We start from the raw sequence: 72,089 nt of genomic DNA on the forward strand, positions 1-72,089 counted from the left end.
TCAACATGGATAGCTCCGTAAAACTAATCTCTTGGAATGTAAAAGGTCTGCGGTCCCCTAACAAACGTAAAATGGTTCTAAGACACTTAAAAAGGTTGAGGGCGGATATAGCTCTTTTGCAAGAGACTCATCTGCAACAAGCAGATTTCTTTAGGATGAAAGGGGACTGGGTGGGGGACCTGTACGGTTCAGAGGCCATTGGCAAGAAAGCGGGGGTATTAACACTGATTAAGCGGGGACTCCCTTATGAAGTAATTGAACACGTTCATGACAACCAGGGTAGAATGTCGCACATGCGTCTTTCTTCAGCAGGAGGGGAAGTAAGTGTTTATAACATCTATGGCCAAGCAAACGGGGAGTTTTTTCAGAAGTTAAATGGAAACATCTCTAGTGACAATGCTGGGATTAAAGTCATTGCAGGGGACATGAATGCAGTAATCAGCCAGGAGGAAGATAGGAGCAGGGGAGGCATAAAACAAGTTAAGATAATCCCACAAGACGCTCGTTTCAAGCAATTTGTAAGCGACTCTGACCTCATAGACACTTGGAGAGCCTTTAACCCGGAAGGTAGGGACTTCACTTTTTTTTCTCACTTCCATCAATCCTGGTCCTGTATAGATTATTTTTTCACCAACAAGGAAGGATGGGGACGACTTTCTGATCCTAGGATCGAAGATATGATCATCTCAGATCATTCACCGATTTCAATACACCTTAAAAACCATATTCCAAGAGGAGTAGACTTTATATGGAGATTCCCTTCCACACTCATTAATGATGAAGGGTTTAGGGATTTGCTACGAGGGTGGTGGTTAGAATACAAGCAGGACAACGAAGGGATTGGTGACCCACAAATTCTTTGGGATGCGGGTAAGACAGTACTACGAGGGAGAATAATGGCGTACATGTTTAGTAAAAAGAAATCCATTAAGCAGAAAATTGCGACCCTAAGCAAAGACTTGAGGACAGCCTACACGGCGTTTAAAAACAGTCCCGGTAGCTCAACACGTAGTTGTTGGCTACAGGCCAAACACGGGTGCAAAAATGGGAAAGCCTGGCCCAATCAAAATGGGAATCTCATTAATTTATATAAACATGGCAATAAAGCAGGGAAATTACTAGCCAGACTGGCCAAAGGCCGTAGACCACTGACTAATATTCTGGCCCTAAAAAATGAACAGGGGGGAATGAAAACTCACCCAGGAGAAATAAATGACATTTTAGGGAGCTATTATAGTGACCTATATCATTCTAGTCTCTTGCCTAGTACAGAAAAGTTGGAATGGTTAAAGTCAGTCCCTTTACCATCTTTAACAGAGGAGGAGAGAACTATATTAAACGCCCCCATTACAGTAGGGGAAGTCACAACTATCATCAAAGCTTTGACACTTGATAAGGCCCCAGGTCCTGATGGGTTTAGTGGAGAATTTTTATCGCATCTTAGTGACCGAAGTAGCACCCTTATTATCTCAATTATATTCAGGATACCTGCAGGGATCTCAAATACCTTCCCTTACAAACACAGCATATATCAAAGTCCTGTCTAAGCCTCGTAGAGACCCGACTAATGCAGCTTCCTACCGACCAATTTCACTGATTAATTTAGATCTTAAAATAGTGTCTAAAATACTTGCAGACAGATTGGCGCGCATATTGCCGCAGTTAATTACACCCAATCAAGTGGGATTTGTACAGGGGAAGGCGGCGGTCACGAATATACGTAAAGTTCTAATGATACTTGACGAGGTGAAGATGAGACCTACTGCACATCCATCCTCAGCCATCATTACAATTGATGCTGAAAAGGAGTTTGATAACATTGACTGGGGATGGATGGGCACGGTATTGGATACTATGGGTTTCACTGGCCCTTTTCGACAATACATTACCACTCTGTATTCAAACCCCCTAGCGAGGATCCACACTCCGGGTTTCCTCTCCGGACATATAAACTTAGAGAAAGGAACAAGGCAGGGATGTCCACTTTCTCCGCTTTTATTTAACCTTGCAATAGAACCACTTTCTCGGAGGATAGAACGTGATAGTAATTTAGAGGGTATCAAAGTAGGCAACTTACGAGTTAAACATGCTCTCTTTGCCGATGACTTGTTGGTGTTCCTTGAAAATCCTTCCAGAGATGTGCCACGATTGTTCCAGTTACTGAACGATTTTGGCAAGGTATCAGGGTTTAAGGTGAACGCAAGCAAGTCTGAAATATTATTTTTAGGAAATAGATCCCAGAGATCTTCTGATCAGGCTCTTGATTATCCCATCCAGATTGCAGCAAAGTCTATAAAATATTTGGGGATACATATTGGGAAAAAATCCAGAATCCCTATATTTACTTAATTACCCTCCTCTGATAATGAAGATTCTATCCAATATCGAGAGGTGGAAGGAACTTCCCCTTTCATTAGGAGGCAGAAGCCAACTACTGAAGATGATAAATATATATCTAAACTTCTGTACCCTATGCAGACTATACCTCTCCTCATCAAACATTCCGACATAAAATTGCTAGAGACAGCCTTTAGGTATTTCCTATGGAAAGGCAGGAGACCTAGAATTTCGATGGCCAAGTTGCAGATTCCTAAGCATTTGGGAGGCTTAAATTTTCCGGATATTCGCAGCTACAATTTAGCCAGTATCATGAGGCATTGTACTGATTGGATATTTGGAACGGCTTTCTATTCTAACTATGCCTTGGAAACTCAACTTATACACCCATGGAGTCTATCTTCGTTACTGCATTCTAAACTTAGTGCAATACCTCCTCCTGCTAAACATAGTCTGATGATTAGAGATACAATCGCCTCTTGGAAGGCAACTCGTAGATTGTTTGCATTACCCTTCTTACTCTCCAAATACATGACCATATGGGGACATCCGGAGTTTCCATCAGGTTTAAAGGCAAAGCACTTTGGGGCTTGGAAACGTTCAAACATACTTAAGGTGAGGGATATATGGAACACCAGGGAGGGAAAATATTACTCCTTCACAGAACTTGCAGGAATATACCATCTAGATAGCTCGAAACAATCGTTAGCTTATCTGCAGGTTCAAGGATTCCTTAAAGATAGGGTGCTGGATCTTTCTAAAAAAATGTCTGGCAATGATTTTGATTCCCTCTTAGGTACGGGAAATGGGAAAAAGTCGCTGTCAGAATTTTATCAGGGAATTAGAGACGAGAAACTATCATCCACAGCAGAACGGATGTTCTCCCACTGGAAAAAGGAGTTCCCTTTAATGGACCACAGGGATATTATTATAAAAGGCTAGAATACAGTCAGAAATATAACCCCTAATGAGATTTGGAGAGAAACTCATTTCCGAATGATCCATAAGGCCATATATGGATTCCATTATACCTCACGTAACACTACACAAGATAGGTTAGATAGTTGCCCTAAATGCCTGCTGAAAAACTCTGATTTATTTCATGCCATGTGGTCTTGTCCAGAGACTGAGAAATAGTGGAGGATGGTCAGACACCAGATCAGGCAACACCTTAAAGTACAAATCCCATTGGCACCCGAACTAATCTTATTTCATGCGCCTGGTATAAGGCTGGCGATAACCCCGCTAATCCACACCCTGATTTTGGCAGCAAAAAGGTGTCTTCTCAGAGAATGGCTAAAACCGAGAGTGCCCTCTGCTGTCGAAATCTTTAACCACACGAAAACATGTTTTGAGATGGAGAAAATACAGGCGGAGCAACTCAAAGGAAAACAAGTGGATTCATTTTTCCATAAATGGGAAACTTTTATTAGTACGGCTTTCACAAAGGAGGAAATGAAAGATGTAATGACTCCCTTTATACATTCGGAGTGGTAGCTTAAGGAAAAACTCGCCAAGAGACTAGGAAGACTTCAGATAGACTAAAGAAGTGATGTGGGGAGGGCATACAGGAAGTGCACCTGAGGGGGGGGTAAAGGGTTGTTATGGGGTCATGGGATGTTATTAATTGGGATGGGTTATGACATGTATATGATTATAACTTGGAATTGTATACTTTGATTATTCAAAGAAGAGAAATCCGGCTCACTTCAGGTGAAGTCCCTTTTTTACAAAAGGGACTTTCGTTCTCACCTACATACCACTTTAACCTTTACCGCACGATTCTGGATGGCAACCGATTTGGACCTTTGGGTGATGCACCAGATGTCGCTGTTTCTTCTCTGCTGCAAGCTCCACAGGACTCTGTTATTAACCAGGGACTTAACAGCACGGCTCCTTTGACTACATCTACTTGCGGTCAGAGTAGTAAGTCTTTCACTGTTAATGCTATGTCCACACTATATAGTAACACCATGAGTTTTGATGATCTAGTTCAGGGGTCTCCAAACTTTTCAACAGGAGGGCCACATTGAAGATTTTACAAGTATTCGGGGGCCAGAAAAAAAAATCAGTTATGTATTAAATTAAATGTATATATTTTACATGGATCGTTTTTGTAATCAGCATGATATGACTGAGAACAAAAGAGAAAAAACTTTAGCAAAACAACGCAAAGACACCCGTGTCCCTATCAGCGGTGTCCCCATCAGCACAAAAATGTCCCCATCAGCACAGCAATGTCCCCATCAGCACAGCAATGTCCCCATCAGCACAGCAATGTCCCCATCAGCACAGCAATGTCCCCATCAGCACAGCAATGTCAGCATCAGCACAGCAATGTCAGCATCAGCACAGCAATGTCAGCATCAGCACAACAATGTCCCCATCAGCACAGCAATGTCCCCATCAGCACAGCAATGTCAGCATCAGCACAGCAATATCAGCATCAGCACAGCAATGTCAGCATCAGCACAGCAATGTCCCCATCAGCCGTGTCACCCTTAAGCACAGCAATGTCCCCATCAACGATGTCCCCATCAGAACAGCAATGTCCCCATCAGCGGAGTCCCCATTAGCAGCTGATAGGGGCCACCACTGATGGGGACACTGCTGTTGGGGACGCGGCTGATGGGGACACCATTGATGGGGACACCCGTGTCCCTATCAGCGGTGTCCCCATCAGAACAGCAATGGCCAAATCAGAACAGCAATGTCCCCATCAGAAAAGCAATATATTACCATAAAAAAAAAAATATTCCCATCAAAAAAACAATATTCCCATCAGAAAAACAATATTCCCATCATGGGGACACCCACTGATGGGGACGCTGCTGTTGGGGACATTGCTGTGCTGATGGGGACACCACTGATGGGGACGCTGCTGTTGGGGACATTGCTGTGCTGATGGGGACACCACTGATGGGGACACCATTGATGGGGACACCCGTGTCCCTATCAGCGTTGTCCCCATCAGCACAGCAATGTCCCCATCAGCGGTGTCCCCATCAGCACAGCAATGTCCCCATCAGCGGTGTCCCCATCAGCACAGCAATGTCCCCATCAGAACAGCAATGTCAGCAAACTCAGAATACATTTTATTTTGCCCCCTCTCACTCAGAATACATTTTATTTTGCCCCCTCTCACTCAGAATACATTTTATTTTGCCCCCTCTCACTCACAATACATTTTATTTTGCCCCCTCTCACTCACAATACATTTTATTTTGCCCCCTCTCACTCAGAATATATTTTTATTTTGCCCCCTCTCACTCAGAATATATACAATGTGAGAGGGGGCAAAATAAGATATATACAATTTTGCTCCACAGGTGGGGAAAGTGGAATATCGATAAAGAGGGGAAAATGGAATATATACAGAGGGGGCAAAATGGATATAAATAGAGGGGCCCTGTATATATCCATTTTGCCCCCTCTGTATATATTCCATAATCATTTATCCCCTGTGTGTATATATTGCATTTTTGCCCCCTCTGTTATCTGTTTAATTTTTTTTCCATTTTTTTTGCCTTTTTTTCTTATTGAAATATATTTTTGTTCCCCATTGGTCCCCTGTGGAGGATTTCTTGCCTGACATTTAGTTCCATGCCAGGTGCCCCCCTGTGAGTTATAGCCAGGCAGTGGTGGTGTGCACATTTAAAAAAAAAATACTTACCTCGTCAGACTGCTCCGCTCCCGCCTTCTTGCTCTTGCTTGCAGCCCACAATCCTGTCTTCCAGCGTGCGTTGTGTGATCCCGCGAGACCTGGCTGGCGCGATATCACAGCGCCACCAGGCCTGAATGGGTGGAGGCGGAGCCCGAATGGATGGAGGCAGGGCTGGGGTTGGTGGGGCGGCGCAACTACTCACAGAGGCCGGGGGCCCAAGCGACCAGCCATTTACATAAAAATGTTAAAATTACTTGCGATGGGGCGACGGAGCTGCGGGCCCCCCCCACCGCCGGGCCCGGTCGCGGTCGCATCCTCTGCGACCGCGATCGTTACGCCCCTGGGCGGTTGTGCGGATTTGGTTCCTGCAACCTGCCAGCTGCGGGCGGGCCGGATCGAACGCACAATCGGGCCGGATGTGGCCCGCGGGCCGGGGTTTGGAGACCCCTGATTAGTTCAATGTAACTCCCTTCAAACTGCTATTTGTGATGAGGGGGGCTACATTAATACTTCCCCATATTTTAAAACACATAACAGGGATTTTTACCCTATCCAATCCCGATCAATTGCTCTTGATAAATACCAGAAAATTGGTAGAGAGAGAATTATGTCTGTTATATGATACCTCCAGAGCACAGGGACATTCTAATATGACCGCAGCAGAAAAAATTGCCCTTCGTGATCTAGGGGAAAGGGAGGACATTATCATCAGAGAGGCAGACAAGGGGGGGGTCTGTGGTTGTACTGGACAAAGGCTTATATGGATCCCTTGTAACCACTATGTTAGATGATATTGGGGTTTATGTTCGCTTGTCCAGTGACCCATTAAGGGCTTTTCAATCAGAAATGAAGAATCTCCTGGAGTCGGGGCTGTCGTGTGGTTGTCTTAGTATCAGAGAGAGGGAATACATTTTTGTGGAACATCCTATAGCTCCTATTTTCCATGCATTACCTAAAGTCCACAAAAATGTATTCCCTCCACCCCTCAGACCCATTGTGGCTGGTATAGGCTCTTATTCAGAGAGCTTTTCTGAGTGGGTGGACTCCCTGTTACAACCGCTGATGCCACTCATTCCGAGCCTTTTGAAGGATACGAGGGCAGTATTACAAGCCTTCGCTGACTTTGAGTGGAGGGAGGGCTATTCGTGGATAACAGCGGACATTACGTCCTTTGTACACTAATATTCCCCACAATCTAGCTGTTATCTCACTGAAGTGGTTTTTTGAACACTATAGTGATTACACACAGGTACTCAGGGAGTATGTTGTTCAGGTGGTGGACTTCCTCCTCAGGCACAATTATTTTTTGTTTGGTGAGAATTTTTATCTCCAGGTGTCGGGGGTGTCGATGGGGGCCAAGTTCTCTCGCTCCATTGCAAATATATTTATGGCATGGTGGGAGGGACACTTTCTCCTCATCGACACCTCTCCACTCCTGGACCGCTTGCTCTGGTATGGACGTTACATCGACGACCTGCTGATGGTATGGTCTGGCGATGTGGCGTCCATACCGGAGCTTATGGAATATTTCAATTCCAAGGTGGACTGCATACAATTTGTTTTCCACACTCATCAAACTGAGATCCAGTTTTTGGATCTGTGCCTGAGGGGGGAGGTCTCCGCCCACAAAGTTAACACGTTTACCCACCGGAAACAACTTGCTGGGAATACTATATTACTGGCCCAGTCATGCCATCCCTCCCACACCATCCACAGTATCAAGGGTGAATTGATACGTGCCCGTCGGAATTGTTCCGACCAGAAGGCTTTTGAAAGGGAAGCTTCTAATATAACTGAAAGTTTGCTACGCAGGGACTATTTACACATGAATATACAACATGCTACCAAAATGGTTTTAAAAATGAACAGACAGTCCCTCATTTTTCCCAAACAGTCCACGGCATCTAGACAACCAGCGGATACTGACCACAGCAAACAAGCAACTTATTTCGTTACACAATACAGCCAAGAATTTTCTGCCATATGTAAAATTATGAAAAAATATTTTCACGTACTTAATTTTGATGGCGACTGGTCTGATATTGTGTCTAACGAAATTAAGTGTGTGGCCAAGAGAGCACCCACCCTAGGCAACATTATCAGCCCTAGCTTTTTCTCAGAAGGAAAAAAAATCACAAGCCACTTGGTTACAACACAAAGGTAACTTTAAATGTGGACACAAAAAATGTATTTGTTGTAACCACATGACCACTGAGAAAACGTTTAAATCTATGACTAATGGAAAAGTATATAACATCCAGTCTTATATTAATTGCAACACCAAACATGTGGTTTATCTTATCACATGTACAATGTGCTCTTTGCTATATGTGGGCTGCACCACTAATCCGTTAAAAAATCGGATCCGCAGACACATATCCGATGTGCCACATTATAAAGACCGGAATGTTTCTGCAGTCAGCCTGCATTTTGCAATTGCACATGCAGGAGACGTGTCCCATTTACAAGTCAAAGGTATAGAAAGGGTCTATTTGCCGCCTAGGGGGGGAGATCATAGAAGGAAACTCCTTAACAGGGAGGCCTTCTGGATCTTCCAGCTAGGATCTCGCCAGCCCTATGGGCTCAATAAACGCCATGATCTCATCTTACAATATTGACATGAGATCATGGCGTTTTCTTTTCTTTTCTTTTGTGTATATGCATTGACCCTATGACTATTGCTCTCTTTGAATTTTGATTTTTACCCATTGCTATGATTATTGTCATAATGGCAGCATTTATACCTCAGTCTTTTTCTCACATTTGCTTTGATTTTGGTCTAAAAGTTTTTTTTAGCTTTGTCAATTTGCATGGGAACACCCCCTTGTGTCTCCTCCTCCCAGGTGATACTCATTAACCTGGGGTTAGTTTGGGATACATAAGGAGGTGCTCCCATTTCATACAAATGCTTGTCATGAGGAAAGACCCACATACCTAAGAGGTACCTAAGAGGTCTGAAACGCGTAGATTGATTTATGTACACTTGTTTATGGATTTTACTTTGCTGGAATAAAAAGCTATTATACTTCACCTGAAGTGAGCCGGATTTCTCTTCTTTGTTCTTTGGATTTTCACCGCATCCAGGTGCGGCATCCGTGCACCACAGGTGATTCAACCACTGCAGGTGAGAGCTGCCTTACAATTTTCTATACTTTGATTATTACCACATTATATACAATTGATCATTTGATGATTACCAATTATCTTATGTTTGTAATTGCTTGCATAAAAAGTATATATAAAAAATAAAAAAACACCCATTTTTTGCAATACCCTACATGTGGGGGCTTTGCTGCATTTGTCACAGTGAAATACAAGCTTGAAATACTGCAATTATATTCTGGGTTTAAAAAAAAAAACCTATTTTTTGCAATAGCCTATATCTGGGGCCTTTGCTGCATTTGTCACAGTGAAATACAAGCTTGAAATAATGCAATTATATTCTGGGTTTAAAAAAACACCCATTTTTTGCAATACCCTACATGTGGGGCCTTTGCTGCATTTGTCACAGTGAAATACAAGCTTGAAATACTGTAATTATATTCTGGTGTTAAAAAGAACACCCCTTTTTTGCAATACCCTACATCTGGTGCCTTTGCTGCATTTGTCACAGTGAAATACAAGCGTTAGATAGTGGTGTTATATTCTGGTATTAAAAAAACACCCATTTTGAACAAGATAATTTGCGGCCTTTGCTCCATTTCTGACCGTCCAATACAAGCATGATATGCCGCTGTTATATTCTGGTATTCTTAAAACACCCCCTTTTGGGAAAGATAATACATTTGTGGCCTTTGTGTCAGTGAAATACAAGCTTATATTCTACAATTATATTCTGGGTTTAAAAAAAACACCCATTTTTTGCAATACCCCACATGTGGGGCCTTTGCTGCATTTGTCACAGTGAAATACAAGCTTGAAATAATGCAATTATATTCTGGTTTTTAAAAAAACACCCATTTTTTTGCAATAGCCTACATCTGGGGCCTTTGCTGCATTTGTCACAGTGAAATACAAGCTTGAATTACTGCAATTATATTCTGGGTTTAAAAAAACAGCAATTTTTTGCAATACCCTACATGTGGTGCCTTTGCTGCATTTGTCACAGTGAAATACAAGCGTTACATAGTGCTGTTTTATTCTGCTATTAAAAAAAACATCCATTTTGGGCAAGATAATAAATTTGCGGCCTTTGCTGCATTTCTAACAGTCCAATACAAGCGTGATATACCGCTGTTATATTTTTGTATACTTAAAACACCCATTTTGGGCAAGATGAAAAATTTGTGGCTTTTGTTGGGGCCTTTGCTGCATTTGTCACAGTGAAATACAAGCTTGAAATACTGCAATTATAGTCTGGGTTTAAAAAAACACCAATTTTTTGCAATACCCTACATGTGGGGCCTTTGCTGCATTTGTCACAGTGAAATACAAGTTTGAAATACTGCAATTATATTCTGGGTTTAAAAAAACACAATTTTTTTTGCAATACCCTACATGTGGGGCCTTTGCTGCATTTGTCACAGTGAAACACAAGCTTGAAATACTGCAATTATATTCTGGTTTTAAAAAAACACCTATTTTTTGCAATAGCCTACATCTGGGGCCTTTACTGCATTTGTTACAGTGAAATACAAGCTTGAGATACTGCAATTATATTCAGTTTTTTTTTAAAACACCCATTTCGGGCAAGATAATACATTTGCGGCCTTTGCTGCATTTGTCACATTCCAATACAAGTGTTAGATACTGCTGTTATATTCTTGTTTTAATAAAACACCCATTTCAGGCAAGATAATAAATTTGCGGCCTTTGATGCATTTCTGACACACTATTATGTGACTTATTATCCTATTCATATATTTTAGTACTTTTATTTCATATGCCTATAGCTACCACCTAATCTGCTATATTTTAAACTATAATACCGGGCATTGTCAATTATATTGAAAAGCCGCACCAAAACCGCAATGTGTTATGTCCAAACCGCACACATTCTTGATATAGCCACGATATCTGCAGTGGAAGAGTGAGTCCACAACAGGTTTTCCAGCTGACCTGAGATACTGATCCAATAAGACTATAAAAGGTTTACTAGATCAGGGGGTATCCTAACCACTGAGGAAGGAGACTGAGATCTCTGAAACGCGTCTGGTGTAAAGAGGACCCCCAGCTAAACGTTATTCATCGGCATTGGACCCCCATGTCCTTAAGAGCGCTCTAACCATTTTTCTGATGCAGCACCTGATGACACTCACAGCTGTGTGAAGCGAATCGGCACTTTGGGCCCTGCAGTCACTCCACATTGCACAGATACTCCGAAAGGTACGAGCACTGCTGCCTCTGTAGGCACGTGGGACGCCGCGGCCACAGATACAAACTACACCAGTGTGCTATTACAAATAGTGTGATACTATCAAGTCACCTATACCAGGACCTACAATCGGAGACGACTAACTGTGAGTAGCAGATATAACAATCAACCTTTCTAAGTGAATTAAGAAGCCGGTCTATAAACTGAAAGTATAGGACTGCATAACAGAACCTATACTCAGGGGATATTTCAGCTAGGAAGTCCCGACACATCGATATACTGTATGGCACTTTATCCGGAAGTGACTTTCTTGGGAGCGATTAACCTCAATAGAAATTGAGATTTTATCAAAGTTGAGCAGACCTGCTGAATGAATTAATCTCTGCATATCACAGTGCGGTTTTCATTTTTACTGTCTTATTGGAGGAATCATAACTTTTGCACTATTACTGTTGGATAAGATATAACTCATACCATTACAATATAGTTGATCACTGCTGACCCACTGCAGTAAATATAACGCATCGCGGTTGGTCTCACTTATTACTGCGGTTCCTAATTTTTATATATCTATTCCACTACTGCGCTTTCTTGGTGTTTTTATTGCTGGATCAAATGCAATTGTCTGGTATGGTGTAGTGTGTCCAACTGCCGACTCGCCGGATACAGTTCACCATAGCAGTCATAATCCCATTGCGGTTATTTTTTATTGTTTTTTTACATTGTTATTTTGCCACATAGCTGCATTTATCTTGTCATTAATTAAAGACACATATTTGAATGTTTTTTCCACCCTGTACACTAAATCCAGGGGATCATACTGCCTAATCCTTTTTTGCAGGTTCTCATTTTAATATTTGTAAACACAGACCAATATGGTATTAGTGTGAACTATACTCATTCACTTGTATATCTATTCATGTATTTATTTATACAATTATTTATATAATGAATTAATGCAGAAAATCACCCTAGGGATTGAACCACTATAAGGTTATATCACACCACTGTCACTAAATATAAAGACGTCCTTTGGCAATTATTTCAGTCATCAGTGTTTTTACACAATATTTCTACACAATCATTATAACTTTTCCTAAACTATTTTGTATGTACAATAAATATTTAATACCATATTCAAGGAAGTCTCTATACAAATCTTTATACTCCATATGAGGTGTGCACAACCAATCTACACTGCTCAAAAAAATAAAGGGAACACAAAAATAACACATCCTAGATCTGAATTAATTAAATATTCTTCTGAAATACTTTGTTCTTTACATAGTTGAATGTGCTGACAACAAAATCACACAAAAATAAAAAAAATGGAAATCAAATTTTTCAACCCATGGAGGTCTGGATTTGGAGTCACACTCAAAATTAAAGTGGAAAAACACACTACAGGCTGATCCAACTTTGATGTAATGTCCTTAAAACAAGTCAAAATGAGGTTCAGTAGTGTGTGTGGCCTCCACGTGCCTGTATGACCTCCCTACAACGCCTGTGCATGCTCCTGATGAGGTGGCGGACGGTCTCCTGAGGGATCTCCTCCCAGACCTGGACTAAAGCATCTGCCAACTCCTGGACAGTCTGTGGTGCAACGTGACATTGGTGGATAGAGCGAGACATGATGTCCCAGATGTGCTCAATTGGATTCAGGTCTGGGGAACGAGCGGGCCAGTCCATAGCATCAATGCCTTCGTCTTGCAGGAACTGCTGACACACTCCAGCCACATGAGGTCTAGCATTGTCTTGCATTAGGAGGAACCCAGGGCCAACCGCACCAGCATATAGTCTCCTAAGGGGTCTGAGGATCTCATCTCGGTACCTAATGGCAGTCAGGCTACCTATGGCGAGCACATGGAGGGCTGTGCGGCCCTCCAAAGAAATGCCACCCCACACCATTACTGACCCAATGCCAAAACGGTCATGCTAGAGGATGTTGCAGGCAGCAGAACGTTCTCCACGGCGTCTCCAGACTCTGTCATGTCTGTCACGTGCTCAGTGTGAATCTGCTTTCATCTGTGAAGAGCACAGGGCGCCAGTGGCGAATTTGCCAAACTTGGTGTTCTCTGGCAAATGCCAAACGTCCTGCACGGTGTTGGGCTGTAAGCACAACCCCCACCTGTGGACGTCGGGCCCTCATATCACCCTCATGGAGTCTGTTTCTGACTGTTTGAGCAGACACATGCACATTTGTGGCCTGCTGGAGGTCATTTTGCAGGGCTCTGGCAGTGCTTCTCCTGTTCCTCCTTGCACAAAGGCAGAGGTAGCGGTCCTGCTGCTGGGTTGTTGCCCTCCTACGGCCTCCTCCACGTCTCCTGATGTACTGGCCTGTCTCCTGGTAGCGCCTCCATGCTCTGGACACTACGCTGACAGACACAGCAAACCTTCTTGCCACAGCTCGCATTGATGTGCCATCCTGGATAAGCTGCACTACCTGAGCCACTTGTGTGGGTTGTAGACTCCGTCTCATGCTACCACTAGAGTGAAAGCACCGCCAGCATTTAAAAGTGACCAAAACATCAGCCAGGAAGCATAGGAACTGAGAAGTGGTCTGTAATCACCACCTGCAGAACCACTCCTTTATTGGGGGTGTCTTGCTAATTGCCTATAATTTCCACCTGTTGTCTATCCCATTTGCACAACAGCATGTGAAATTGATTGTCACTCAATGTTGCTTCCTGGACAGTTTGATTTCACAGAAGTGTGATTGACTTGGAGTTACATTGTGTTGTTTAAGGGTTCCCTTTATTTTTTTGAGCAGTGTATATTTCATCAGTGTGGCGAAACCAACCTTGCCACTGGGTTTTGGAGAGGCCTGTTTATCAGCCTCTTGCCTCAGGATTATGGCCCATACTAACTTTAAAGGAGCAGACAGACCGGCCGCACAGCTTAAATCTGTCTTTGCAATTGTATTTTGTTATGTGAGGGTACCCAGATAGCTAATTGTATTGTATTTGTGTATTCTGAGTGCCATTCACCTAATGATATGCACTCAGACTTGAGCTATCTGGGGATATGTTAAATGTCTGTGTTTGCTGTGGGGGTATGACATTGTGTGTTTGGGAGAAGCCCCTGGATGAGTGGGTGACAGAACTGGAGAGCCTGGTATGGAAGGAGCGTTGGCTAGACAACGCCTACCAGGCACTCTGGTGGGAGGTGATTCGGCACTCCCCCTGGATGGCTGAGCACGACAGACCCGAGGGTGGGGATTATGATGGCCCTGGCCTGTTGTTTGAGGCCTTTGCAGAACCAGAGTTTGGAGATGCTGGAGAGTCCCGGTTCTGGGATATCTTTGACCACAGGGAGGCTATGCATGATTGGGCTACAGCGAGAGAGGTGAGAAAAGACCTGGCATCTCTAGTGTCAAAGGAGTGGGAGCTGGAGCAGGATTACCAATACCTCTTCAGCTCAATTCGGCCCCAATATACACTGCCAGAGAGCTGGGTGGCAGTCCCAGACCTACAACCCTACAGCTGGGAAGACCCGACTGAAGTATCCCCTGCTTCAATACCAGCTACAGAGGTAGGGGACCTCATAGACTGGTCCTGGGGGGAATCCCATATGGCAGGTGGAGATGGGACCGAGATCTCTCCACCGGCTCTACAGGGATGCGGGGCAGTCGGCCCAGATCCCCAACGGCAGTTTCAGGGAGTAGGGACAGTTGGTCCTGCTCCCCAGTGGCAGTATGTTTGGCAGGGAGAGGAGAGCATCGTCTCCATTCCCCAGCGGCAGTGTACCTTGCAGGGAGAGGAGACAACCGGTCTCTCTCCCCAACCACAGGGGGACAGCACCCCTAACTCCAATGGTGCAGATGGGACCGCAGTCTCTGCACCAGACCTACCGGGATGCTGGCCGGCCGGTACAGAGTCCCCACCAACCCCGCAGGAATGCCAGGAGGAGGAGGTAAGCAATCCCTCCTCTCCACAGCTGATCCGCGACAAGGTCCTGGGGGTAGGATTCCTTGACCCCATCCCAGCGGAAGAGCTGGCATCTGAGCAGAACACAGTTGGCCTCGGCCCTCCCCTATCCTCTTCTCCAGAGCCGGACTTCCCACTGGCTACCCCAGCGGAAGAGCTGGCATCTGGGCAGAGCGCAGTCGGCCTCTGCCCACCAAGTACCTACAGCTCCAAGCTAGAGAACCACAAGGAAGCAAGGAGTCGCAGATGCCCACTCAACAGCTGGGGACATACAAAACAGAGCCAGGCCCCAAAATTCAACAGGTCCAGTATTGGGTTGTGGGTGGACTGCCAGACTAACTCAGGTACTGACCGTGAGGTCAGGTATCTGGTTAGTCTTCCCTGGGAGGGGGAGATGTGTGGCAAAACCAACCTCGCCACTGGGTTTTGGAGAGGCCTGTTTATCAGCCTCTTGCCTCAGAATTATGGCCCATACTAACTTTAAAGGAGCAGACAGACCGGCCGCACAGCTTTAATCTGTCTTTGCAATTGTATTTTGTTATGTGAGGGTACCCAGATAGCTAATTGTATTGTATTTGTGTATTCTGAGTGCCATTCACCTAATGATATGCACTCAGACTTGAGCTATCTGGGGATATGTTAAATGTCTGTGTTTGCTGTGGGGGTGTGACATTGTGTGTTTGGGTGGTGATTTCTGTCCGGTTGTCCCCACATGTGTATTGGTCGATTTCCCTTTGTCTTGAGAGATAATTGGATTACTCCTCGGGTGTCTCCAGGGCAGAGAGGAGGAAACCATGATGCATTGTGGGAATGTGTTGTGTCTGTGTATCCTGAGTTGCTGCATATCTGTCCTGTGTCGCAGTCTTCCTTCTGGTCCACTAGGGGCGTGTCCACCAGATGGGGACCTGCATAAATACGGGCGGGTAGCCCTCAATAAATGTGTTCCTGTTTTATACCTTCATGAAGTCTTGGCTCATGTTTGGGGGATGGAATAACTACACTCTTGGGGATTGCTATATTACAATACTCCCCTGAGTATAAGCTCTTGTAAGAGCTTGCTCCTGGTTCCTGTCTCTGGATTTAGGAGAGGTTCACCCACTGGAGCCTGGAGCCTTGTTGTAGGTCCAGGGTGGGTAGGAGACGGCGAGACCTCCACCAAGATTTGGCGGTTTGTGGGGTCTGCAGTGCTGACGGTGTCAAGTGGAGTGCTTGGAGTCCTCTGGAAGCACTAGGAGCATCTATCGACGGAGGTACCCGGTCGGGGTGCTAGGCGTTCCGTTACAATCAGCATATAAGACTAACCGATCCGCCCTATTCCCCAGAGATATTCCTTTAAATGTGGCATCCTGGCGAATCCTTAGTGCTAGATGCTCAATAGCTACCGCAAATAAAAGGGGAGACAGAGGGCAACCCTGCCTGGTTCCTCTATATAGCTTAAATGTTGATGACAGGGAGCCATTTATCATAATATTCGCGGATGGGTATTTGTAAAGGATATTAATCCAGCTGATGAATGCAGGATCGAAGCCAAAGTATCTGAGGACCTGTACTAAGTAAAGCCATTCTACTGAATCAAACGCTTTGGCCGTGTCTAACGCAGCCAAAGCCCATTGTTTCCGGTCCGCACATCCAAGCTGAGCAATAACCTGAGACCTTCTTATGTTACTGGAAGTGGAGCGGCCAGGGATGAAGCCGGACTGGTTTTCGTGAATAATGGAGGATATTACCCTATTTAATCTGTTCGCTAATATCTTGGCTAGAATTTTATAGTCTAGATTTAGCAGTGATATAGGGCGATATGACCCACACTCCAAAGGGTTTTTGTCAGGTTTTAGCAGAACTACAATGGAGGCCTCATACAATGATTCCGGGAGCGCACCACCAGCCAGGGATGCCTTATCCCTGGTCCCAGAATGTCCACATATCTAGAATAAACTTCCAACGGAATCCCATCTGGTCCCGGGGCCTTGCCCAGATTCAACCCCTTGATTGCCTCGGTTACCTCCTCCAATGTGATCTCCTCATCCAACAGCTCCCTATCAGGAACAGATAACTGTGGGTGAGAAATCTCCCGGTAAAATTCCCCAAATCGGTCTAGTATACCTTCAGGTTCAGTTATCACTACCCCACTATTGTCCACGATACGTAATATCGGTGGAGCCATATTGCTCCTACGAACTACCTGCGCCAGCACCTTCCCCACTCTGCTACCTTGTTCAAAGGTCTGCTGCTGCAGGAAAAGCATCTTGCGATCACTCTTTTCCCGCAGATGGGTCATGTATTGCCTGCCCTTCAACATCCAGTCTACTGTTCTCCTCTGTAGGATTGGCGACATACACGAGTTCTGCATTCTTACACTGAGTACCCAGGTCCTCCTCCCTGCGGCGGGAGAATTTCTTGATGTAAGAGATGGAAGATCTAAGGCACCCGCGCAGGAAGGCTTTCAGAGTCTCCCACAGCAGGGCCGAGTCAGTGTCATCTAAGTTAATTGCGAGAAAGGTATGGAGCTGGTCAGGTACCCAATCGTTTAGGGACATTAAAGATAACCAGAACGGGTGAATGGGTTGCTTTGGGATTCGAACAGCAGTGTAAGGGTTAGTGATTGAGGCAATTATAGGTGCGTGGTCAGACGGACCCTGGGGCCCATAATGTATGTCCCGCATTGCCATAAAGGTGCCAGAGGTGCCCAGGAGGTAATCAATCCTAGATAGAGCTTCTATTCGGTCCGGGTACCTCTCTGTCCATATGTCAATCCATCCCAGCTCAGACAGCAGGCACGCCAGAGCAGTATTGGGTGACCGGCGAATAGAACTATTGGACGGGTTGCGAAACCTGTCCCTTGATTCATCCAGGGGCAGGTTAAGATCTCCCATGCCAAGAATCCCGGCTGATGGGAATTGTGCTGCAAACCAGGCCGCTGTCTGAAGCAGCGAGAGACTAGCTGGAGGAGGGTTATACATATTTAGTATTACATACGGCATTCCATTAATATGAGCATACACAAAAACATATTTCCCCTCTGGGTCAATACTCATGTGATGTGGATCCCACCGGACTGCCCGGTGTATCAATAGGGAGACCCCTTTAGAGTATGAATTACCATAAGCACTCTCCACCCACTGAGCCCAGGGTTTCTTGACTCTCCCTCCCGTTTCCATGGTAAGATGTGTTTCCTGCAATCCTAGTATATGTGGAGCATAACCACGGATATGTGTGAATACCGCCATTCGCTTCCTAGGCCCCCCCAAACCCCTCACATTACAAGACCTTACTCTAAGATCTGCCATAGTGGAATCCAGGCAAAGTAATAGGAATAGGCACCTAGCCACTGGGGTTCACTATGGCGAGGAAGGTACATATTAGCATGAACACTCATTGCTTGACTACAATACACTTCAGTAATAGCGTGTAACATAAGAGATACTCTCAACCACCCAAACGTTGGGTTTACTATTAGAACATAAGTATAACCAGAATAGCAAATGGCCATGTGCACGGGGGACCTGCACGGTGTAAGAAGGTGGAATTCCAGTGCAGGTACGGTAGCTGGCTCCCCACAATAACAGTAACACTTGCCAGTGTCATAGGTGCGTTCAACGATGAACGACCAGTAAGTAAACCTCAGTGTCCCCGAGTCCACATACAAATGTAATGCAATACGTTACCGAACCATGAACCAAGAAAAACCAAGCGTTCCACAGACGCTTCCACGGCGGCGAGTCTTGCCGGCAAGGGACCAGTCAAGTCCTCCAGGTCTGATACTCGCTGTGGCGAAACCAACCTCACCACTGGGTTTTGGAGGGGCCTGGCTACTAGCCTCTTGCCCCAGGATTATGGGCCCTCTCATCAGCCAGGCCTCATTTGTTCACAAAGGACTTGGACTAACTTGAACCCTGGTCTAATTCGTGCCATTTTGGGATGTTAAATTTCTATGTGTATTGAAAAGGGTGGGACATTGTATACGTTGAGTAGGGAGGTCTGTTCCATTGTCTCTGTGTGTATTGGCGATGTCCTTTGTCCTGAGAGATAATTGAATTACTTCTCGGTTGTCTCCAGGACAGAGGATATTGTGTATTCGCCTGCCTGTGATGATTGCATCAACCCAGTGTGAGGTAATTCTATCACGGGCAGAGGGGAGGATTTGTATGGGAGTGTCTGAGTGTATTGTACATGGTTATTGGCTGTATTTACAAAACCCTGTGGGTGGTAACCTTGTTGGAAGATGTGTATAAAATGCTTGTTGTTAAAATAAAGAGAGTTCCTGTTTTTATACCTTCATGAAGTTTTGGCTCATGTTTGGGGAATGGGATAACTACACCCTTGGGGATTGCTATATCATAATACTCCCCTGAGTATAAGCTCTTGTAAGAGCTTGTTCCTGGTTCCTGTCTCTGGATTTAGGAGAGGTTCACCCACTGGAGCCTGGAGCCTTGTCATAGGTCCAGGGTGGGTAGGAGACGGCGAGACTTCAACCAAGCTTCGGCGGTTCGTGGGGTCTGCAGCGCTGACGGTGTCAAGTGGAGTGCTTGGAGTCCTCTGGAAGCACTAGGAGCATCTATCGACGGAGGTACCCGGTCGGGGTGCTAGGCGTTCCGCTACACTCGCGTCTCGGTAAGCTTGACTCTCTCGCGCAGCTGTTGTACGTCCTGGCGTAGGAGACCCAAGTCCACACTGACCTCTTCTATCTTCCCTGTCAGGGAGACCTGGCACCCAGTGATGGCCGCCATTAGTTGTTGATGCGAGGTTTGCAGGGTGAGCTCCGGCTCAGCATCAGGATGTGGCTGCTGTGCCGCTTAACTCCTGGTGCTGGTCGCACATGTTGGTGAGGAAGCTGCAGCGCCATGTTGGGCGTCTTGCCTGGCAAATTCTTTAAGGCGCTCCGCCGCCATCTGGGCTTTGCTGGGGCTCATGACTGTGTTCTAGCACTCTTGGAGACCCAGGGACACCTCTCGGGTTTATATTCAGCAAGCGTACAGGTCAGGATTGAGGATGGGAGTCGGAGCTGCTCTTAGATGCGTCCAGCCATAACGGCAGTTGGCCACGCCCCCAGAGTCAGCTATCTTAATCCCATCACTAACACAATCAGTGGGAGTCTCAGTGAAGAGTTAACCCCTTTTTGTGTTGCTGAATTCACACCCTGCACCTTTAATGGGCAATAGGAAATATGTGTCATATAAATTCCACACATAAATCAGGGTTCATAGTTCCTTGTAACCCCAAAAGGTCTGAGGGGGTCTCCGTAGTTCTGGGTCCATAGTCCGTAGGAAGGAGGCTAGCCTCAGGCTTCTCCAGCAGCCCCAGTGACGGTTCAGTCCATCCCAGCCATGCACATAAATGAGCCGTCACACAGCTCCGTAGACCTAAATACAAAAAAACTGATGGGGCTCAGAATATGGCGATGCCAAGAAATATATATATTTTTTCAAACTTCTTATTTTTCTAAGTATTAAAACACAATTAAAACAATATAAATGTGATATAATTATACTGACCCAGAGAATGAAGGTAACAGGTCAGTTTTTCTGCATAGGGAGCACCGTAAAAACTAAACCCATAAAACTATGTAGGAATTGCCTCTTTTTTTTTGGAAATGTTTTCCAGCTTCCCAATACATTGTATGCAATATGAAAAGGTGCCATTAGAAAGTGAAATTTATTCCGCAAACAAGTCCTCATACGGCTGGCTATGTGAATGGAAAAATATGGCTCTGAGAAGGCAGGGAGTAAACAAAAAGAAATCCCTTGGTTCTTAAAGAGGACCTTTCATGGATTTTTTTATTTATTTTTTGTTTAATTAAGTACCTTTATTTGTGGGGTACCCTCCGCTAATGTTTACATATTTTTTTCAATTACCCCTCGCATTTTTCGCACCCAGTATGTTACTACTGAGCATCAGTACAGGGAGGAGGAGACGTCAGGGTTTCTGAGTGGGCGTCTCCTCCCTGGCTGTGTCATGGTCCAAATGCAGAAGAGAGTGTCACAGGCAGGAAGAAGGTGAGCGGTTCTTAACCACCTCAGCCCCCCTAGCTTAAACACCCTTAAAGGGGTTATCCCACTTAGCAGTTTCATACTTACCTGCTGCCACCGCGCGTTCACTTCCTGGATTGTGGCTGGGGGCGGGCTTCATCTTGATTGAAGTCTTCTCCCGGCCGGGCCGCGCGCTGGACTGAACGCGCACGCTGCCGCGCATGCGCAATGTGACTTATTTCTGGCCAGTATAGTACAGAGCCGGCGTGCGCGTTCTCAGCTCTGTACTATTCTGCCCGGGAAGAAGTCACCGTCGCGCATGCGCGGCAGCGTGCGCGTTCAGGACAGCGAGTGGCCCGGCCGGGAGAAAAGAAGAAGTCTTCTGGGCAAGCGCGACCATCGGGATCTTGCGGAAGAGCGCTGGTCGTAACCAGGGGAGACCGAGTCACAACAATAAGGTAAGTGGGGATGAATTTTCTCCTAATCGGTGGGAATTTGTTAATAAAGTATATTTACAAAAATGATCACTGTCAAATCATTAACAGATTTAACAGTGATCATTATGATGGGATAACCCCTTTAATGACCAGACCACTTTTTACAATTCTGCACTACACTACTTTCACGGTTTATTGCTCGGTCATGCAACTTACCACCCAAATGAATTTTACCTCCTTTTCTTCTCACTAATAGAGCTTTCATTTGGTGGTATTTCATTGCTGCTTACATTTTTACTTTTTTTGGTATTAATCGAAATTCACCGAAATTTTTGCAAAAAAATGAAATTTTTCACTTTCAGTTGTAATTTCTTTTTTTTTTAACGACATTTCTATATACATTTTTCTCTAAATTTATTGTTCTACATGTCTTTGATAAAAAACAAGTTTGGGTAAAAAAAAAATGGTTTGGGTAAAAGTTATAGCGTTTACAAACTATGGTACAAAAATGTGAATTTCCGCTTTTTGAAGCAGCTCTGACTTTCTGAGCACCTGTCATGTTTCCTGAGGTTCTACAATGCCCAGACAGTAAAAACACCCCACAAATGACCCCATTTCGGAAAGTAGAAACCCTAAGGTATTCGCTGATGGGCATAGTGAGTTCATAGAACTTTTTATTTTTTGTCACAAGTTAGCGGAAAATGATGATTTTTTTTTTCTTCCTTACAAAGTCTCATATTCCACTAACTTGTGACAAAAAATAAAAACTTCCATGAACTCACTATGCCCATCACGAAATACCTTGGGGTGTCTTCTTTCCAAAATGGGGTCACTTGTGGGGTAGTTATACTGCCCTGGCATTTTAGGGGCCCTAATGCATGAGAAGTAGTTTGAAATCAAAATGTGTAAAAAATGACCTGTGACATCCTAAAGGTGCTCTTTGGAATGTGGGTCCCTTTGCCCACCTAGGCTGCAAAAAGTGTCACACATGTGGTATCGCCGTACTCAGGAGAAGTTGGGCAATGTGTTTTGGGGTGTCTTTTTACACATGCCCATGCTGGGTGAGATAAATATCTCTGTCAAATGACAACTTTGTATAAAAAAATTGGAAAAGTTATCTTTTAGAGCGATATTTCTCTCACCCAGCATGGGTATATGTAAAAAGACACCCCAAAACACATTGCCCAACTTCTCCTGAGTACGGCGATACCACATGTGTGACACTTTTTGCAGCCTAGGTGGGCAAAGGGACCCACATTCCAAAGAGCACCTTTAGGATGTCACAGGTCATTTTTTACACATTTTGATTTCAAACTACTTCTCATGCATTAGGGCCCCTAAAATTCTAGGGCAGTATAACTACCCCACAAGTGACCCCATTTTGGAAAGAAGACACCCCAAGGTATTTCGTGATGGGCATAGTGAGTTCATGGAAGTTTATATTTTTTGTCACTAGTTCCCATTTTTTTTTATACAAAGTTGGCATTTGACCGAGATATTTATCTCACCCAGCATGGGTATATGTAAAATGACACCCCAAAACACATTGCCCAACTTCTCCTGAGTACGGCGATACCACATGTGTGACACTTTTTTGCAGCCTAGATGAGCAAAGGGGCCCAAATTCCTTTTAGGAGGGCATTTTTAGACATTTGGATCCCAGACTTCTTCTCACGCTTCACAGGAAATCTCGTTCACAGGAAATCTCGCCTCTCGTGAGAGGACCCGCTAGCTCGTCCACCCAGAATAGCAGGGCCGCCGCAAAGACGCAATCCTGCGTACGGCGGTCCTGTAGTGGTTAATCCCTGGCTGTGACGCTTTCAGCTGCAATTGGACAACAGCACAGCCAGGGAGAAGGAGACGCCCACTGAGAAACCCTGGTGTCTCCTCCTCCCTGTACTAATGCTTAATATTAATATACTTGGCGTGAAAACTTAAGGGGCATGCGAGGGGTATTTGAAAAAAAAAAATTACAAGATGGCAACATGAGCGGAGGATACCTCGCAAGTAAAGTAACTTAATTTTTTAAAAACTGCATTAACCCTTTCAACCCCAGGCCATTTTTTGCAAATCTGACATGTGTCACTTTATGTGGTAATAACTTTAAAACGCTTTTACTTATACAAGCCATTCTGGGATTGTTTTCTCGTCACATATTGTACTTCATGACAGTGGTAAAAATGATGAAAAGAAAGATCCCAGCAGACGAGTCTTCAATGCTTGCAAAGTTTTAATGCCTGTAACAATAGTCCATCAAAGGGACGCGTTTCGGCTCAATTGCCTTTCTGTTTTTTGAGAAAGGCAATTGAGCCGAAACGCGTCCCTTTGATGGACTATTGTTACAGGCATTAAAACTTTGCAAGCATTGAAGACTCGTCTGCTGGGATCTTTCTTTTCATCACACGTGGTAATTATCCTATCCCGTGCGGCGAGCACCTCAGCGTGTGCCGGCCAAACTCCTTGCTACAGTGGTAAAAATGAGTCAAAAAATTTCATTTTTATTTATAAAAAATACCAAATTTACCAAAACTTTTGAAAAATTAGCAAATTTCCAAATTTCAATTTCTCTACTTTTAAATAGATAGCAATACCTCCAAAAATAGTAATTACTTTACATTCACCATATGTCTACTTCATGTTTGGATCATTTTAAAAATGACATTTTATTTTTTTGATATGTTTAGAAGTTTAGAAGAACATTTCCAAAACCCAATTTTTCCAGGGCTTACATATTAGAAACCACCCATAAATCACCCCATTTTAGAAACTACACCCCTCAAGCTATTCAAAACTGATTTTACAAACTTTGTTAACCTTTTAGGTGCCCCACGAGAATTGATGTATTGAATTGAGAATTTTTTTCCAGAAAAAGTTGCTTTACACCCACATTTTTCACTTTCACAAGGGGTAACAAGACAAAATGCACCCCACATTTTGTTTCCCATCCCCCCCCCCCAAAAAAAAAACACCAACACCCCACACAGCAGGCTTCAGAGTGAAAGGAGCACCATATGGCGTTAGGAGAGTGGATTTAGCTGGAATGGTAATTGGGAGCTGTGTCGCATGTAAAGACACCCTGAGGTGGCCCTACAGTGGAAACCCCCAAAATGTGAACCCTTTCTGAAAACTACATCCCTCAAGGAATATTTCAAGGTCTGTAGTGAGCACTTTGGCCCATTGGGCGTTTCACAGAATTACGCTGGGCTGTGAAAATGAAAAATCACAATTTATTTACAGAAAAAGTTGCTTTACACCCACATTTTTCACTTCACAAGGGGTAACAGGACAAAATGCACCCCAAATTTTGTTCCCCATTTCCCCCCGAATACACCAACACCCCATATGTGCTCATGGCAGGGCTCTAGAGTCAAACAGCTAAATATGGATTTTGCTGACCTGAATTGGCAGACATGTATTTTAGGTGCCATGTCGCATTAAATAAATAAATTCCTGAGATCCCAAAAATGAAAAGCCCCAACAAGTGACCCCATTTCGGAAAAAGCATTCCCTTAAGAACATTTTAAGTCGTAGAAAGGGTACTTTTCTGTAAACAGGTGTCTCACAGAAGACAGAAATACTTGAAAAAGCATTTCAAAGCACACATTTGTGAAAAGAAAAAATTACTAGCAGACCCTAATTTTTTCCCCACAAGGGGTTAAAGGAGAAAATGCACCCCAGGTTGTGTTCCCCATTTTCTCCCCATTCAGGAAACACCCCATATGAGCTTGTAGCCTGCTGTATGGGCGCACAGCAGTCAAACGGCAAAATATGAATTTTGCTGACAGGCCTGAATTGGCAGACATGGATTTTAGTTGCCATGTCACATTAAATAAGTTCCTGAGGTCCCCAGAAATTAAAAACCCCAAGAAGTGACCCCATTTCGGACAGAGCACCCCTGTACGAACATTTTAAGTTGTGGAAAGAGTACTTTTCAGCAAACAGGTGTTTCACAGGAGGCAGAAATACTAGAAAAAGGATTTCAAAGCACACATTTGTAAAAATGAAAAATTACTAGCAGATCCCAATTTTCAACTTTCACAAGGGGTTAAAGGGATTCTGTCATCAGAAATGAGCCCTATAAGCTAAACATATGGCGATGTCCCTTGTAAAACACTGAATCCTAAAGTGAGTTTATCAAATGCCCCTGTGGCTCTATATTCATAAAAAAGCGGTTTATATCACCTGTCAATCACTTAAAAATGTGTCCAAGGGGACGTCTCATGGTGAAAGGTGCCCAGCGCCGCCTTCTGAGCTGAAATCGCCGCCCTCTCTTTCATTCGATCCGCCTACCTCAGGTGACTAACCTTTCTTGTGCCCAGCCACGCCCGCCTGTGAAGGAGCCCAGCACCGCCTATGTCTCCTCCTTTCATCAACGATAGATAGCCGTAATCTCGCGATGCACGAGCTCGCGCATGCACAGTTCTTTCCCTGAGGCTGATGCCAGCACAGGGAAGGAACACTATACTGGCACTGCGCATGCGTGAGCTCGCACATCGCGAGATTATGGCTAACTATCGTTGATGAAAGGAGGAGACATAGGTGGTGCTGGGCTCCTTCACAGGCAGGTGTGGCTGGGCACAAGAAAGGTTAGTCACCTGAGGTAGGCGGATCGAATGAAAGGGAGGGCAGCGATTTCAGCTCAGAAGGCGGCGCTGGGCACCTAAACGGCCGGGCACCTTTCACCATGAGACGTCCCCTTGGACACATTTTTAAGTGATTGACAGGTGATATAAACCGCTTTTTTATGAATATAGAGCCACAGGGGCATTTGCTAAACTCACTTTAGGATTCAGTGTTTTACAAGGGACATCGCCATATGTTTAGCTTATAGTGCTCATTTCTGATGACAGAATGCCTTTAAAGGAGAAACTGCATCCCAGTATATGTTCCCCATTTTCTCCCCTTTTTGCAAACACCCCATATGTGCTTGTAGCCTGCTGTAAGGGCACACAGCAGGGCTCTAGAGGCAAAGTGCAAAATATGGTTTTTGCAGGCCTGAATAACCAGACATGGATTTTAGGTGCCATGTCGCATTAAAAAAATTTGTGAGGGTCCCAGAAATTAAAAACCCCAAGAAGTGACCCCTTTTTGGAAAGTGTACCCCCGAAGATTTTAAGGTGTGGAAAGGGCACGCTTGTCTCACAGAAAAAAATATGTAGTGGTTGTTGGAAAGTGGATATGCAAGCGAGGTATACTAAATCAGATATATAAAGTGGAAATATTACAGGGAACATAAAGGATGAAATTAAATTAATACTCCATGGATGTAAGGTATATTTTAAAACACTCCTTCATGCATAGGAAAGGTTTTTCAGGGCAGGTTTCGTTGTGGTAAATGGTATCCTTCCTAATACCCCTTTTTGAACACACTCTGCATATTTTTTGGGTCCTCCCCTTTCTTGCTGTCTGGGGGACTTCAGCTGGGAAATGTTTTCCTGGTACAACACGGCCACTGTGACTTACAGACGTACTGGGGCCCTCTTCTGCTTGGTTTGGAAGAATTAGGGCCATGATCACTACTTCTTGAAAGTGAAGAAATGTTCCTGTGTGTCCGCTAGACTTATATAGCACGTATACATTGTACATTGCCATCTGTACAATGTGTACGGCCAGCCTTTTGTACCACAGCTTTTTGTTTTTCGTGTGGCACTTAAAGGCTTCAGAACTTGATCTGAAAGATCAACCCCTCCCATGTGCCTGTTGTAGTCCAGAATACAGTCTGGTTTGGGGACAGTGGTAGTGGTACCACGTACAGCGGAAGGTGAGCTGGCATTACTGTGAATGGTGGTCAGTACAAGGACGTCCCTCTTGTCTTTGTACTTAAAGGGGTTATCCGAGTTATTTTTTTGTGCTTTCTATGTTCCTAACTAAGCAAATGTAACAGCTTTCCAATTAACTCACTTTATCTCCAGTGGCTGGTTTCTCAGATTTCACTGAGGGTCACATGGCCTGTGATGTCAGCTTCTCTCCCTGCTCTGATAAAGGTCGTTTACAAGCCTGTAAACGAGACGTCACTGTGCTGGCCACGCCCCCCTTCACTGCCGTCTACTCTCTGCTAGGATTCTTAACCCCTTCAGCTGCACAGCTCTGCAGGCAGTGAGGAGACAATGCTGGGCAGTGGAGTTGACATACTAGAGAGAGCATTGCACAAGAAGGTAGGGGGAAGATCCTGTGTGTATTAGCAGTGTCATTATACAGCTGGGACTTGTAGTTCTACACTTACAAGTTGCTGTTGATTCTCCCAGCACTCAGGGCAGATCTTGTATCCACTCCCTTAGCAGTATCATTATACAGCTTGGACTTGTAGTCCTACACATACAATATGCTCCAGAGTCTCCCAGCAGGCAGACATGTCACTCAGGGCAGCTCCTGTAGCCTCTCTCTTAGCAGAGCAGGGGGAGGGGGGAGATTGCTTTTATTGCATGTAAACAAAGGGCCAGAAAAGAACCAGGGAAATGAGGAAATATATTTTTTTTTGCATAAAACTTGCTTAGCTCAGTTATATATCAGATTTTCAGTGCTATATTATTTGTTTTTTCATAACTCGCACAACCCCTTTAACCACCAGCATGTTCTCATGAAGGAGAGCCCTGCTTTCACCCTTTCTAAGTGGTTCCCCTTCCAGGGATCTAGGGAGGCCTCTCAGATTTTTACGTACTGTGTAACAAGCCACAGTACCTCTGGCAGTTAGGGACATGTATAGGGGTATGCTGGTATAATAGTTATCAACATAGAGGTGGTAACCCTTATCGAGCAGTGGGTGCAGTAAGTCCCACACAATCTTCCCACTAACTCCTAGGACAGGGGGGCATTCTGGGGGTTCAATCCGGGAGTCTTTCCCGTCATAGTACAGAGAGTTTATACATTTTTATGCCATACAATGCTCGCTTGCTGGGCAGGTACTGGTGGAATCTTACCCTCCACTTGAAATGTACCAGGGACTCATCTATACAGATATTTTGTTCTGGGGTGTACACTTCAACAAACTTGGTGCCGAAGTGGTCAAGGACGGGCCAAATTTTAAAAAGCCGATCAAATGTTGGGTCATTTTGGGGCGGACACTGTGCATTATAGTTGTAATGCAAAAACTTCTGAATCAACTGGAATCTATTCCGGGCCATGGAATTACTGAATATTGAAGTGTGGAACAAGACATCCGCACTCCAATACTGTCTAATTTCAGTTTTTTTAACAAGCCCCATATGCAGCAGAAGGCAACAGAAGATTTTCATTTCTGCTGCTGTAACTGGGGTCCAACCAAGGGGTCTTGCGAATGGCGATGTGGGGTTCTGGGTAATAAACTGCTGGGCATATGAATTTGTTTGGGCCACGATAAAATTTACTAAATCTTCACTGAAAAAGATTTCGAAAAAGTCAATTTCTGTGAAGCCCGTGCAGTCAATTTGGATTCCAGAGTTTCCCACAAACACTAGAATTTTGGGCTGATAATCATCAGGGGGTGGGGTCCATATGGGATCATTCTGGGGGGCTGCCTCCGCTGCTACCCTGGGGCGCCTTCTAAAGGGTCCCTCATCAGAGGATGATGATGAGGAGGGGAGAGGAGTAGAGGAAAGTGGCATCCTCTTCTCCCTCGCTAGCAGTCTCAGTATTGGAGGCAAGAATGGCGTATGCCTCTTCAGATGAGTATACTCGTTAGGATGGACGGGCCATTTTTATTATATTGGGGTGTGACGTGTGAAATGTGTAAAACTTTATTTAGTGTGAGGGGTGTGTATGTAGTGTTTTCACACGTGAAGGGGCTTGTAATTGTAATAAATTAGAATTTAAATTTAGAAGAAAAGCTGCAAAAAAAAAAAGTATTTTCTGCACAAAAAAAAGTCTTTGCTGCACAAAAAAGTATTTTCTGCAAAAAAAACAAAAAAAAAACTTGCAGTGCAAACTGAACAGACGCGATCAGTAACGGACACTACTGATCGGTGCTTAGTGGTTGCAAAATGCACGTACGCAGATGGTGCGTTCGAGCAAAATCCTAAACTCACACTGAAATTTATATATATATATGCCTGATCAGCACCTGTGGATTATTTGTTCCAGCCAATAGCAGAGCTGGCAGGGGACCCAAAACACTGGTGTCCCCTGCCTGACCTAGGAGGAGACAGGTGCTGACTTGTTTAGCACCGGTCACCTCCAGATGACACCCACCTGCAGCTCCGTATCGCAGCCAATAGCAGCGATCGGGGCTGCAGGGGGCCGGAAATACCTCCCGCAGCCCTTAGCTAACATGGCTGCCTGCTGGTTTAAGTTTATTCTGCATGTATTATAACTATTTCTCACTTCACAGTCTTGGAGGCATATATGGAGATAGGAGGCAGAGGCGTGGCTGGCTCACAACAGCTACCTTTACAGGTCAGACCAATCACTTATGCTTTCGGAGAAAGCCCCATGGTTCTTAATACAGTTTCTCTAAAGGCTAAGGGCCGTAATAGTCCCCAAAGGCGTTCCTATTTATGGTCTGAAGCAATACATTTAAAAGCAGTAAAGACGCCCATAGGATTCTACACCATCTATTCCCACTTGTCATACAGTCTCACTAACGTAAAAAGCAAAGGGGTGTTATCCTCGCCTTCAGGAATTCTATCGCCTTTTCACCAAATACCATTATATCAGATACTAATGGCAGATACATCATCATCATATGTACTATAAACAACATTGTACAAACCGGATTCCAAAAAAGTTGGGACACTAAACAAATTGTGAATAAAAACTGAATGCAATGATGTGGAGATGGCAAATGTCAATATTTTATTTGTAATAGAACGTAGATGACAGATCAAACGTTTAATCCGAGTAAATGTATCATTTTAAAGGAAAAATACGTTGATTCAAAATTTCGCGGTGTCAACAAATCCCCAAAAAGTTGGGACAAGTAGCAATAAGAGGCTGGAAAAAGTAAATTTGAGCATAACGAAGAGCTGGAAGACCAATTAACACTAATTAGGTCAATTGGCAACATGATTGGGTATAAAAAGAGCTTCTCAGAGTGGCAGTGTCTCTCAGAAGCCAAGATGGGTAGAGGATCACCAATTCCCACAATGTTGCGCAGAAAGATAGTGGAGCAATATCAGAAAAGTGTGTCCCAGCGAAAAATTGCAAAGACTTTGCATCTATCATCATCAACTGTGCATAGCATCATCCGAAGATTCAGAGAATCTGGAACAATCTCTGTGCGTAAGGGTCAAGGCCGTAAAACCATACTGGATGCCCGTGATCTCCAGGCCCTTAAACGACACTGCACCACAAACAGGAATGCTACTGTAAAGGAAATCACAGAATGGGCTCAGGAATACTTCCAGAAACCATTGTCAGTGAACACAATCCACCGTGCCATCCGCCGTTGCCAGCTGAAACTCTACAGTGCAAAGAAGAAGCCATTTCTAAGCAAGATCCACAAGCTCAGGCGTTTTCACTGGGCCAGGGATCATTTAAAATGGAGTGTGGCAAAATGGAAGACTGTTCTGTGGTCAGACGAGTCACGATTCAAAGTTCTTTTTGGAAATCTGGGACACCATGTCATCCGGACCAAAGAGGACAATGACAACCCAAGTTGTTATCAACGCTCAGTTCAGAAGCCTGCATCTCTGATGGTATGGGGTTGCATGAGTGCGTGTGGCATGGGCAGCTTGCATGTCTGGAAAGGAACCATCAATGCAGAAAAATATATTCAGGTTCTAGAACAACATATGCTCCCATCCAGACGTCATCTCTTTCAGGGAAGACCCTGCATTTTTCAACAAGATAATGCCAGACCACATTCTGCATCAATCACAACATCATGGCTGCGTAGGAGAAGGATCCGGGTACTGAAATGGCCAGTCTGCAGTCCAGATCTTTCACCTATAGAGAACATTTGGCGCATCATAAAGAGGAAGGTGCAACAAAGAAGGCCCAAGACGATTGAACAGTTAGAGGCCGGTATTAGACAAGAATGGGAGAGCATTCCTATTTCTAAACTTGAGAAACTGGTCTCCTCGGTCCCCAGACGTCTGTTGAGTGTTGTAAGAAGGGGAGATGCCACACAGTGGTGAAAATGGCCTTGTCCCAACTTTTTGGGAATTTGTTGACACCATGAAATTCTGATTCAACATATTTTTACCTTAAAATGGTACATTTTCTCAGTTTAAACTTTTGTTCCGTGATTTATGTTCTATTCTGAATAAAATATTAGAAGTTGGCACCAATACCCTATCCTAATAAAAAAGTGTTAATATGTTATTTTACACATTCAGTTTTTATTCACGATTTGTATAGTGTCCCAACTTTTTTGGAATCCGGTTTGTATATACTATAGCTGCTGTTTATGCACCAAACATCAAATTTACTTAATAAGGTGCTAACCAAGGTTGTGAAACTAAGAAAAGGTAATTTGATCTTGTGTGGTGACTTCAATCTGGTGCCTGATGCAGAGCTGGGTTCCACTGCAAGTAGCAGAGGTTTGTACCCTACCCTCTCTCCTTTGTTGAGACATGAAGAGCTGTACGACATCTGGAGACTCCAACATGCTTCTGAGCGAGATTATTCCTTCTTTTCGTCTGTGCATAAGACGTATTCGCGCATTGATTTATTTCTAGTGAGTAGATCTCTCTTGCAGCTAGTCGCAGAATCCACCATAGGAGTGATTAAATGGTCTGACCACGCCTCTGTGTCCCTCTCTACTCAAGAAAACTATAATATTAGAGATACCTTTTGGAGCTGTAGCCACTATCTTATCTCTAATACGGGTCACAATGAAGAGCGCGCTAAAGCTCTCACGGAATATTACAGTTTAAATAGCAATTCAGTCTCAAGTCCCTATAGTTTGTGGAATGCCCACAAGGCCTTTATTAGAGGTATCTTTATTAAGCTAGGCCACCAAGAGAAACAGCAGAGAGAATCGAGAATGAAAAATATCCTCTCTTAATTAACTACCCTAGAATCGCTTAACAAAAAAATCTTTCTCCGCAGACAGAGCCACCCAAATACACTCCCTTAGATTCCAACTTAGGGAATGCCTTCTTTTTCAATACGAAAATAACCTGGGATCAATAAAAGAGCTACTACTCTCAGGATAATAAGGCTCGACAATTGCTCGCCCGTCGCCTTAAATTACGAGTGGCAAAGTCCAGAATCCCCTACATTATCCACTCTAACACTGGCTGTAAGTTGTATCACCCAAAAGCAATGTGGAAGTTTGTGGAATATTATTCAGCACTATATAACCTGCAGAACTCATCCTAAACGTATGTAGCTCCCACTTCAGATATTTGTGCATACCTGAAAAACTTAGATCTACCATCGTTATCCTCTCAACTACGTGAACTTCTGTCTGCTCCCATCACTCAGGCTGAAGTGGCCAAAACAATAAATTCCCTCCCCTTGCACAAATCTCAAGGCCCGGATGGTCTTTCACACCTTTATTTTAAAACCTTTCATAAGCATTTGGTAAACCTCCTGATAAGCCTCAAAATTTCTGTCCTATCTCCCTGCTTAATACGGAATAAGAAATATACGCCAAGAGAGTGCTCCAGACTAAAAAAATTACCTAGTAGCCATTGGCTCCTAAACTGAAAAATTTAGGAGCCAAATGAAATTTTTAGTCGCCAAATCGAAACCGAATCAAAATTTTGGTATCGTGACAACGCTACGCCGATCACATTGGCGTAGGGTTGTTTCGATACCAAAATTTTTATTTGCTTTCGTCACCATAAAAAAGTATTGTGATACTCAATACCGCGCGAAAAAAAAACAAAAAAACGCGTGCATTTCGCATTTTATGAAACGTTCGGCCCATAATAGAACAGTCCTATCCTATTTTTTGGGGTGACAAGGTGACTAAAAAATGGCGAATGCTCACCGCATAGGAGATATTTTTTAATAATTTAATAGTTTGGACTTTTCGGACACAGCGCTATGTAATATGTTTATATATTTTATATGTAAAATTGGGAAAGGGGGGATTTAAACTTAATATTTTAGGGTACTTTCACACTAGCGTTTTTCATTTCCGGCATAGAGTTCCGTCACAGGGGCTCTATACCGGAAAAGAACTGATCAGGCATATCCCCATGCATTCTGAATGGAGAGTAATCCGTTCAGTTTGCATCAGGATGTCTTCAGTTCAGTCATTTTGACTGATCAGGCAAAAGATAAAACCGCAGCATGCTACGGTTTTATCTCCGGCGAAAAAAAACTGAAGATTTGCCTGAATGCCGGATCCGGCATTTTTCCCTATAGGAATGTATTAGTGCCGGATCCGGCATTCAAAATACCGGAAATGTGTAAAAAGATACAAGACGGATCTGTCTGTCCGCATGACAAGCGGAGAGACGGATCCGTTCTTGCAATACATTTGTGAAACAGATCCGCATCCGGATGCGTCTTTCAGTCACATCCAGATCGGCGGAACTGCTTGCCGGATCACACTGCCGTAAGTGTAAAAGTAGCCTTAGTGTTTGTGGTTTTTTTTTACTATTAGCCCCCTTAGGGGCTGGAACCCTTGTCCTATTCACCCTTAGGCACTTTCACACAGGCGAGATTTCTGCGCGGGTGCAATGCGTGAGGTGAACACATTGCACCCGCACTGAATCCGGACCCATTCACTTCTATAGGGCTGTGCACATGAGCGGTGATTTTCACGCATCACTTGTGCGTTGCGTGAAAATTGCAGCATGCTCTATGTTGTGCGTTTTTCACGCAACGCAGGCCCCATAGAAGTTAATGGGGCTGCGTGAAAATCGCAAGCATCCGCAAGCAAGTGCGGATGCGGTGCGATTTTCACGCATGGTTGCTAGGATGAAAATCTATTCACTGTGTTATTTTCCCTTATAACATGGTTATAAGTGAAAATAATAGCATTCTTTAATACAGAATGCTTAGTAGAAGGTCAATATAATAAACATTATATACACCCCAGTATAATAAACATTAGTGGCGCAGTGCGCCCCCCTTCCCCCAACACCCCAGTATAATAAACATTGGTGGCGCAGTACGCCCCCCACCCCCAACACCCCAGTATAATAAACATTGGTGGCGCAGTGCACACCCCCAACACCCCAGTATAACAAACATTGGTGGCGCAGTGCGCCCCCTTCCCCCAACACCCCAGTATAATAAACATTGGTGGCACAGTGGGCAGTGCCAATTAGGGTTAAAAAATAAAATAAAAAATTAACTCACCTCCTCCAATTGATCGCGTAGCAGCCGGTCTGTTCTTTCTTCAGGACCTGTCAAAGGACCTGTGGTGACATCACTGAGCTCATCACATGATCCATCACCATGGTAATGGACCATGTGATGGAGCTCAGTGACGTCACCACAGGTCCTGAAGAAAGAACAGGAGACCGGCAGCTACGCGATCAATTGGAGGAGGTGAGTTAATTTATTTTTATTTATTTTTTAACCCTAATTGGCACTGCCCACTGCGCCACTAATGTTTATTATACTGGGGGGGCGCACTGTGCCACCAATGTTTATTATACTGGGGGGGGGGGGGCGCACTGCGCCACCAATGAAGATAACTGACCTGTTAAATACAAATACAGGAGGCAGGTGCCGGAATCAAATAGCGGCACCCGACCTCTATGACAGGGAGCTGCGATCAGCGGCAGTAGTTAACCCCTCAGGTGCATCTCCCTGTCATAGAGGTCGGGTGCCGCTATTTGATTCCGGCACCTGCCTCCTGTATTTGTATTAACAGGTCAGTTATTTTCATTGGTGGCGCAGTGGCCACAGCCCCCCCCCTCCTCCTCCTCCCGTCTCTTCTTATTGGCAGCGGCTCCTCCTCCACTGCGCTGCTGATGCTGAATAGAACATTGGCGGCGGGCGGAGAACTATCAGCTCCTGTGCCCTCCGCTGTATTCAACGGCAGAGCTGCGGCGGCGGGTCTAGTCGCAAATGGCGACCATTTGTAAATCCTAAGTCGCATTGGCGACCATTTTGGTCGCCATCTGGAGCCCTGCAAGATTTTAGCAACTAGATTGTCAACGGTCTTGCCTCTTCCAATCAACCCAGACCAAACAGGTTTTGTCAAAGCCCGACAAATTACGGACAACACCCGCTGAGCCATAAACTTGATTCATTACAATAATCGAAAGGGGGAGGCGGCCTTGCTGGTGACTCTCGACGCTAAGAAGGTGTTCGACCGTTTGAACTGGTCGTTCGACTTCTCGGTGTTGGAGACCATGGAACTGGGAGGAACCTTTATCACTGCTACAAGGGCTTTATACTCCAAACCCTCAGCGAGTGTTCTTGAATGGGGCCTTATCGTCACCTTTCTATCTAACAAATGGCACTCGCCAAGGGTGCTCCATTTCACCCCTAATTTTCATCTTGGCTATAGAGCCTCTTGCTCAGACAATCTGATTATACCCAGAAATCTCAGGTATCCATACTGGAAATAGACAGCACTGCATATCCCTATACGCAGACGATGTGCTTCTGACCCTATCCTCTCCACAGAAAGCCTTGCCAGTCGCACTCTCTAATCAAGGAATACGGTCGCCTATCCTATTACAAGGTGAATGAGACCAAATCTCAAATACTCCCATTGAACATCCCAGCCCATATGCTTCACTCCCTCAAACAATGCTTCCCCTTTGACGGGAGACAGGATCAAAAACAATATCTAGGAATAGCGATTCCACAATCAATATCGCGGTTATACCAACTCAACTATGTCCCTTTACTAGATACGATCAAACAGGATATTGCTTCATATGGAAAACATGAAATATCTTGGGTGGGACAAATAGCAACTTTCCAAATGTTAATTTTACCAAAACTTCTGTTCTTCTTTAGGACAGTGCCACTGCAGGCATAATTACAAAAGCCAAAACCAAAGGTGGACTGGGTCTCCCAAACCTACTGGATTACTTTTTAGCAACCCAGGTCCAAGCCCTAAACTTTTGGTGGATGCCAGAACCTAAATCTCCATGGGTGCAAATTGAATCAAATCTAGCTTTCAATAAAAATCTCAAAACCCATAAATACTATTAGTGTTTCCCCATTTAAAATACCTCCTCCACCAGCTTTACTAAATGCCTCAATACACTATTGGCGATCTTTTCACAATAATAGTAAACACCAACCCTTCTCTCGGCTGAACACATCCCCTCTCCAAGTTCTAGAATTACATCTTCCAGAAACAAACCTAGCTATGTGGCGATCCCTGGGAATCCAGAGTATTAACCTGCTATATAATGATGGGAATATCAAATCATTCGCAGATCTAAAGCAAGAATTTGGGATCCCCAAGGTAGACTTCTTTAAAAACCTGCAGGTACGTGTCACTTGTCACAATCCAAATCCCCATCAAGTGACTGCTAATAAAGAAATTAATGAGATGTGGTCCAGTCCAACTCAACCTCTCAGCAAAGCAGGCGTCAAGCTTTACGTGGCCCTGGGGTCAAAAGCAACTTTCTCCAAGATCGTCCCTTTTAGGGAATGGGATAAAGAGCTACATACCACTATTACTGAATTAGAGTGGGCAGACACCTTCAAATTCATTAAATCTAGCTTTCACAGCACCACTCTGTATGAGGCAGCAATTAAAACCTGCCTTCGATGGTACTATATCCCTGATAAACTCAGCAGAATCAATCCAAGTGCCACTCATCTTTGTTGGAGAGGTTGTGGTTGCAGAGGTACCCTCTTACACGTGCTTTGGGCATGCCCGCTGGTGTGTTCTTTATGGTTAGACATATTTAAAACAGCATCTAACTATTGTGGTTTCAACATTGAAATATCTCCCCGCCGGGCTCTATTTTTCATGGATATGCATTCCATACCACCCCGTAGCCGAATTCCAGTAGGTCATTTATTTTTGGCAACGAAAGTGGCAATCACTAGATGTTGGAAATCAAATAAAATCCCTATGTCAGCGGACATTATAGTCAAAGTACATAACAACTGCCTCTTCAAGAAAATCACGGCCTATAAAGACCATAAAGTAGACAAATTCATGTATCAATGGGAAACATGGATGATTGCCATGTCCCCATACACTACTGTATCAGTCATATCGCCTCCAAGACTACTGTTCTGTTTTATTCTATTACCTTCGCTATAGAGAGCTTGACTTCTCCTATGCCATAGCAGCCTTCAACTATAACACTTAGCTCTGTCATAACTTTATTTGTTAGCACCAATACTGTACAGTTGGTTGTAGAACTTGACAAAGGAAAGCTTTATTACTTTCATATTGTATTTCAAAACTTAAATAAAAACGATTGAAACAAAAAACTACTTTTATAACTACTGAACGGTAAATATATGAAATTTACATTATATTAGGTAATTATTGATGATGAATTAGTCTAAAACATAAGTTATGTTTATGGTAACCGGAATACTCCTTTAATTAAACAAAGAAAATTCCATAAAAGGTCCTCTTTCAAGGGTTGTCCACTTTCTGGCTATTGCAGACCACTGTGTATGTAAGAGGACTATATGGCACTTACTAATATAGCTTTAATTGATTTTCTGTGTTGTTTGCTATATTTTATAAGCCATGCCTTCTTGATAGCCAAATCTTCTGTGCTGTCTGCATAGTGGTCCTGTCCATAAGATGGCTGCTGATGGAGGGTCATGTAACCAGACATATCACTCAGGGTACTTTCACACTAGCGTTGTTAGAATCCGGCAGGCAGTTTCGGCAACGGAACTGCCTGCCAGATCTGGCAAGTTATATACAAACGGATAGCTTTTTTTTCCGAATCCGGTGATATACCGGATCCTTCTCCTCCGGAATACCGGTATTTAATTTTTTTTCAAAGATCAAAAGCGAAACTAGCTCCTCCTATATCCCGGCGAATGCGCAGACCAGAAAACCGGATCCGGCAATTTACAGAACACTTGGTACCGGATCAGGCATTAATATGCTGGATCTGGCAAGTGCGGTATTGTTCCAGGATTTTGACCAGAAAAAATGCCGCAGCAAGCTGCAGTATTTTGTCCGGTCAAGTACCGTACAAGGGATGGAACGGAAGACATCCTGATGCATACAAAACGGATTGCTTTCCATTCAGAATGCATTAGGACAAAACGGATGCGTTTTATTCCGGTATTGAGCCCCTTTACTGGATTTCAATACTGAAAAATAATAACGCTACTGTGAAAGTACCCTCAGCCTCCTCCATTTTAACACTAAACTCCCAACAGTGCAATTCATTGAATGGAGGAGATTTGCCTGGTCACATGATTCTCCACCAGCAGCCATTTTATGGACTGGACCTCAACACAATTATATATTTTTTTTTTTTTTTTACAAATTTTAACCCAAAGCCTGGAGCATACTCATCGTTCATCTAGCCCCCTCTTTTCTCTTTAAGCTTTGTTCACATTCCCAGGAGCCTTTTATGTGATCCTGCCCCCATTTTCTTCTTCCATCTTTACAGAGTGGCCATCATCCGATTACTGATGTCTCCAGTGCAGCTACCATTGTTTAATATCGTGGAGAGCAAATAAAAGATTAGTCTGAAGGAACGCTGTACTGAAAGGGCGAGCCTACCGCACTGCATCGTCCTAACGTACATACAAGTTATATTTACCCACATATACCCAGACCTAACGCCATGTTAGATACTCCTCATACCAAGCCGGCGAGACTCATTCGGCTGCTGAATATAGCGTGTTTTAAGTTTAAAAACAACACCTGATACTGGACGCCATGAGCGGACATGAAAACAGGGCGGCTACATGCCCTATGCTTCCCCCACCCTCTCGTCTGCGCGCCTTTTTTACCCCGGTCTCTCATTCACTCGGCCACGCTAAATTCTGCGCGCTCCTGACTCCTCCTATTTTCCTTCGAGACGTACCCACCCACGTGTCAATGCTCAACCAATCAGGTACAACGCCTAGCGCGATCCGGATTTAACCGGTCGGACTCCGAACCAGGTATAAAAGCAGAGAGCGGCGCTGGGATTCGTTTCATTCGCTGGAAGATACGTCTGTGCTGTGTTTGTTGCTCGTGTAAACGGTCAGGACCTTGACAATGCCCAAAAGAAAGGTGAGGATAATGCGTCATAGCTCTTATATTACTGCATCGCGAAGGTAGAAGCGATAGAGAACTGCTTAGGAAAAACGACTGCCACCATAATGGCGGAGGCACGGGACGGAGCTCTCGTAGACCAGTGAACACTGGCACATATAGGCTGGTGGCTACACGGCGGGCTATACCGTTTGCCCTTTAACTTATAGTATTGTGAAAGGCAGCCGGGCGTTAAATAAGCAGCTGTTTAAACTGTAAAGCGCGGGAAGAACGGTGAGGGGGCGGGGCTTCCGCCAAAACAACGGCGCGAACCTGCAAGAAGGGAGGAGTCATAAACGGCTTTTAGTTATGGCGGTGACAGGAAAATATCGGCCCGAGCGTTGCCCTCCATGCTTTCAGCGCGGTTATTTTGTGTTGCACGGTGTCACGTTATCAGTTATCAATGGTAAAACCCTCCTCACGAGCCACAGTGTGGTGTGCTGCCTGCAGCACATCGTGTTACCGTCTTGAGAAATTCCAGAATGGCTGCATGGCGTGTCTTCATTGGAGAGACGCCTGTAGTCTGGGCTTTACTGGGTCCTCCTGACACTGAGGTGAATAAATAATGCTATTTTCCACACTAAGCCATAGTTGCCAGTGGAATGACAAAGGGTTCTTGGTAGGCAGAAGTGGAACAACGCAATAAATAGCAGGTGGTTCCTGGCTTACAATGCCCCGTTTTGCCCCCTATTTTTACATGGACTTATGAGTGATACATTCAGAATCCACAGTAATGGCCTTGCTGTACCTCCATGTCTTTAGTCACCATATTCTCCACTGAAAATATGTGATTCATATGTCGCTGGGCATCTTTCTGGGGGGGTCAGTGTAGTTTGCACTATATAGATTCAGTGCTAATTCTACCCAGATTAGCCCTATATTATCAGCTTGGGCTGCCCTAATCACACCAGTGCATTGCCAGTGAACATTTAAGGTGGATAGGTCAGATGTAGTAATGGTTGATGTGGTTCACTTTGGGATTTGGCTGTATAGTTTATCCTGATTCTTTGCTAATTGGATGTATGGTACGGCATCCTTAAGGCACTGTTACTGTAGGTATTGCATGGAGGCTACCACTAATTACCAGGCTGCACCTTTGTTTCAAGTAGCAAGTCATTCTGTGCCCTAGCAGTAACTGTGGCGCGGTACCTGCGCCTCCAGTCACGTGTAATGGTGGCCGCATTCCAGGATGTCCGTTCAGCACTCTACCTGTTCACATGTGCAGCTTGGTCCAATTAGCTTGCCATCTGTGTCAAAGTAAAACATGGCTCAACAGCTTGTGTGTTCTACCTTTCAGGCTGACGGAGACTCCAAAGTGGAGAAGAGTAAAGCTAAAGAAGAGGTGAGATGTTCTGATGGCTTTTTTTGATTTTTTTTTCCCGCAGTAGCGCCCAGTCACATGTCCATCCTTCTAAAATAGGATTTCTAATAAATTTATTCTTTCTTCTGTTTAGCCCCAGAGAAGATCTGCCCGCTTGTCTTCTGTAAGTATGGTTTCTGTTCATGTAGTAAAAGAATTGCATGGTAACATAGTTTAGTACGTTCCTCACAGTTGCGTTCTTTTTTTAGAAACCCGCTCCCGCAAAGGCTGAGCCAAAACCCAAAAAAGCAGCTGCTCCAAAGGCAAGTAGTCAATGTCTCTTGAATTTAACATATATTTGTCTTAGAAACAGGGATATCTGCTGTTTTTTGTCATGCCACCTATATTTCAGCAGGTGACCAGGGGTGACGTTTTTTTTTTAGTAAATTAGTGAGTGCTTTTATTTTTTCCATTTTAAAGAGGACATGTAGCCTGTCTGTTTTTAGTAACTACTTCTGCTTCCTGTGCTGTAACATTTCTGGAGCAAAATTCTTGACTGGTATGATGACTTATTCATGGTAAAGTCGTGAATGAACTGCAAACAGTTTGCCATAAAGGTCCAGATGGGTGTAACTTGGGGAGGGGCTGCAGTCAGACACAGGGATTGGATAATGTCTGTCATAACCCCAACTGTTAACGCCCATCTGGACCATCATTGCAAACTGTTAATTCATTACTTCTAGCAGGAATAATAGTGGTGTATCAGTCATGAGCATAGATGTTCCATGGTTAGAAGGGGATGAAAGTAGCTGTTGCAACAGGCGTTTCAGGAGAGATTGAAGTCCTCTTTAATGGTTTGTGGAACCATTTTGGGTGGGAGTGCAAAATATACATGACATTGATGACATGCTCTACTTTATCTATAGAAGGCTGACAAAGCTCCCAAAGGCAAGAAAGGAAAAGATTCTGGAAAAGATGCCAGCAATGCTTCAGAGAATGGAGAGGCAAAGTCAGACCAGGTTTGTACTTTTCAACAGTCTTATTGAAATTCCTGTTCTGTGTAAAAAAAAATAATAATATTGTCTTTCCTTCCCAGGCACAAAAAGCTGAAGCTTCTGGAGATGCCAAGTGAGCTGTGTGAATTTTGATAACTGTGTACTTCTGGTGACTGTACAGTTTGAAATACTATTTTTTATCAAGTTTTATAACAATGCAGAATTTGTTTTACTCTTTGTTTTACGCTATGTTGGCACATGACGCTTTTATGGGATTGTTTTTATTTAATGGGAGAGGAGTGACAGTTTGACCATTTGCTTGTTTTTAATACACTGCTCAAAAAAAATAAAGAACACTTAAAAAACACAATGTCTCCAAGTCAATCACACTTCTGTGAAATCAACCTGTCCAATTATGAAGCAACACTGATTGTGACTCAATTTCTCCTGCAGTTGTGCAAATTGAACAGAATTTGCAAGACAACCCCTGTAAAGCAGTGGTTCTGCAGGTGTGACCAAAGACCTTTTTTGGCTGTTTTGGTCACTTGCAGTTTGTCATTGCTCTTGCCCTTAGCATCAGGTAGTGCAGCTCATCCATAATGGCACATCAGTGTGAGCTGTGGCAAGAAGGTTAGCTGTGTCTGTCAGCAGTGTCCAGAGACAGGTCAGTACACCAGGAGATGTGGAGGTGGCCGTATGGGAGCAACAACCTAGTAGCATGACCTTCCTCCTCCTTTGTGCAAGGAGGAGCAATGCCTAAGGGTACTTTCACACTTGCAGCAGAGTAATCCAACAAGCAGTTCAGTTGCCGGAACTGCCTGCCAGATTCGGCAAATGGACAGCATTTGTAGACTGATCCAGATCAGTCTCACAAATGCATTACAAGAACGGATCTGTTTCTATTCACATTTTTAAAGGCCTGCGCAGACTGGAAGGACAGATCCGGCATTGTGGCATTTCAATGTAAATTAATCCAGCAAGTGTTCCATGCTGCAGTACTATCCGTCCTGAAAAGTCAAAGACTGGACTGAAGGCATCCTGAATGTATTTCTCTCCATTCAGAATGCATGGGGATAAAACTGCTCAGTTCTTTTCCTGTATAGAGTCCCTAGGACGGAACTGTGTGCTGGAAAAGAGTAACGCAAGTGTGAAATTACCCCAAGCTCTGCAAAATGACCTCCAGCAGGCCAGTAATATCAATGTGTCTGCTCAAACTGTCAAACACTCAATGAGTGGACATCTGCCTCCTCATCAGGAGCATGCCCAGGCATTGTAGGGATGTGGAGGCCACACACTACTGAGCCTCATTTCCTTCTCTTGAAGTATTTCCACTGAAGTAGTATGAGCCTGAAACTTTATTTTCCACTTGGATTTTAAGTATCATTCCATATCCAGACCTTCATGGGATATTTATTTACATTGATCATTTTTGTTTTCTCAACGTATTCCATTGTGTAATAAAGATTTGCAAGTGGAACACTGATGTGGTTGAAGTGTTTTTTTTTTTTGTTTTTTTTTGAGCAGTGTTAGATGCTTTTAAAGACGACCTGTCACCTGCCTGTTTCAATAGCTACACGCATTCCCCATGTACTAACTATTCTGGAGCATCTATTCTTATGGCTGTTGTGCTGTTCCTTTATTTCTACTAGAAGTTATGAATGAATTGCTATTAGACCTCAGTAAGGGTACAGAGGGGTGGTAATCAGTTGGTGTACCTGCGTCCCCCCTTCCAACTTGTTACCCCCCAATATAATCATAACTTCCAGTAGGAGTAATACAGGAATGGAACGACAGAAGAATAGCTACTCCAGAATTGTTACATGGGAGTGCATGAAGCTACTACAACAGACATGTCAGGAGCGGTGAAAGGTCCTCTTTAAAGAGGACCTTTCACCGATTCTTACCCTATGAACTAAGTATGCTGCCATGTAGAGCGGCGCCCGGGGATCTCTCTGCACTTACTATTATCCCCGGGCGCCGCTCCGTTCTCCTGCTATGTCCTTCGGTATCTCCGTTCCCTAAGTTATGGTAGGCGGAGTCTGCCCTAGCGCTGGCCAATCGCATTGCAGAGCTCACAGCCTGGGAGAAAATAACCTCCCAGGCTGTGAGCTCTGCGCTGCGATTGGCCAGCGCTAGGGCAGACTCCGCCTACCATAACTTAGGGACTGGTATCTCCGCCTACTATAACTTAGTGAGCGGAGATACCGGAGGGCATAGCGGGAGAACGGAGCGGCGCCCAGGGATAACAGTAAGTGCAGGGAGATCCCCGGGCGCCGCTCTCCATGTCTGTATAGTTAGTTCATAGGGTAAGAATCGGTGAAGGGTCCTCCTTTTAAGCTTCACTCAGCTTATATTCCCTCCATGAAATTAACATGTTTTGATCGTCCAATCTTAAAGGAAACCTGTCACCAGGATTTTGTGTATAGAGCTGAGGACATCTGCAATACACAGTCCCCATAGCTGTGTGATTTTATTGTGTAAAAACTATTTGATACATATGCAAATTAACCTGAGATGAGTCCTGTCCCTGACTCATCTCACATACAAGACTCATCTCAGGTTAATTTACATATGTATAAATTTTTATTTTTACACAAAAGCACACAGCTGGGTATTAAGGATGGGCTAGCAGGGGGTATTGGGAGGAGGGGGGGGGGGAGTGCCATGACAGTGGTGGCCGCCCTATGATGTAAGACCATAATTGGACTAGGGCTAAACTGATGAAAGTTTCTCTTTAAGGCAGCTAATGAGTTGAAGTTCAGTGCTCATGGTCTGTGATTTTACAGCGGTAACCTTGACAATGAGTCAAATATGAATTTGTTGCCATCCTCCTGAAATGTGAAGCAGCCACCTTTTTAATGTTGATGGTTTTATAGTGAACTAAATACTGGGGTTGACAGTGGCCTTTATCATGTTTGTTCTGCCTGATTTGCAATGCCTGTATCAAAATTGGAAATAAATTTCAGACTGTTTGCGGAGTTGTGTCCTTTTTTAAATTTCCTTTACTCATGGATGGCATTATTTTTAGAACTTTCACGTGCACTGAAATGCTAAGATATGCCTTATTTTTTCAAACTGTGGTGTTTGCATAACCACTAGCTATCTAAGAAATGCGTGGTCTTCAGTCATTATTCACGTCTGTCTGTAACAAACTTGTTTGAAATGATTGCAGCCCTATTAAATGTACTTTAGACCTAAAATAACAGGCAACCAATTCCTGGATGTCTATTTGTAATGAAGCGAACTGCAGCAACAGCCCACATCTGATGTTCACCTCCTTTTATTCAGTGTCACTTCTGCAGGAAACCGGGGGGGGGCAGATGATTGTTCCTAGAAGCATGTCAAAGAACAAAATTGAGAAATTTGGGGGGGCGACAAAACAAAAGTTTTTTTTGTTTGTTTTTTTTTCTGGCCAGATGTCTTCAGGTTAAAGCAAAATGTGTTTTTGGTTTTATTTTTTTTTTAAATGGTTTCTGCCAGAAGTGGATCCAACAGTAAGGAGCCTACGTTTAACATGTATACTTTAGGGCAGGGGTGCACAGGCCACATGCAGCCCCAGAGCCAAGGTTTGTGGGCCACATCCTGCTAGACAAACGCAGCTGATCAGCTCTGTCTTGCATAAATTATTTTGTTGATAGTCCAACAGTTGACATTACAACAGTTTGAACCACCATGTGCACTAAATCCACAAGTGTCTGGTCAGTAAAGTGTTAAACAAGGAGTGCTTACTGGTTATTGCATGGCAACTGTATTGGCAGGAGGTGGTATTAACCATGAAGGAAAGCTTTATGAACAGGAGGATATTTGTTTTTCACCTGACAGGGTAAATCATGTTATATATATATATATATATATTTTTTTTTTTATAGAACAGGTGGTTATGGATGTGGCAGTACCTAATTTGCCTTTTTTTTATTGTTTTGGTTTTACACAATAAAAGCATTTTTGAAAGGAAAAACAATCATGTTTTTTTATCTCTATTTTCTGAGCAAGATTTTTTTTTTATTTTGTCGATTGTCTTAGGTAGGGTCTCATTTTTTGTGGGATGAGGTAATGTATTGATACCATTTTGGGTAGGGGTGCACTGAAATTCCGGCGGCCGAAAATGGGCCTAATCCATTTCGGCCGATATTGGTACATATCGGCAGAAAATATGGGGTGTGGGATTTGTCACCCGTGCCGGGCGGGCGGTTTACTTTAAGTCACTGCATCTTTATTTTACCTTACAATCGTGACGCTCCAGTAACAACTCTGCAGGCAGAGCGGAGTGCGGCGTAACGTCACTTACTCACGTGACGCGCCTGCTCTGCCTCCTTCATTCATAAAGTGGGCGGAGCAGGTGCGTCAAGTGAGTAAGTGACGTTACGCCGCCCTCCGCTCTGCCTGCAGAGTTGTTACTGGAGCGTCACGATTGTAAGGTAAAATAAAGATGCAGTGAGTGATTAGTCTGCTGAGGGCCAGGGCTGTTATGGGTAGGGGGATCGGTCTATGGCACTGCTATGGGGAGGGGGGATCTGTGCACTGTTATGCCCATAACAGTGCACATATCCCCTCCATAACAGCGCCACCCACAGATGAATTTGATTCATGAAAAATAATTATTAATAAAATCATTAAAAAAAAAAAGTATTTTAAAAGTATTTGGGCAAAAAGGCAGTTTCGGTCAAGGGCATCCTGAATTTTCGGTTTCGGACCAGAATTTTCATTTCGGTGCACCCCTAATTTTGGGGCATATGTGGCTTTTTGATCCCTTGATATTAAACTTTTTGTGATATAAGGTGATCTTTATATGGCGTCTACATATTCTGCAGTGCTTTTACAGTTCAGGGTTTCATGTACAGTCATAAATAACATGGCATCAGACAAGTCAATTACAAGAGGAATGAGGACCCTGCTTGCAAGAGTTTACAATCTATGAGGAGATGGGAGTGACAAAAGGTAAATTACTTTTTTGGCAATTTTTTTTCTTTTTTTTTTTACACAGTGTAATACACTGACTGTTTGCCTATGAGACCCAGCCTGGGGGGCCCAACGCTTTTGAAAGGCTTGGGGCTGCCATTGTAACCATAAGATTCCCATCATCGCAGCGATGGCTCAGGAGTCCACTGGCATTGGTGTTACCGCTGATGCTGGTGGATGCAGCAGAGGTCCAGCTGTTGATCGTGGCACCACATGTGAGGGAGGGCAAGGGCCACAGGACGAGAATGCTCCTCCTGGGGCACCAAGTACTGTCAATTTAGGACTGGCATTCTCGTCTTGGGTTGTTATAAGCAGATAGTGATATTCCAACAGGAAAGAAGACTTCCCACATCTTAACCATGCCTAACCTTTTTTAGTTACACCATCATGGCTGCTGGGTAAATTAAAATGCTTAAAACTACAGTTCCCACAACTCCCCTGTTCACTGACTTGTCTTTGTGTGCATTTATGTTTATTACTGCTCCCTTGTTGGTTGGCATCAGGACTGTGAGATCTTCCTGCAGCTCTGTGAAACACTGTTGTTGGCTAGCATCACAGAACACCTGCTAGTGGTCCATAGACTGTGGCTCATGCACGTGGCCTGGGGATGAAATAAGGACAGCAATGAGAGTGCTCATTCATGTGAGCACTCCTGTCAGTTCACGCATGTTCCTTCTCGTCATAATCAGAGGCTACTACGAATGATGGACCAGTGAACGGCAGATGACACAGGTTGTTACCATAGGGAACAGAGTGAAAACAAGCCATGCTCTAAAGGTATTTTTTGAGGGAGAACATTAGAAAACTGTGAATTACACTTTTTTAGACTTACGTGATACATTTCCCCAAAATAATAAGTTGAACTTTGATTATCTAGAATAGAAACATAGAATGTGTCGGCAGATAAGAACCATTTGGCCCATCTAGTCTGCCCAATATACTGAATACTATGAATAGCCCCTGGCCCTATCTTATATGAAGGATGGCCTTATGGCCTATCCCATGCATGCTTAACCACCTCCGGACCGCCTAATGCAGGATCGCGTTCTGGAAGTGGCAGCGCTGCGCACAGTCACGCATATATGCGTCATCTCGCGAGACGCGAGATTTCCTGTGAACGCGCGCACACAGGCGCGTGCGCTCACAGGAACGGAAGGTAAGAGAGTTGATCTCCAGCCTGCCAGCGGCGATCGTTCGCTGGCAGGCTGGAGATGTGTTTTTTTTAACCCCTAACAGGTATATTAGACGCTGTTTTGATAACAGCGTCTAATATACCTGCTACCTGGTCCTCTGGTGGTCCCCTTTGTTTGGATCGACCACCAGAGGACACAGGTAGCTCAGTAAAGTAGCACCAAGCACTACACTACACTACACCCCCCCGTCACTTATTAACCCCTTATTAGCCCCTGATCACCCCATATAGACTCCCTGATCACCCCCCTGTCATTGATTACCCCCCTGTCATTGATCAACCCCCTGTAAAGCTCCATTCAGACGTCCGCATGATTTTTACGGATCCACTGATAGATGGATCGGATCCGCAAAACGCATCCGGACGTCTGAATGAAGCCTTACAGGGGCGTGATCAATGACTGTGGTGATCACCCCATATAGACTCCCTGATCACCCCCCTGTCATTGATTACCCCCCTGTAAAGCTCCATTCAGACGTCCGCATGATTTTTACGGATCCACTGATAGATGGATCGGATCCGCAAAACGCATCCGGACGTCTGAATGAAGCCTTACAGGGGCATGATCAATGACTGTGGTTATCACCCCATATAGACTCCCTGATCACCCCCCTGTCATTGATTACCCCCCTGTAAAGCTCCATTCAGATGTCCGCATGATTTTTACGGATGCACTGATAGATGGATCGGATCCGCAAAACGCATACGGACGTCTGAATGAAGCCTTACAGGGGCGTGATCAATGACTGTGGTTATCACCCCATATAGACTCCCTGATCACCCCCCTGTCATTGATTACACCCCTGTCATTGATCAACCCCCTGTAAAGCTCCATTCAGATGTCCGCATGATTTTTACGGATCCACTGATAGATGGATCGGATCCGCAAAACGCATCCGGACGTCTGAATGAAGCCTTACAGGGGCGTGATCAATGACTGTGGTTATCACCCCATATAGACTCCCTGATCACCCCCCTGTCATTGATTACACCCCTGTCATTGATCAACCCCCTGTAAAGCTCCATTCAGATGTTTGCATGATTTTTACGGATGCACTGATAGATGGATCGGATCCGCAAAACGCATACGGACGTCTGAATGAAGCCTTACAGGGGCGTGATCAATGACTGTGGTTATCACCCCATATAGACTCCCTGATCACCCCCCTGTCATTGATTACACCCCTGTCATTGATCAACCCCCTGTAAAGCTCCATTCAGATGTCCGCATGATTTTTACGGATCCACTGATAGATGGATCGGATCCGCAAAACACATACAGGCGTCTCCCTGGAGCCTTCCAGGGGGGGTGATCAAAGACTGTGGTGATCACCCCATATAGACTCCCTGATCACCCCCCTGTCATTGATCACCACCCCTGTCATTGATCACTCCCCCTGTCATTGATCACCCCCCCTGTCATTGATCACCCTCTGTAAGGCTACTTTCACACTAGCGTTCGGAGCGGATCCGTCTGATGTTTCATCAGACGGATCCGCTCCGATAATGCAGACGTTCGCATCCGTTCAGAACGGATCCGTCTGCATTAAAACTTAGAAAATTATGAAAGTATGAAAGTAGCCTGAGCGGATCCGTTCAGACTTTACATTGAAAGTCAATGGTGAACGGATCCGCTTGAAGATTGAGCCATATGGTGTCATCTTCAAGCGGATCCGTCCCCATTGACTTACATTGTAAGTATGGACGGATCCGCTCGCCTCCGCACGGCCAGGCGGACACCCGAACGCTGCAAGCAGCATTCAGGTGTCCGCTCACTGAGCGGAGCGGAGGCTGAGCGCTGGCAGGCGGATGCATTCTCAGTGGATCCGCCTCCACTGAGAATGCATTGGGGCCAGACGGATGCGTTCGGGGCCGCTCGTGAGCCCCTTCAAACGGTGCGCACGAGCGGACACCCGAACGCTAGTGTGAAAGTAGTCTAAGGCTCCATTCAGACATTTTTTTGGCCCAAGTTAGCGGAATTATTATTTTTTTTTCTTACAAAGTCTTATATTCCACTAACTTGTGTCAAAAAATAAAATCTCACATGAACTCACCATACCCCTCACGGAATCCAAATGCGTAAAATTTTTTAGACATTTATATTCCAGACTTCTTCTCACGCTTTAGGGCCCCTAGAATGCCAGGGCAGTATAAATACCCCACATGTGACCCCATTTCGGAAAGAAGACACCCCCAGGTATTCCGTGAGGGGCATATTGAGTCCATGAAAGATTGAAATTTTTGTCCCAAGTTAGCGGAACGGGAGACTTTGTGAGAAAAAAATTAAAAATATCAATTTCCGCTAACTTGTGCCAAAAAAAAAAAATTTCGATAAACTCGCCATGCCCCTCATTGAATACCTTGGGGTGTCTTCTTTCCAAAATGGGGTCACATGTGGGGTATTTATACTGCCCTGGCATTCTAGGGGCCCCAAAGCGTGAGAAGAAGTCTGGTATCCAAATGTCTAAAAATGCCCTCATAAAATGAATTTGGGCACCTTTGTGCATCTAGGCTGCAAAAAAGTGTCACACATCTGGTATCGCCGTACTCAGGAGAAGTTGGGGAATGTGTTTTGGGGTGTCATTTTACATATACCCATGCTGGGTGAGAGAAATATCTTGGTCAAATGCCAACTTTGTATAAAAAAATGGGAAAAGTTGTCTTTTGCCAAGATATTTCTCTCACCCAGCAAGGGTATATGTAAAATGACACCCCAAAACACATTCCCCAACTTCTCCTGAATACGGCGATACCACATGTGTGACACTTTTTTGCAGTCTAGGTGGGCAAAGGGGCCCATATTCCAAAGAGCACCTTTAGGATTTCACAGGTCATTTACCTACTTACCACACATTTGGGCCCCTGGAAAATGCCAGGGAAGTATAACTACCCCACAAGTGACCCCATTTTGGAAAGAAGACACCCCAAGGTATTCCGTGAGGGGCATGGCAAGTTCCTAGAATTTTTTATTTTTTGTCACAAGTTAGTGGAAAATGCTTTTTTTTTTTTTTTTTTTTCATACAAAGTCTCATATTCCACTAACTTGTGACAAAAAATAAAAACTTCCATGAACTCACTATGCCCATCAGCGAACACCTTGGGGTCTCTTCTTTCCAAAATGGGGTCACTTGTGGGGTAGTTATACTGCCCTGGCATTCTAGGGGCCCAAATGTGTGGTAAGGAGTTTGAAATCAAATTCTGTAAAAAATGACCTGTGAAATCCGAAAGGTGCTCTTTGGAATATGGGCCCCTTTGCCCACCTAGGCTGCAAAAAAGTGTCACACATCTGGTATCTCCGTACTCAGGAGAAGTTGGGGAATGTGTTTTGGGGTGTCATTTTACATATACCCATGCTGGGTGAGAGAAATATCTTGGCAAAAGACAACTTTTCCCATTTTTTTATACAAAGTTGGCATTTGACCAAGATATTTATCTCACCCAGCATGGGTATATGTAAAATGACACCCCAAAACACCATCCTCAACTTCTCCTGAATACAGAGATACCAGATGTGTGACACTTTTTTGCAGCCTAGGTGGGCAAAGGGGCCCATATTCCAAAGAGCACCTTTCGGATTTCACAGGTCATTTTTTACAGAATTTGATTTCAAACTCCTTACCACACATTTGGGCCCCTAGAATGCCAGGGCAGTATAACTACCCCACAAGTGACCCCATTTTGGAAAGAAGAGACCCCAAGGTATTTCGTGATGGGCATAGTGAGTTCATCGAAGTTTTTATTTTTTGTCACAAGTTAGTGGAATATGAGACTTTGTAAGAAAAAAAAAAAAAATCATCATTTTCCGCTAACTTGTGACAAAAAATAAAAACTTCTATGAACTCACTATGCCCATCAGCGAATACCTTAGGGTGTGTACTTTCCGAAATGGGGTCATTTGTGGGGTGTTTGTACTGTCTGGCCATTGTAGAACCTCAGGAAACATGACAGGTGCTCAGAAAGTCAGAGCTGCTTCAAAAAGCGGAAATTCACATTTTTGTACCATAGTTTGTAAACGCTATAACTTTTACCCAAAGCATTTTTTTTTTATCAAAGACATGTAGAACAATAAATTTAGAGCAAAATTTATATATGGATCTCGTTTTTTTTGCAAAATTTTACAACTGAAAGTGAAAAATTTCATTTTTTTGCAAAAAAATCGTTAAATTTCAATTAATAACAAAAAAAGTAAAAATGTCAGCAGCAATGAAATACCACCAAATGAAAGCTCTATTAGTGAGAAGAAAAGGAGGTAAAATTCATTTGGGTGGTAAGTTGCATGACCGAGCAATAAACGGTGAAAGTAGTGTAGGTCAGAAGTGTAAAAAGTGGCCTGGTCTTTCAGGGTGTTTAAGCACTGGGGGCTGAGGTGGTTAAAGGAGGACCTTTCACCAGAAGAAAGTATCTAAACTAACTATACAGACGTGTAGAGCGGCGCCCAGGGATCCCCCTGCACTTACTGTTATCCCCGGGCGCCGCTCCATTCTCCGGTTATAGCCTCCGGTATGTTCGTAGTTAGGCTCCACCCAGGGGAACCTGCCGGCGTCTCTTTCTCCTATGCTGTAGCGCTGGCCAATCGCAGCGCTCAGCTTATAGCCAGGCTATGAGCTGAGCGCTGCGATTGGCCAGCGCTACAGCATAGGAGAAGGAGACCGCGGCAGGTTCCCCTGGGTGGAGCCTAACTACGAACATACCGAAGGCTATAAACGGAGCGGCGCCCGGGGATAACAGTAAGTGCAGGGGGATCCCTGGGCGCTGCTCTACACGTCTGTATAGTTAGTTTAGATACTTTCTTCTGGTGAAAGGTCCTCTTTAAACTCCTCCACTGTATTTGCAGCTACCACTTCTGCAGGAAGGCTATTCCATGCATCCACTACTCTCTCAGTAAAGTAATACTTCCTGATATTACTTTTAAACCTTTGCCCCTCTAATTTAAAACGATGTCCTCTTGTAGCAGTTTTTCTTCTTTTAAATATTCTCTCCTTTTTTACCGTGTTGATTCCCTTTATGTATTTAAAAGTTTCTATCATATCCCCTCTTTCTCGTCTTTCTTCCAAGCTATACATGTTAAGGTCCTTTAACCTTTCCTGGTAAGTTTTATCCTGCAATCCATGTACTAGTTTAGTAGCTTTTCTCTGAACTCTCTCCAAAGTATCAATATCCTTCTGGAGATATGGTCTCCAGTACTGCGCACAATACTCCAAATGAGGTCTCACTAGTGCTCTGTAGAGCGGCATGAGCAGCTCTCTCAATCTACTGGTAATGCCTCTCCCTATACACCCAATCATTCTGCTAGCATTTCCTGCTGCTCTATGACATTGTCTGCCTACCTTTAAGTCTTCTGAAATAATGACCCCTAAATCCCTTTCCTCAGATACTGAGGTTAGAACTGTATCACTCATTTTATATTCTTCTCTTGGGTTTTTACGCCCCAGGTGCATTATCTTGCACTCATCAACATTAAATTTTAGTTGCCAGATTTTTACCATTCCTCTAGTTTTCCTAAATCCTTTTCCATTTTGTGTATCCCTCCAGGAACATCAACCCTGTTACAAATCTTTGTGTCATCAGCAAAAAGACACACCTTACCATCGAGGCCTTCTGCAATTTTGCTGATAAAGATATTAAACAATATGGGTCTCCTTTTATGTTATTTCTCTTGCATCTAGAGTGTAGTTCTACCATAGTCGAGTCTTGCTTTATCTTAAAGTTGCTGCGTTAACAGTCCCTTTTAGCGACCTATCCCATTTTGTCATGCCGACCCATGTACAGTCGTGGCCAAAAGTTTTGAAAATGACACAAATATTAGTTTTCACAAAGTTTGCTGCTAAACTGCTTTTAGATCTTTGTTTCAGTTGTTTCTGTGATGTAGTGAAATATAATTACACGCACTTCATACTTTTTAAAGGCTTTTATCGACAATTACATGACATTTATGCAAAGAGTCAGTATTTGCAGTGTTGGCCCTTCTTTTTCAGGACCTCTGCAATTCGACTGGGCATGCTCTCAATCAACTTCTGGGCCAATTCCTGACTGATAGCAACCCATTCTTTCATAATCACTTCTTGGAGTTTGTCAGAATTAGTGGGTTTTTGTTTGTCCACCCGCCTCTTGAGTATTGACCACAAGTTCTCAATGGGATTAAGATCTGGGGAGTTTCCAGGCCATGGACCCAAAATGTCAACGTTTTGGTCCTCGAGCCCCTTAGTTATCACTTTTGCCTTATGGCACGGTGCTCCATCGTGCTGGAAAATGCATTGTTCTTCACCAAACTGTTGTTGGATTGTTGGAAGAAGTTGCTGTTGGAGGGTGTTTTGGTACCATTCTTTATTCATGGCTGTGTTTTTGGGCAAAATTGTGAGTGAACCCACTCCCTTGGATGAGAAGCAAGCCCACACATGAATGGTCTTAGGATGCTTTAATGTTGGCATGACACAGGACTGATGGTAGCGCTCACCTTTTCTTCTCCGGACAAGCCTTTTTACAGATGCCCCAAACAATCGGAAAAAGGCTTCATCAGAGAATATGACTTTGCCCCAGTCCTTAGCAGTCCATTCACCATACTTTTTGCAGAAGATCAATCTGTCCCTGATGTTTTTTTTGGAGAGAAGTGGCTTCTTTGCTGCCCTTCTTGACACCAGGCCATCTTCCAAAAGTCTTCGCCTCAGTGTGCGTGCAGATGCGCTCACACCTGCCTGCTGCCATTCCTGAGCAAGCTCTGCACTGGTGGCACTCCGATCCCGCAGCTAAATCCTCTTTAGGAGACAATCCTGGCGCTTGCTGGACTTTCTTGGACGCCCTGAAGCCTTCTTAGCAAGAATTGAACCTCTTTCCTTGAAGTTTTTGATGATCCTATAAATTGTTGATTGAGGTGCAATCTTAGTAGCCACAATATCCTTGCCTGTGAAGCCATTTTTATGCAACGTAATGATGACTGCACGCGTTTCTTTGCAGGTCACCATGGTTAACAATCGAAGAACAATGATTTCAAGCATCACCCTCCTTTTAACATGTCAAGTCTGCCATTTTAACCCAATCAGCCTGACATAATGATCTCCAGCCTTGTGCTCGTCAACATTCTCACCTGAGTTAACAAGACGATTACTGAAATGATCTCAGCAGGTCCTTTAATGACAGCAATGAAATGCAGTGGAAAGTTTTTTTGGGGATTAAATTAATTTTCATGGCAAAGAAGGACTATGCAATTCATCTGATCACTCTTCATAACATTCTGGAGTATATGCAAATTGCTATTATAAAAACTTAAGCAGCAACTTTTCCAATTTCCAATATTTATGTAATTATCAAAACTTTTGGCCACGACTGTAGACTTACCTTAAACTACACTGTCAGACTCTGAGATTGTCTGACAGTGACTCCTTTTAATGACGGTCCTTTTTGTCAATTTAGGCAGCACCACTCTTAGTTGACCTGGTAGCAAGCGAATTGGCCAAACCCATTCAGCACCATCTTTAGTTTGGGGCACATCAGACTCATTCCATGGTTATAAACTTTTCTCCAGAAGTGTTACTTGTCACCTTGATTAAAGATCTGGTGTCAATGAAGTTGGAGTCTGAGTGGACAGATCACTAGGTCTTTACCGTGGCAGGTTTGTATCTCAGCATCAGAGGCAATATCTTAGTACCTAATATATTTTTGTGGGGATGGGCAGTGCCTCCCATGTCCCCTGTATTTGACATTTAATCCATCCTCCTATTGACCATACCATTTCTGAGAGTGAGGTAACCTAGTACATAAGGCCGAAAAAATACATTTGTCCATCCAGTTCGACCTGTTATTTTGCAAGTTGATCCAGAGGAAGGCAAAAAGAAAAAAAAAAACAGAGGTAGAAGCCAATTTTCCCCACTTTGGGGGGAATAAAAAAATTCCTTCCCGACTCCAATCAGGCAATCAGATTAACTGGTAATTACATTCTTTAAACAGTGGAGGTTCCTTACCTGTCCCTACATGCTTTTCTCACTCACATATTAAAAATACTACCACACCACCCACACAATAAGAAAACACTATCCCATTTAAACACACATTTCCCCATGCATCTAGAGACCCATGCAATTCTACTAATATGAATCCACAGACCCATACGTAAATGGAAATCAACTACAGGCTGCAAATGCATGTATGTCCCAACACACATGAGTATGTATAGACTTGCACAGATTTACAACTGGAGTTTCTATATGCACATATCTGAAAACAAAATAGAAAGAAAACAATACCTACAAGGAGTCTGGATCAGGATTGTATCAACATCAAGTCCTTAACCTATTTCTTCGAGAAGTTCATAATGTTTTGCTTGGCCTTGCTTAACCACCTCAGCCCCTATAGCTTAAACACCCTTAAAGACCAGGCCACTTTTTACACTTCTGACCTACAGTACTTTAACCGTTTATTGCTCGGTCATGCAACTTACCACCCAAATGAATTTTACCTCCTTTTCTTCTCACTAATAGAGCTTTCATTTGGTGGTATTTCATTGCTGCTGACATTTTTACTTTTTTGTTATTAATCGAAATTTAACGATTTTTTTGCAAAAAAATGACATTTTTCACTTTCAGTTGTAAAATTTTGCAAAAAAAACGACATCCATATATAAATTTTTCTCTAAATTTATTGTTCTACATGTCTTTGATAAAAAAAAATGTTTGGGTAAAAAAAAAATGGTTTGGGTAAAAGTTATAGCGTTTACAAACTATGGTACAAAAATGTGAATTTCCGCTTTTTGAAGCAGCTCTGACTTTCTGAGCACCTGTCATGTTTCCTGAGGTTCTACAATGCCCAGACAGTACAAACACTCCACAAATGACCCCATTTCGGAAAGTAGTCACCCTAAGGTATTCGCTGATGGGCATAGTGAGTTCATAGAACTTTTTATTTTTTGTCACAAGTTAGTGGAAAATGATTTTTTTTTTTTTTTTTTTTTTTTCTCTTACAAAGTCTCATATTCCACTAACTTGTGACAAAAAATAAAAACTTCTATGAACTCACTATGCCCATCAGCGAATACCTTGGGGTGTCTTCTTTCCAAAATGGGGTCACTTGTGGGGTAGTTATACTGCCCTGGCATTCTAGGGGCCCAAATATGTGGTAAGTAGTTTGAAATCAAAATGTGTAAAAAATGACCGGTGAAATCCGAAAGGTGCTCTTTGGAATGTGGGCCCCTTTGCCCACCTAGGCTGCAAAAAAGTGCCACACGTGGTATCGCCGTACTCAGGAGAAGTTGGGGAATGTGTTTTGGGGTGTCATTTTACATATACCCATGCTGGGTGAGATAAATATCTTGGTCAAATGCCAACTTTGTATAAAAAAATGGGAAAAGTTGTCTTTTACCAAGATATTTCTCTCACCCAGCATGGGTATATGTAAAATGACACCCCAAAACACATTCCCCAACTTCTCCTGAGTACGGAGATACCACATGTGTGACACTTTTTTGCAGCCTAGGTGGGCAAAGGGGCCCATATTCCAAAGAGCACCTTTTGGATTTCACCGGTCATTTTTTACACATTTTGATTTCAAACTTCTTACCACACATTTGGGCCCCTAGAATGCCAGGGCAGTATAACTACCCCACAAGTGACCCTATTTTGGAAAGAAGACACCCCAAGGTATTTCGTGATGGGCATTGTGAGTTCATGGAAGTTTTTATTTTTTGTCACAAGTTAGTGGAATATGAGACTTTGTAAGGGAAAAAAAAAAAAAAAAAGAAATCATCATTTTCCGCCAACTTGTGACAAAAAATAAAAAATTCTAGGAACTCGCCATGCCCCTCACGGAATACCTTGGGGTGTCTTCTTTCCAAAATGGGGTCACTTGTGGGGTAGTTATACTGCCCTGGCATTTTCCAGGGGCCCTAATGTGTGGTAAGTAGGTAAATGACCTGTGAAATCCGAAAGGTGCTCTTTGGAATGTGGGCCCCTTTGCCCACCTAGGCTGCAAAAAAGTGTCACACATGTGGTATCTCCGTATTCAGGAGAAGTTGGGCAATGTGTTTTGGGGTGTCATTTTACATATACCCATGAGATAAATATCTTGGTCAAATGCCAACTTTGTATAAAAAAATGAGAAAAGTTGTCTTTTGCCAAGATATTTCTCTCACCCAGCATGGGTATATGTAAAATGACACCCCAAAACACATTGCCCAACTTCTCCTCAGTACGGCGATACCACATGTGTGACACTTTTTTGCAGCCTAGGTGGGCAAAGGGGCCCACATTCCAAAGAGCACCTTTCGGATTTCACCGGCCATTTTTTACAGATTTTGATTTCAAACCACTTCTCACGCATTCGGCCCCTAAAATGCCAGGGCAGTATAACTACCCCACAAGTGACCCCATTTTGGAAAGAAGACACCCCAAGGTATTTCGTGATGGGCATTGTGAGTTCATGGAAGTTTTTATTTTTTGTCACAAGTTAGTGGAATATGAGACTTTGTAAGGGGAAAAAAATAAAAATAAAAAATCATCATTTTCCGCTAACTTGTGACAAAAAATAAAAAATTCTAGGAACTCGCCAAGCGCCTCACGGAATACCTTGGGGTGTCTTCTTTCCAAAATGGGGTCACTTGTGGGGTAGTTATACTGCCCTGGCATTTTCCAGGGGCCCTAATGTGTGGTAAGTAGTTAAATGACCTGTGAAATCCGAAAGGTGCTCTTTGGAATGTGGGCCCCTTTGCCCACCTAGGCTGCAAAAAAGTGTCACACATGTGGTATCGCCGTACTCAGGAGAAGTTGGGCAATGTGTTTTGGGGTGTCATTTTACATATACCCATGCTGGGTGAGATAAATATCTTGGTCAAATGCCAACTTTGTATAAAAAAATGGGAAAAGTTGTCTTTTGCCAAGATATTTCTCTCACCCAGCATGGGTATATGTAAAATGACACCCCAAAGCACATTGCCCAACTTCTCCTCAGTACGGCGATACCACATGTGTGACACTTTTTTGCAGCCTAGGTGGGCAAAGAGCCCACATTCCAAAGAGCACCTTTCGGATTTCACCGGCCATTTTTTACAGATTTTGATTTCAAACCACTTCTCACGCATTCGGCCCCTAAAATGCCAGGGCAGTATAACTACCCCACAAGTGACCCCATTTTGGAAAGAAGACACCCCAAGGTATTTCGTGATGGGCATAGTGAGTTCATGGAAGTTTTTATTTTTTGTCACAAGTTAGTGGAATATGAGACTTTGTAAGAAAAAAAAAATAAAAAATCATCATTTTCCGCTAACTTGTGACAAAAAATATAAAATTCTAGGAACTCGCCATGCCCCTCACGGAATACCTTGGGGTGTCTTCTTTCCAAAATGGGGTCACTTGTGGGGTAGTTATACTGCCCTGGCATTTTCCAGGGGCCCTAATGTGTGGTAAGTAGGTAAATGACCTGTGAAATCCGAAAGGTGCTCTTTGGAATGTGGGCCCCTTTGCCCACCTAGGCTGCAAAAAAGTGTCACACATGTGGTATCTCCGTACTCAGAAGTTGGGCAATGTGTTTTGGGGTGTCATTTTACATATACCCATGCTGGGTGAGATAAATATCTTGGTCAAATGCCAACTTTGTATAAAAAAATGGGAAAAGTTGTCTTTTGCCAAGATATTTCTCTCACCCAGCATGGGTATATGTAAAATGACACCCCAAAACACATTGCCCAACTTCTCCTGAGTACGGCGATACCACATGTGTGACACTTTTTTGCAGCCTAGGTGGGCAAAGGGGCCCACATTCCAAAGAGCACCTTTCGGATTTCACCGGCCATTTTTTACAGATTTTGATTTCAAACCACTTCTCATGCATTCGGCCCCTAAAATGCCAGGGCAGTATAACTACCCCACAAGTGACCCCATTTTGGAAAGAAGACACCCCAAGGTATTTCGTGATGGGCATAGTGAGTTCATGGAAGTTTTTATTTTTTGTCACAAGTTAGTGGAATATGAGACTTTGTAAGGAAAAAAAAAATAAAAAAATCATCATTTTCCGCTAACTTGTGACAAAAAATAAAAAATTCTAGGAACTCGCCATGCCCCTCACGGAATACCTTGGGGTGTCTTCTTTTCAAAATGGGGTCACTTGTGGGGTAGTTATACTGCCCTGGCATTTTCCAGGGGCCCTAATGTGTGGTAAGTAGGTAAATGACCTGTGAAATCCTAAAGGTGCTCTTTGGAATGTGGGCCCCTTTGCCCACCTAGACTGCAAAAAAGTGTCACACATGTGGTATCGCCGTATTCAGGAGAAGTTGGGCAATGTGTTTTGGGGTGTCTTTTTACATATACTCATGCTGGGTGAGAGAAATATCTCGGCAAAAGACAACTTTTCCCATTTTTTATACAAAGTTGGCATTTGACCAAGATATTTATCTCACCCAGCATGGGTATATGTAAAATGACACCCCAAAACACATTGCCCAACTTCTCCTGAGTACGGCGATACCACATGTGTGACACTTTTTTGCAGCCTAGATGCACAAAGGGGCCCACATTCATTTTATGAGGGCATTTTTAGACATTTGGATCCCAGACTTCTTCTCATGCTTTAGGGCCCCTAGAATGCCAGGGCAGTATAAATACCCCACATGTGACCCCATTTTGGAAAGAAGACACCCCAAGGTATTCAATGAGGGGCATGGCGAGTTCATAGAAATTTTTTTTTTTTTGCACAAGTTAGCGGAAATTGATATTTTTGTTTTTTTCTCACAAAGTCTCCCTTTCTGCTAACTTGGGACAAAGATTTCAATCTTTCATGGACTCAATATGCCCCTCACGGAATACCTTGGAGTGTCTTCTTTACGAAATGGGGTCACATGTGGGGTATTTATACTGCCCTGGCATTCTAGGGGCCCTAAAGTGTGAGAAGAAGTCTGGAATATAAATGTCTAAAAAATTTTACGCATTTGGATTCCGTGAGGGGTATGGTGAGTTCATGTGAGATTTTATTTTTTGACACAAGTTAGTGGAATATGAGACTTTGTAAGAAAAAAAATAATAATTTCCGCTAACTTGGGCCAAAGAAATGTCTGAATGGAGCCTTACAGGGGGGTGATCAATGACAGGGGGGTGATCAATGACAGGGGGGTGATCAGGGAGTCTATATGGGGTGATCACCCCCCTGTCATTGATCACCCCCCTATAAGGCTCCATTCAGATGTCCGTATGTGTTTTGCGGATCCGATCCATGTATCAGTGGATCCGTAAAAATCATACGGACATCTGAATGCAGCCTGACAGGGGGGTGATCAATGACAGGGGGGTGATCAATGACAGGGGGGTGATCAGGGAGTCTATATGGGGTGATCACCCCCCCTGTCATTGATCACCCCCATATAAGGCTCCATTCAGATGTCCGTATGTGTTTTGCGGATCCGATCCATGTATCAGTGGATCCGTAAAAATCATACGGACATCTGAATGCAGCCTGACAGGGGGGTGATCAATGACAGGGGGGTGATCAATGACAGGGGGGTGATCAGGGAGTCTATATGGGGTGATCACCCCCCTGTAAGGCTCCATTCAGATGTCCGTATGTGTTTTGCAGATCCGATCCATGTATCAGTGGTTCCGTAAAAATCATGCGAACATCTAAATGCAGCCTTACAGGGGGGTGATCAATGACAGGGGGGTGATCAGGGAGTCTATATGGGGTGATCACCCCCCTGTAAGGCTCCATTCAGATGTCCGTATGTGTTTTGCGGATCCGATCCATGTATCAGTGGATCCGTAAAAATCATACGGACATCTGAATGCAGCCTTACAGGGGGGTGATCAATGACAGGGGGGTGATCAGGGAGTCTATAGGGGGTGATCACCTCCGTCATTGATCACTCCTCTGTAAGGCTCCATTCAGACGTCCGTATGTGTTTTGGGGATCCGATCCATCTATCAGTGGATCCGTAAAATTCATACGGACCTCTGAATGGAGCCTTACAGGGGGTTATCAATGACAGGAGGGTGATCAATGACAGGGGGGTGATCAGGGAGTCTATATGGGGTGATCACCTCCGTCATTGATCACTCCCCTGTAAGGCTCCATTCAGACGTCCGTATGTGTTTTGCGGATCCGATCCATCTATCAGTGGATCCGTAAAATTCATACGGACCTCTGAATGGAGCCTTACAGGGGTGTGATCAATGACAGGGGGGTGATCAGGGAGTCTATATGGGGTGATCTGGGGTGATCAGGGGTGAATAAGGGGTTAATAAGTGACAGGGGGGGGGTGTAGTGTAGTGTAGTGTAGTGGTGGTTGGTGCTACTTTACTGAGCTACCTGTGTCCTCTGGTGGTCGATCCAAACAAAAGGGACCACCAGAGGACCAGGTAGCAGGTATATTAGACGCTGTTATCATAACAGCGTCTAATATACCTGTTAGGGGTTAAAAAAAATCACATCTCCAGCCTGCCAGCGAACGATCGCCGCTGGCAGGCTGGAGATCCACTCTCTTACCTTCCGTTCCTGTGAGCGCGCGCGCGCCTGTGTGCGCGCGTTCACAGGAAATCTCGCGTCTCGCGAGATGACGCACGGATGCGTCCAGGAGGAATGAATCAACCACCTTCCGGACGCATCCGTGCGTTAGGCGGTCGGGAGGTGGTTAATTTGGTCGGCCAGTCCTTTCACCCATATATAAATGAAGACCAGTCCAAGGTACATGATGACCAGAATGACAATCATAGGGTGGATGAGCAGGTTGAAGAATTAACTTGATTTCCCACCAAGACACTTCTGAGTCTCTTGGGGCATGCACAATGTCTGTAATCTTGGTCTTGTCATGCTTTAAAGGGGTTATCCCATGACTAATGTAAAGAATTAAAATCAGACATCATATAGGACATGATAATCTCTTTCTAACAAAGCTAGAACCAGCCCTGTAGCTCAAATGGATCCGGAGATCAACCCATGTATTGCTCTGCTAGATTTATATCCAGCTGACAGCTTAAGGGGAGTGTCTTTTCTGTTGCAGGGGGCGTGTCTCAGCTCTCCCTATCACAGCTCAGGAAGCAGTTGAAGAATGAAACTGAGCATGTGCGGTCTTCTCAGTGAGCAGGTCAAAGAAATTATAAAAAAAAACTGCAGGTGGTGCTATAGAGATATATTTTATTGAATAAGTCAATTACAAAAGTAATTCAGATCCAGGTGCTGGTTTGAAAACTGCAGAATATTTTTTGTGGGACAGCTCCTTTAACTGGATAGTAGCTTTATTCTCCATGATTTCCTCTTCCTCACTCATGTCCAGCAGGATCTGTTTAGTTTTGTTGCCAACCCAAGAAACATTATCTGGAGTATCTGGGAGTATATCGAGTCTCTTCTCAGGAGTGACTGGAGTTCTTCCCCTGTTCTGCTACATTGATACCTAAAATGGGATTAAGGATTCAATTCGCTCTTGGGAGGATAATTCCTTTTTACGTGCAATAAGTTGCATAAATGGTGTAGGAGACATTTAGCCCTTTGGTACCAATGCCCTTAACCTATGTATTTGGCTGACCTTCATCTTACAGGACTCCTTGATATCCCAACACTGTTGTCTAAGCCCCCGATACAGAGCATAGTATCCTCCTTCCTCCAACATCCATCTGTATCAAATATGGATGGTTGGCCTCATAAGTCAGGATATCTGAGTGGAGCTGAGTGAAACTGTTATAGTATTTAACACAATTCCCAAATTAATGGCACTATATCCGTGTCTCACTCAACACGTGTTCTCAAGCTGATTTTCCCCCTGTAAACCTGTTTTGCGAAGACCAGTAGAATACCATGGCATAGCTCATGCCTCGTCTCTCCAGGACCCCACAACACAAAAATACAGGTCCCACTCAAACTGTGGAAATGCAAACCACAAAAACCAGGGAACTTGCGCACATTCTACAAACAAGGAATATAGCCACAGACATAAAAAAAAACAACAGATAAAAAAACATATGACATGTACATACAGGGCATACAGGGGGAACAGACTATGGAACCAAGTGGTACAGGTGTTTAGACATTCTCTTGTCTATACTAATTCTTCCCTAGTTGTAATCAAGCTTTTTGACCCCTCAGCACGATGGGGCATATAAGGCTGAGAGGGAGCCCATTTATGACCAATCGATCCCAATGTACAATTTGTTGATGGATGTCTATACCAAAATTGCTGGACGCATTACAATTATTTGCAAAGTTTCAATTCCTTGCAATGTGTTCTTTGTGACCACATCTAAAACATCTAACATGGAGGCATGCCCTCTATACGTGAGTACTGACAGATTTGCAGTTCTTAACTATATGACCTAAGCCAGCACATATAGTATAACCAAAACAATCATCAAAAAGATGAAAAACTGTCCTCTGCTCGTTTTATGTGGCTCTCTTTGTTCCACTTTTCGTCCTGGGTTTAAACCTGACGCTTGGGACTGTTGTTTTAACTGCTATTAGTTTTAATTGGTTTATGTGCTATTTTAACAGGTCCTTTTTTATATATATATATATATATATATATATATATATATATATATATATATGTCTTATCCTGCCTGCTGTTAATAATAATTTTATGTGTTTCAGAAATAGAGCTGAGATCTTGATGCCTGCTGTAGTTGGTGCTTCCTTCTCCATTGGTGTTGGCATGAAACGTACAAGTTTGATGGACTTCCTTATTATGTGGGGTTAGGCGGGGGTAGTGAGGTCATGAAAGTCCCCTTGAGTGTTGGGTGGCAATTGGGATATAATTGATGAAATTATGTATGAATTTTGCATGGTGCTGATTATTTATTTATATGCATGTTTTATTTTATATATACACTTATTTTTCATTTTTCATTAATTGTGTGCTGGTTTCCCTGTTTTGCACCAATCTAAAGGAGTCTATGTTTACTTTAACAATAGTGGTGATGTGATGCAATTTATAAATTTAAAATCCTTTGTCACTTGCACTGCATGGTCACTGTTACTGGGCACTTGCACTTTTTACACTTTACACTTCTCACTGTATAATTATATTGTTATATTTTTATATCTCCTATATATATATTATATAATTCTTGTGCATTGTATTAATTATTTACATGCTCTGCCTTTTAGGGCACTTACATATATATAATCATGTCCAATGTGGTTGTTCATGTAATATTGAATGGCACTATACATGTATATATTTGTTTTAATCTATATACATAGGATGTAATTATTTATTTATTATTATATTTATTATTATTGTTATTCTATTTGATATGCACTTGCACTTTATGGGGTTAATAAATATACTCCCTCCTCTGGCTTGCTGAGGAGGTCTTTATGTCTTCTCATGCATGTTGCTGCTAAGCCATAAGGAGTGGTTTTTAGGGGGTATTGTTACCTTGTGCACCTACTGCATTGCTGCTATTTAATATCCATACAATTATTTATTTATATGTTGTCTTTTATAATGTCATCTAATAAAATGTATTATTATTATTATTATATATATGTGTTTCTTTTTTTTGGTAATACTAAGCCAGCACATGCAAAACATCTGATGCTTACTATGCTGGATTTAAGGCTGTGAATAGCGTAGGAGTGCTCCCATCCAGATCTTCTGAATTGCTCCATGCCTAAAGATGCACTCTTAACAATGTTCTTTTTACATTTACTTAAAACTATGGAAATTGTTTTGTAATTTCTAGATTTCTGTGTAGGATCAAACTTTGGGAAATTTGACCTAGCACTAACTGAACTTCCCCCTTTTTGCCCTGGACAAGCCAAAATTTCTGGAAATTCTGGCCCTGACTTTATAGAAAAAGAGAAGGCCAGCAGCACTTAAGAAATATCGTTGCTGATATTTTGCATGCTTGATATCAGCTGAGACCTAGAATCAACCATCATTAAACTTGGCTACTATTGCATCAGTAGATGCTACCCGATCTTTGAATGCCTTGATCTCAGCATATGACTGAGTCAACTGTGCCTCAATTTCAGCATTATGTTTATGCAACTTTTAATTACATTGTGCATTCTCTGCTAATTGACTACTGACATAGCACTGGCAGTGAATGTTTGGAAAATCCTTACTTTAGGTTGACTGGAATACTAAACTACTGTAGTTTAGCTAGCATGTGGAGCTGTTTGGTCCTATTCATAAACTGTACATTTGTTTATATGCAGCTTGTCATGACTGCATGCTATAGCATTTCTGCTGACTTGTATATTGTGGGTGGTAAATGTACTGTTTTTAGCTAGGTGTTTCAGTATTGTGAATCCACACTTACCTGTTCTACTGCCATTTCAGTGACTGCTGTCCTTATCCTTTGCTGCTTAAAAAAGGTCCTTTTCTATCGGAACACCTTTTCCTGACCAGCTGGACTTTTCCTGAAGAACACCAAAGTCTACTCTGCAGAAGCACAAATGAATTGCTTGCCTAAGAACCCATACACGGACGGTTTTGCAAAGGAATCAGAAAATTGTTAATACCTTTGGAAAAATACAAACTATAATAGGTTTGCTTTAATATTATTCCGTGTCAAATCGAACCCATGAGTTTTTATTTACATACCTCATAATAGAGTGTTTGGAAATTTAAATAGTGCAAAACTAAAGTTTTGGAATGTGGGTAACAGCAATAGCAGCACCAGCCAGCCGGCCAGAAGTAGTATGCAGTGCCGACTCTAGGAACAATATATAGGGGGGGCACAAAGATACCACAGTCAAAAATGGGGGGGCAAAAACAAAATAAGTATATATAAATAATATTACAAAATACGAGAGAATTGCGGTATGCAGGGATACATTTATAATAAAACAATTTACTTACAAAAGAAGCTGTTCAGTCGTCTGTTGTGCCGTCCTCTGCTTGCTTCCGCAGGCGCACTGTTATGGTGGATCTGTGGAAGACACACTGTTATGGGGGCATCTGTTGATGACACATTATGCCTCTCATTAGCCCTCATTATGCCTCTCATATCAGCCCTTATGCCTCATTAGCCCCCATTATAAGCCCTTATGTCTCATTAGCCCCCATTATTCCTCTTATTAGCCCCCATTATGCCTCTTATCACCCCCATATCAGCCCCCATATCAGCCCTTATGCCTCATTAGCCCCCATTATAAGCCCTCATTAGACCCCATTATTCCTCTTATTAGCCCCCATTATGCCTCATTAGCCCCCATTATAAGCCATTATGCCTCTTATTAGCCCACATTATGCCTCTTATTAGCTGCCATATGCCTAATTAGCGCCCATATGCCTCATTAGCCCCCATATGCCTCATTAGCCCCCATATGCCTCTAATAGTCTAATTAGCCCCTATTATGTCTCTAATTAGCCCCCATTATGCATAATTAGCCCCCATATGCCTCCAATTAGGCCCCATATGCCTCCAATTAGCCCCCATATGCCTCCAATTAGCCCCCATAGCCCCCATATGCCTCATTAGCCCCCATATGCCTCTAATAGTCTAATTAGCCCCTATTGTGTCTCTAATTAGCCCCCATTATGCATAATTAGCCCCCATATGCCTCCAATTAGCCCCCATATGCCTCCAATTAGCCCCATTTGCCTCCAATTTGCCCCCATATGGCTCCGATTAGCCCCCATATGCCTCCAATTAGCCCCCATAGCCCCCATATGCCTCTTATTAGCTCCCATATGCCTAATTAGCGCCCATATGCCTCATTAGCCCCCATATGCCTCATTAGCCCCCATATGCCTCTAATAGTCTAATTAGCCTCTATTGTGTCTCTAATTAGCCCCCATTATGCATAATTAGCCCCCATATGCCTCCAATTAGCCCCCATATGCCTCCAATTAGCCCCCATATGGCTCCAATTAGCCCCCATAATGCCCCCAGCAGCCACATTTTTTATAAAATAAAAAAAAACACTTACCTCTCCTGCTCCTGGACGGACGCCGCCTGCAATTTTCTCCCTCCTCAGTCGACTGTGCTCTAAACTGGCGCGCACAGCGTGAGGTCACAGAGCGTCCTCACGCTGTGCGCAGCCCTGCACAGCCGACAGCCGAGGACCAGGAAGTGGTGAGTACAGAGCGTTCACCACTTCCTGGTCCTTCAGTACTAATGAGTGCTTCCATAATGGAAGCGCTCATTAGATAGTATTCACCTGGGGGAATCAGCGGGGGGGCAACCGGGGGGGGGGGCAAAGAACAACATAGGGGGGGCGATTGCCCCCCCTCTCCCCCCTCTAGCGACGCCACTAGTAGTATGCCACAGTTCTTTCTGACTTCCTAAATGATGAGATTGTGGAATGGATGGCTCTCTCTTCTCAGTCACATCAGGATGACTTCATGGTCTCCTGAGTCTGACACTGTATGACTTGGAGCCAGGGGGCACAGCATTCATCCTGCTCCTCCTTGCATTTCCAGAGAAGCCTTTCAGTTTTATCCTCTGTGTCTTCACTGCCCTCTCCTAGTAGGGTGCCTTTGTATTCCTAAGAAGAGGCAACAAAACCCTACCATGTGCTATGGAAGATACTCAATAGAGTCTCCCTGTTCATGAGTTCTTTAAGAACAGTCAGCATTTGGACAGCCATGAGGAGGAGATTCAGCTGGGAAACCTCATACATAACTGTGGTGATAGTAGTGTCACCCGTAGCAACAGTGGTGGTACAGCAGGGAATTGGGAGGGAGGACAAGGGGCCCAAAATGACATCACAGTCTGATAAAAGTGGTGGGGAAGGGTGAGGACTATGACGATAATTGTGTGTTGGACAGGACCCGGAAGCCAGGTTGGAGTGCTGAGGAAGAGGGTTTTGGCAGCAGCAATAAAAAGCTGAATCAATGTACAGCCAGACACTGCCAGGGCCAGATATGATTCTATTATGATCAGCTTGGGAAATGATTATACCGCTGATACTGTGGGTAGACGCTCAAAACGTGCCAGACCTAAGCCAAACCCGGTTGCCGCTAGATCTATGTGAGTGTCTCCTGTTTCGCAGTTTTTATCCACAGTGCCAGAAGACAAAAGCATTGCTGTGTGCAAGATATGCAGGATTAAAATAGGCCATGAGCGTTCAAACACAAACATACTGGCTCTATTAAAGCACATGAAGCAGCATTACTGGTTACTGTGGGAAAACAGAAGTGACCTCCAGCTAACGCAACAAGAGTTTCCGCCTTTACCTGGTCTCTTGTGCAGCAGGCAGAGTGCATCCTTGTGCATTACAGTGCCCTTCTCGTCGTTATCATCACTTAATACTTCTCCCACCCAGACGCCTACTACTGTGGCCAAGAAACAACTCTACATGCCCAGCAATCCACTGGGGCACAAGCTTAACCCTAACCTGGCCAAGTTGCTGGTGGTGCAGTCTCTGCAACAAACTTTGTGGATTTTTATGCCTTTAGGGAGCTGCGCTCAGTCTCGTTGGAAGATACCTATCTTGAATTATTTCTCTTAAAAAGCCATCCATGTCTTGTAATGTTATGTGGAGAAAAACATGTTGGCCGCTCCTTGCAATTCTTGCTATGCTGGCCAAGTTGGTCAGTGACAATAGCAGGAACACTGTGACCGCGCTGCTTTCGGGGAAAATGACACATGCTCTTTGCATGGCGCACATGATCAATTTAATTGTGCAATGCTTTTTGAACAAGTACAGTGGCATCTGTATGAGCAGCGTAAAGCGATGAATGATTTTGTCATGCACCAGACTACCTCAGCAGTGAACATGTCTTGTTTCGAGATCAGGCAGTGGTAGCTCATCAAAGATGCCTGTTGCATACTGAAGCCTTTGGAAGAGAACTTGTCCAAAGGGACAACTGTGGCATAAACAATGTCATCCCCTGATATTTATCGTGGAGCAGACGCTGATGCTGATGCAACAAAGGACAGCAAAGGAAGAACAGCTTACGCATTTTGCTGACCGTCTTGTAGCTGTTTGGGACATACATGGAGGAAGTCCCATGGAGAAGTTGCTGGTGGAGGAGCAGGAGGATGATGATGAAGACACTGGCCACCATAACCAATTATCTCAGTGGGGGCGGAACCATAAAGAACTTGCCAGTTTGATGATTACTGTATAGCCATGCTTTTTAGACCCTCGCTATCAAAGCAAAATAGGGGAATGTTCTCCTCTTGCCGAAAAGGAGGCCAAATTACTTTATTACCAGGAAACACAGCTTTCCGTGAGCAAACGCCTACCGACTTTGTGTCTGGGGCCCCTCTCTGCCCTAACCCTCCCAAACAGTCACCCACCTTCTGCCTTCTCCACTACCACAAGCAGAAGAAGCTGCAGCAGCAGCCAATTCAGTGTCAGAAATGTGACGGAGCGATTCTTTCATGTGCTACACCAGGCAGAGGCAAATCCTCAAATGAAGACCAACTGCCTCCACACCCAGGTTCAGTCTTACCTGGACTCTGGCCTTTCTCCGGCCCATACTGTTTCCTAACCCCATGGACTTATGGGCAAGCAGACTGGAACAGTGGCCCGACTGGCCCAGTATGCTGTCTCTGTTCTCTCTTGCCCAGCCTCGAGTGTCATCTCAGACAGGATTTTCAGAGCAGCAGAGGGCATTGTGACACCCCAACGGACAAAGTTGTCCTCCACCAGTGTACAAAACATTACTTTTGTCAAAATTAACGAGGCATGCATCCACAAGGATTTTAACACTCCTCTGGCTAACGAACTGCCTGCCTACCATCATGTTCTGTGCCGTATGGCTGCTGCTGCCATCATCATACAACTGCTGCTCTCTGGTAGCCGGGACTCTGGGAGCTCACATAGGCGGGCACTTTTTTCTATAGTGTGCAAGCACGGCCATCGCTGATCGATTTCAGGGTGGTTGTTACCATGGAAACAAGCAATGTATAACATGATGGAAAAATGAACCCAGCCAGCAAAGGAAGCAATATGGATAATAGCAATACATTTGTGAGAGCCTTGTATTAACTTTCTCTACATAATAAAAGCTATTTGCTGAAGTGACACAACCCCTTTAATATTCTGATGTCCTGGGGTAGAGATGAGTAAAGTTTTCAAAGATTTGATTCGGCTGCTTCACCGAAATTTCATCAAGAAATTTGATTCATTATTAATTACTTCGTAACAAATTACATTGATAGAGAACAGCAATCATGCTGTCCCCCGTCATTTAACCCTTCAGAAGCCGCATTCAACTCTGATCGTGGCATCAGAGAGCCTTTCGTGGCATCAGGAGGTTAATCAGGGTTTAAAAAAAATGCATATATACACTCACCTCATCCATTTGATTGTGGAGAGGCTGTTGCGGCCATCTTCAAAAACTCGCTGGGCAGGCTCGGTGATGAAGCACCAAGAAAATCGGATTCATGGCAAATCTATTTTTTCCTGTAATTCGGATCGAATTCCATATCATTAACTTCGGTTCGCCCAACACTAGCCTGGTTCTTGCTGTTTCTGCAGGAGCTGGACAACTTATAGTAAGTGATGGAAATCTGAATTCTGCACTGTGCCAAAAAAAATCCTGAAGGAGAATATCTGTCCATCAGTTCACTACCTAAAGCTCAGGCGCACTTGGGTTATGCAGCAGGATAATGATCCAAAGCACATGCACTACTCACAAAAAGATAGGGATATTTGGCTTTTGGGTGAAATTTATGAAAAACATAAAAAGTTCACGCTACAGTGATATTATATCATAAAAGTAGGAAGTAGAAGCATGCAATTGTAATTTCCTCGTCAAACAATTTATTGAAACAAAAGCCAACAACAGTGGTGGGTATACCCCCACAAAAAATGTCAATGTCTCAATAACTTGTCATGTGGCCTTGAGCATCAATTATAGCTTCACAACGACGTCTCTGTTTGAGGTACCCCATTTTCCAGCAACCATTCCCTAATGATGCAACATCGATGAGCTGGCGCATTGTTATCCATCAAGATGAAATTTGGCCTGTGTTGTTCATGCAGAGGCACAATAACTGGATTAATTATGTTATTCAAGTAGTATGGGCTTGTCACTGTACCATTCACAAAGTGTAGGGCAGTTCTGTATTGACTAGACACACCTGCCCACACTGTAACACCACCAAAG

At 43.8% G+C, this 72,089-nt stretch overlaps 1 protein-coding gene and 1 long non-coding RNA gene across 2 annotated transcripts; one reads left to right on the forward strand and one right to left on the reverse strand.

Moving 5' to 3' along the window:
* The first annotated feature begins 39,497 nt into the window (after window positions 1-39,497).
* On the forward strand, window positions 39,498-42,331 carry HMGN2 (high mobility group nucleosomal binding domain 2). Its single transcript, XM_040424247.1, has 6 exons — window positions 39,498-39,648; window positions 40,967-41,011; window positions 41,124-41,153; window positions 41,239-41,292; window positions 41,896-41,988; window positions 42,066-42,331. Exons 1-6 carry the CDS (start codon window positions 39,634-39,636, stop codon window positions 42,099-42,101), a joined length of 273 nt encoding a protein of 90 aa, XP_040280181.1. The 5' UTR covers window positions 39,498-39,633; the 3' UTR covers window positions 42,102-42,331.
* Window positions 42,332-43,328: 997 nt separating this feature from the next.
* Window positions 43,329-57,726, reverse strand: LOC120993387. Its single transcript, XR_005777244.1, has 4 exons — window positions 57,715-57,726; window positions 47,485-47,489; window positions 47,403-47,408; window positions 43,329-43,518 (listed from the first exon to the last, which is right to left on the reverse strand). It is a non-coding gene; the product is annotated as an uncharacterized LOC120993387 (long non-coding RNA).
* Between the last annotated feature and the right edge of the window lie 14,363 nt (window positions 57,727-72,089).

This window comes from Bufo bufo, chromosome 3, assembly GCF_905171765.1.
Source record: "Bufo bufo chromosome 3, aBufBuf1.1, whole genome shotgun sequence".
Classification (NCBI taxonomy): Eukaryota; Metazoa; Chordata; class Amphibia; order Anura; family Bufonidae; genus Bufo; species Bufo bufo.

Excerpts from the sequence above, each read along its gene's own strand:
- HMGN2 (XM_040424247.1), top strand. Across the intron at positions 41,012-41,123 it reads AGAGTAAAGCTAAAGAAGAG|CCCCAGAGAAGATCTGCCCG; the intron begins GTGAGATGTTCT and ends TCTTCTGTTTAG. Across the intron at positions 41,154-41,238 it reads GATCTGCCCGCTTGTCTTCT|AAACCCGCTCCCGCAAAGGC; the intron begins GTAAGTATGGTT and ends TTCTTTTTTTAG.